We start from the raw sequence: 72089 nt of genomic DNA, 5'->3' as shown, positions 1-72089 counted from the left end.
TGCATGTAAGCTAGTAATTACCTATATAAATACGTAGAAGTAAGTAAAAGTATTTAAAAATAAGTTAATTCTATAATATCTTCTATAGAAGCTTCTTAGAAGCTCTATAGACAATGCTTTGACTTTATAGGTGTCTTTAATTAACTTTTTGGATTAAAAATGTGATCAACAAGTTAACCATGTGCCACAAATATTGTTAGCTTGAAGACCAAGCTAACTATGTGGCCCACATGTTGTCGTGTTGTAACATGACTATATGGTGAAAGATGATAATATGGATCTTATTATAAAAGAGCCAAGTTAAAAGATAAAGTAAAAAAATATGAATAAAGATAAGAAGATGATAAAACTTTTAGTTGTAGTACTATCTTTTTATAAAAGTAACTTCTACTTACTTTGTAGGATCATAAATAAAGTAAAACAAAGTAGATTGGAAAAATAAATAATATAGGTATCTTTAAAAAGAAGTTAAGAGTAAATTATAGCAAAATTTACTTAGAAAAACTAAATATTGATAACTAGAGAGGGCTGGTTATGAATCAAGGTCGAAATTAGACAAAACTTAGTCTGGACGACAACTTGGAGGTTCTTTTTGCACATCAGAAATGAAATATGATAGAAAATTAGATAAGATTTCTATGATCATTAATTTTGGGTAATTTGAATTCGTAATGATTTTGTAAAAGCTTGACAAACTCAAGTTTATTTTTGGATGATTTGGATTTTGTGAAATAAAATAGGATTGATGTTTTGGATGATTTCAAGAGTTTTGTAATAGATCTATTAGAAAAATTTTGTCGATTAATGGTTATAGTTGTGCTTAATATGTATTATAATTTTTAGCTTGATCTAATGGTTGAATTGAGGATTATTGAGGTTTAAGTGGATTAAGGTCTCAGAAAGTAGAATTTTAGGTCTAATAAGGATTTTTAAGATTTCTTATAATTTACTAGTTGGATTGGAGTGAAATTTATGTAAAAGAATATTAGACTTATTTTTCTATGTATATGAAAATTTTGAGATCAATCGAATAGTGAAAAGAAGAGATATTGGATCTAGAAGATTGGCATCAAGGTTGAAGAAGGAAGACGGCCAATATCCAAGCACGTTTTTGAGGTTATCGTGTATTTGGTAATTCCGATCTTTTTAAAAAAAAAATTTCTTGTTTTTAACTTAATTATTTAAAAACATGCAAATTTTGAGTTAAGATCAATGGTTCATTCATTAATAATTGAAGTATAAATCTGTTGTAGGAATTACTAGGATTTGATTTAAGATTTAGGATTTGGTTTAAGGTTTGGTTAGGGTTTGGTTTAGAGTTTAGGATTTAGTTAGGATTTGATTTAAGATTATGATTTATTTAGGATTTAGTTTAGGATTTAATTAGGATTTGATTTAGGGTTAGGATTTGGTTAGAGTTTGATTTAGAGTTAGGATTTGGTTAGGAATTGATTTAAAATTAGGATTTGGTTTAGGATTTAGGATTTGATTAGGATTTGATTTAGGATTTAGGATTTGATTTAAGATTTGGTTAAGGATTGATTTAGGATTTAAGATTTAGTTAGTTTTTGGCCTAAAGTTTGAATGAAGTCCAATAGGATTTTAACTAGGATTAAATTAAGATTGAATTGAGATGTATTTGAGATATATTTGTGATCATTCTAATATTTCTTAAGATTTCTTATTTTTCTTTGTAATTCCTTTGAGATTTTTTTAAATTTGATTAAAGCTTGCTTAGTATTGTTATGGTCTAATTAGAGTTTAGTTAGTATTCTATTAGAGTAAAGATTTTGTTGTTGCTATTTCCATTCTACCTTCGACAGCCAAATGTCTAGAACATTCTCAAGCAAGACTTCATATATTACGATATATTTAGTAAACTCGATGTGAAACTCTTGACGTGGAAGGAATTTGAGTTTCTTAGATTATTTGAATTTTAAAGAAGAAAGAAAAGAGGATAGAAGGAGGAATTTTTGATAGTGCTTCAAGTGGAGTTGGAAGTAGTGCTTCAAATAGAGTCTGAAGTGTTGCTTTAAGTAGAGTTAGAAGATGAGCTTTGATTGGAGGACAAGCTATGCATTTTGATCCTAACTCTGTAAGCATATTTGAGGCTTTTGCCTTATTCATGCAAAAATAACAGTAACAAGTTAAAGATCGCAAAGAGAGTATGACTAACAAAGCATTACAAGCGATTGTGGACAAGATCGATCAATTTGAAGGAAAGAATATTACAAAATATTTAAAATATTATGTAAAGAAAATAGAATTGAAGCATATTTTAGAAAGAGAGATGGTTCAATTATTTGAATTAGCCTCTGCATGAAAGATAAGAAATCAAGTAAAGTCTCTTAAAGGATTTTTTGGAGGTTCATGGGAGAAATTTTCTCAAGCATTGAAGGATGAGTTTTTCTTTGAAGATAGTGACATGGTTACAAAAAATTCTTTTTTTAAATGGATTGAAAGGCCTTAGAAGGATCTTCTAGCAACAAAATTATTAAAAGAGTTTGAAAAGAAATATTCTTCTTTATCAAAGAAAAAAAGACAATCATTGGATCCAAGTAAGATGGAACTCTTTCTTCAAGCAATTGATGGAGAATTACAAAAGAAGTTGGAAATCTTACTTGAAGATAAAGAAGAAGATGAAGGATTGACACCAAATTAGAAAGAAGTAGAGGAGGGAGTAGGATTGTTGGCAAAAAGAGAAAGAAAAAAAGATAAAGTGGATATTCAAAGACTATTACAAGCATCAAAAGTAAAGATGTCTAGTACCCATCCAACATCTTTGATTCAACCTTCAATAACTATATCAAAAGTAAAGATGTCTATTACCCATCCAACATCTTTGATTCAACCTTCAATAACTACATCAAAGAAAGAAGAATTGGACATCAATGAAATCATACGTGAGATGAGAGATTTGCAAATAAAATTTGCAAAACTTGAAGAGAAGGATCAATCATCCAGAGTATCAATAAAACAAAGATTAGGGCCAATGGAGGGTGTAGTATATAGGTGCATATGATATAATAGCATAGATCATTCAAGGAAGGAATGTGAAGATTTTACAAAGGTATTACGGAAAGGATTTATTTTTTTTAAAGATGGTATGATATACTTAAAAGAAAGTGGAGAAAAATTGAAAATAAATTTTGGTAAAGGAAGAATGAAGTTATTTATTGGAGATACTTTTAAAGTATATACAATCTCAAGCAATGAAGTATCAACATATTGGGTGGAAGCAAATCCTGATAAATATTTAAGAATAAATCTTGAGTTTCTAAGAGAATCTAGTTCTTTGTGGAAAAATATAATGAGTTATACTGAAAGGAGAAAATTTATTACAATCAACTTAAAATATGTTGGTAATAATATTTGACAATTTATTGGGTGGGATGATCCAATAGATAGATTATTTGTGCATGTTCATATTGCAAGCAGTCAACGTGAAGCGTTTATAGAAAAAAAAAAAAGAGGAGAGATGAAAATAATGAAAGACCCTCAAAAAGAACTACAAGGAGAGAAAAAACACGACAGCAAAAGAATCCATTAATATAAAGAGATAACAAAGAAATTAAAAAAGAAAAAGCAAAGGCTCTTGCTTATAAATTATAATCAGATATTGAAGCTGCTATAGATTTGAAGAAGGTATTGGAAGAGCGGATTTTAAGTAGAAAGGTTGAATTCACAATTGGTGAAATTCTAGGAATTACAAAGCATGAATTTTATAAAGGTATTATTGATACAATAAAGAAAAAATGACAATCTATAGGAGACTCTATGACATCAAATGCATAAGGAACAAGAGCAATGGAAAGCAATGAAGATGAAGAAGATAAAATATAAAATTTTGGACTTGTCTTGCAAGTAGGATTTGCAGAAAAAGAAGATGTCATTCAAGCTTCTAGCCTTTATTTTAGAAGTCAGTGGACAAGGGATATTATAAAAACTTTGATAAAATTAGGAAATTTAGAAAAACCAGTTGTAGCATTGATTGATTATGGTTTTGAAATCAATCTGATATCAAAAGAATTGTATAACAAGAAAAAATGGCCTATTGATACTGAACATAGGTAGATGATAGGAGTAGCAAATAATTCAAAGGGAGATTTGTATAGAGCATGTTCAAATATCAAGGTGACAATAGGAGATGTTATTTATGAATATAATTTCTTTATACAAGATACATCTACATATCCTATTATATTGGAATAACCATATATTATTGCGACACGAATGGAAACAAAAATAATCAATGATGGTTCAGCCTATGCAAGAATAAGAAGCCAAAATGGGATGAAAGTAGTTCAATTTTTAACTGTTTGCTCTAATCATGAGAAAAACATTATGATAAGTTGAGAGAGAAGCTATTATCAAATGAGAAATTTGAAGACCTTGAGGGTTTTTACCACACACCAATGTAAGGCAGAGTTGCTATGGATTAGAGAAAAAAATACTTTTGCTTAGTTTAAAAGAAGAAATATTATCTATTGGACTTATTGAGATGACATAAGATTGTGTATTGAATTTTAAGACTATTGACAAGATGAAAAGGATGGAAAAATGTTATATTAAAAATATTGAACAAAACTTGAAAAAAAATAAAGAATTGGTTGAAAATGAATTTATTTCAAGAGCATATGAAGAAGTAGGTTTTACAGATACTATAGGAGAATTAAATTATCTATTACAATATGGGTTACAATTAGAACACAGAGTTATTAATGTATGTTCTAAAGAATTTTATGATAAAATTCAAGGATTTATAGAAAATTTAAGTCGCTAAGAGGTATGTGTTGAAACTAAGTATAAATCAGTAGCAAAAAAGGTCAAATCAGTGGCTTTGCCATTACCATCATATTGTGAAGAAAAAATAAGTAGAGCATCGATACAACCAAATTTAAGGGATTCAAAGGAGATAGGGCATAAATTTATGGATGTTACATTGGATGGATTAAATGTTGGATGCGATAGATTTTTGACAAAATGTGAAGAAAAATATTTTAGAGATATGCTTTCATGTCATGGAAAGGTTTTTTTATTTGAAGCACATGAAATTGGGTGTGTTGATCTAAGTATTATAGCACCCATGGTTATTTTTACTATTCCTCATGAACCATGGAATTTGCGACCAATTTGAGTACAAAGAGCACATTTATCTAAGTTAGTAGATTTATTCAATGAAAAGATTAAAATAGAAATTTTACAACCATCTATAGCACCTTATTCTAATCAATGGTTTATAATACCAAAGAAAAATAGAACAATGAGATTTATATAAAACATGCAACCCATAAATAAATTGACTATTAAAAATATGGATTTAAGTCTAATTGTGGATGAATTTGCAGAAGCATTTGCTAGAAGAGCTATCTACTCAATGGATAATCTTTATTCAGGTTGTGATCAATTTCAATTGATAATACAAAGTAGGGATTTTACAACTATGAAGACACCATTAGGACTGCTTAGAATGTGCATATTACTATAAAGGGCTATAAATTTTGTAGCACATATGATGATGTATCAATTATGGGATATGAAGAAGAAAGAAAAGATGAGACTTTGGATTCAAAAGGATGTAGGAAGTTTGTAGCAAATCACATTGAAGATTGTGAGAAGATTTTAAAAAGGTTATAAAGAGGTTCATTTAACCTTATCGAAGACAAAATCAATGTTTAGAATAAAAGAAGTTTTGGTGGTAGAATATATGTGTGGTTCATATGGACGCAAGCAAAGTATAGAAAAGATTGATATTATTAAAAAGATGAAAAAATGTACAAATACAACAAAAGTGAGAAGATTTTTAGAAGCATGTATTTTCTATCATACATGGATACCTCACTTTGTATATATAGTAGACCTATTATATGAGTTGTTAAGAAAGAATCAAAAATTTCAATGGAAAAAAGAACAACAAAAAGCTATGGAAAAATTAAAATAACTTTTTTTTTCATCTCCAACTTTGAAGAAAGTAAATTATGAATGTGGAAGGCGAATGGTATTAACAATTGATGCAAGTCGAATTGGAATAGGTTGGAAATTGGACAAGATGATGAATAAGGGAATAGATATGTAGTAAGATTTGGAGCAAAGGTATTGAATTGTAGGCAAAGGACATATGCACAAATCAAAAGAAAATTATGAAAAATAGTAATAGCTATAAAAAATAAAAAAATAGTACTTGATTGACATATCAATAGTTATAGAAATAGATTGTCTACCTTTGTTAGGCATGATTATAAGTTGTTCAACTCTTGATATTGCTATGCTAAGGTAGATAGCATATATCAAATCTATGAATCTAAAATTTAAGCATATTACAGGGAAAGAAAATTAAGTTGTAGATATGTTATCAAGAGCAAGGTATAATAATGAAGAAGAGATGATTGATTTGTAAGATAATGTGGGTACAAAGTTTTATACAAATGCATTATCAAAAAAAAAAAGTGTATGTTTGAATATACCATTGGAAATATTTTTAAGAGATTTATATGAAAATAAATGGAAAGATGTTGGAGAGTATTTGAGTATATTAAAGCAACAAAAAGTTTAGACAAATCAAGAATTTAAGAAAATCCATAAGAAAGCCTATGGATATTTTTTATATGATAGATATTTATGGAAGCATCCAAAAAAGAGAGGAGAAGTACCACAAAGGGTGATATGTGATTTGGAAGTTCAACAAAGGATTATTAAAGAATTTCATGAAAATTTATGAACAAGGCATTGAGGTATTTGGACAACATTTACTAAATTAAGAAAAAAATATTGGTAGAACGAAATGTACAAAGACATAGTAAATTTTGTAGGATCTTATGAGACTTATCAAGTGTATTCAAATATTTGGCATCAAGATGGGTTACATCCAACATATCTTTTGGCTTTACATTATAAGTGGGTGGTGGATTTAGTAGCAATGCCTATGGGACTTAGACAAATGAAGTATTTGGTACTTGCATGAGAAGATTTATCAAATATGGTTGAAAGACGAGCATTAAGAACAAAAGATATTAAAAGTGTATGTCGATTTCTATTAGAAGAGGTTATTTGTTGCTATAGTTGTTGTGATTGTCGTTTTACTTACTCTAACTTATCTAATCAGAGTAAACCTGTATAGGGGAATTCGAACACAGGGAAAGAATACCGCATGAGCTTACACGTTAGGGTCACACAATTAACTGTATTCCGCACTACTTAAAACATCCAGGAAACACTACAATGCTTTCCACTTCCTAATAATACTCCACCATCACTGATAACAAACAACATGTAATCCCGCACTATCCTAAATGACAGGACATAATCATACTATAATCCAAATTCTGGAGTTCTTCACCATTAACTGCCTTCACATTACAGTGTTTCACACAAACACAGACTCATTCTCTCTGTTGAACTACATTCAGATTTCAGCATTCAATCTCTCTTCTTCTCATTCAATAACATATAATTCCATTCACACTTTCATTCCATGATTCACTTCACAATATTCAGAAACTCTCAATACTCTTATTTCAAAGAACATAACAACAAAAGAAAAGAGGTAGCACCAAGCTTACCCCGGCTCACACTATCACAGTAATGGCGGTTTCTTCCTCTCTCTCATCCTCCTTATTCTACCACAAGATACCAACTGCTACATCTCTAATGAAAATTACTTTTCCTAACTATTCATCCATTTTAACTACTGAACTACCTTTCTAACAGTCATCTATCCCTGTTTACACTATAAAATAAGTATCTACAAATCAACAAATAACTACTTATTCTACAGTTGTATTAAAAAAATCACGATGGATAAGGATGAATTGGATGCAAAGGAAGCATGACAATTCTTTAGTAGAATAGAAATTAAACTTTCTTTAACAACAACATATAATCCAGAATGTAATAGTAAAAGTAAGCATGGACATTCACCTGTTGTTAAAGCATTAATAAAAGCATGCAATGGCAAAGCACATGAATGGCCTAAACTACTACCATTTACACTATGGACAGATCGTACAACTCATAGTTTAGTAACAAATTATATGTCTTCTGAATTAATATATGGACAAAAATCAGTAATACCAATAGAAGATATAGTACCTATATGGGATGTATTGCCTTAGAAGAATGATCTCAAGAAAGAAGAATTTTTAGCATTACGGATTTGAGAACTAGAAAGAAGACCTAATGATATTGAAGTAGAAATAGAAAAATTGAAAGAAGCAAGAGAATAGAATAAAGAAAGATTTGATAAAAAACATCGACTATGACCTAAGGCAATTGAAGATGGTGATTGGATATTAGTTTATGATAGTACCTTAAACAATCAACATAGTACTATGAAGAAGTTCGCAAAGAGATGGTTTGGGCATTATATTGTCAAAAGGGCATACAACAATGGAACATATTTATTATAAGAACTTGATGGTATAGAATTGAAGGTACTCATAGTAGGCAAACGAATCAAGTTATTTAAACAAAGAGATGAAGATATTTATTTTTATGAAGAACAAACTCAAGTATAAGATATTGAGATTGGAATATAAGAGCATATTGAAGATCAAGAATTAGACCAAGATGAAAAACATTCTACATCAACATATTGAAGAATCGTTGGCACATATTGGAGGATGGATAGATGCAAGGAAGGTGGATGTCATGATGTAACATGATTAATAGGTGAAAGAGTGTAGAAATTATCATAATATAGGAGATCTTAGTTTAAAATATTAGAGCAAATTATCTTAGAAATATAGTTAATAGTCAAAAGAGTAGTAAAACTAAAAGGTACCAATCCTGCCTTTATAGAAAGGTGACTTCTACTTACTTTGTAGGACCATAAATAAGGCAAAATAAAGTAGATTAGAAAAGTAAATAATATAGGAATCTTTAAAAGGAAGTAAAGAGTAAATTCTAGTAAAATTTACATAGAAAAACTAGATATTGATACCCCGAGAGGGCCGGTTGTGAACCAGAGTCGGAATCAGAACCTAAGGCACAAAACCAAATCTCGACAATAACTTTGGGATTCTTTTGGCAGATCAAAGAATAGGGTTTGATAGCAAACTTGCTAAGGTTTCTATGAGCATTGGTTTTGGGCAATTTGGACTTGTTATTACTTTGAAAGAGCTTTACAAAGTCAAGATTATTTTCAAATGATTTGAATTTTATGAAATAAAATAGGATTGACGTTTTGGATGATTTCAAGAATTTTGTAATAGATCTACAAATGAAATTTTGTAGTTTTATGGTTATAGTTTTGCTTAATATGTTTTGTGATTCTTAGTTCGATCTAATAGTTGAATTGAGGATTATTAAAGTTTGAGTGGGTGAAGGTCTCAGAAAGTAGAATTTTAGGTTTAGTAAGGATTTTTTAAGATTTCTTGCAATTTACTAGTTGGATTGGAGTGAAATTTATGTGAAAAGATATTAGACTTATTTTTCTATGTTAATAAAAATTTTGAGATCAATCGAACTGTGAACAGAAGAGATATTGGCTCTAGGAGATTGGCATGAAGGTTAAAGAAGAAGGCCAGCTAATATCTAAGCATATTTTTGAGGCTATTGTCTATTTGATAATTTAGATCATTTTTTAATTTTTTTTATTTGTTGTCAACTTAATTGTTAAAAATCATGTTAATTTTGAGTTAAGATCAACGATTCATTCATTAGTAATTGAGGTATAAATTTGTTGTAGAAATTATTAGGATTTGATTTAGGATTTAGAATTTGGTTTAAGGTTTGATTAGGATTTGATTTAAGATTAGGATTTGATTTAGGATTTATGATTTGATTAGGATTTGATTTAGAATTAGGATTTGATTAGGATTTGATTTAGGATTTAAGGTTTGATTTAGGATTTGGTTGGGATTTGATTTAGGGTTAGCATTTGGTTAGGATTTGATTTAAGATTAGGGTATGATTTAGGATTTAAGATTTGGTTAGGATTTGATTTAGGATTAGGATTTGATTTAGGATTTAGGATTTTATTAGGATTTATTTAAGATTTAAGATTTAGTTAGTTTTTGGCTTAAAGTTTGAATGAAGTCTAATAGGATTTTAATTAGGATTAAATTAAGATTGAATTGAGATGAAATTGAGATATATTTGTGATCATTCTAATATTTCTTTAAGATTTCTATTATTTCTTTGTAATTCCTTTGAAGTTTCTTTGAATTTGATTAAAGCTTGCTTAATATTATTATAATCTAATTAGAATTTAGTTAATATTCTATTAGAGTAAGGATTTTTTTTGTTACAATTTCCATTCTACCTTCCATAGCCAGGTGCATAGAGCATTCTGAAGCAAGACTTCACGTATTATGACAACATAGAAAAACTTGTCTTATAAGTCAAGGCATGCATCTTACAAAGTCAACACATATTAGAAGTCCTATAGAACATCGCCATATAGCCCTTAGTTAGATAGTATGTATAGAGACAAGAATGAAGTCCTCTTCACTCTTGTCAACTCCTTTCTTGCTTCTAGTCTAGTTTCAAGAGTCTCAAGTTTTCTTATCTTTTGGCAATAAGCCATTCTAATATCTTTTAATATATATACTTCCTTATTTCTAATTTGTCACTCTTTCTTTGACATAGATTTCATTGATTTATGCATCATCTTTTAGTTCATGTCCTTGACATACATCTACTTTTCAAATTTTGTCTTTAAATTTGGTTGTATAACCGTAATATCACCCCTCAAAGTTGATGCTTCAATTTAACAAGGCAATAGACTCCTTTCTACAAAACTGAGTGCCACAACTTAGTCTTTGATTTCCCTTAAGTAAATCTAAGCTTGTGGAAATTCTAACTCCAAATGGCATTTTTTTCTAAAATTTGAGTCTTTAAACTATCTCAATTGTCTTGATTTTATCCTCCAAAATTGTACCTTCAATTATCTGCTTGAATTTAAATATAGAAAATCTCTTTTTACAAAAATCAATACAGCTACTATGCTCCAACTTCAATATGATTGATACTCAACTTTTTGGAATCTATACTTCATCAATTCTCTAATAAAATAATTTTTGTGGCTTTATAACTTATGAATAATGAAGAAAAGCCTTCCAAAATAGATCTACCAAAATATAAAGGTAGAATACTATCCTTTACTAAATTAGAGATTTTACTTTATATAAATTATGAATTTTAATTTTTTTATATTTAAAGAACTACAAAAAAAATAATTACTTCTACCTAAAATTTCAAAAACTTATTTCAAAATCAAAAAGAAACAAATTGAAACAACCATTTTTTATAAAATCTAAGAAAAAATTGGCATAGCTTCATCCATCAACAAAAAAAAAGAAAAAAAGAAAGAGAGGACTTGGCTGCCCAATATTTTTATAAAACTATTTGAAGACCTAAGAATGGTGGCAACATCTCTACCATTGAGATCTCTTGAACGTAATTAAGATCTAAAAGAATAATTTTGCATTTGAGGCACATGAAATTAGTAAAACTAAATCCACTATTATATTAAAAATATATTTTAATTCTAAAATTACCTCGATTACTCAAATCTATGAAAATTTATAATACTTTTATAGTTCTAAAGGATTATGATCTAAAGCTAATTGACTATTTAAATATCAAAAATTAGTTATTAATTAGTATTACAATTTTATCAAAGAACTTGTGGAAGTTGTACCACCAATTTAAATTTGAAAATTTCTCAAAGATCATAGGCTTTGAGACATTATGAGTCTATTAATCTTTAGATATTTTAGTAATTCTAAGAAGTTAAGAAAATACTAAAAGTAAATATTCTCCTTTGAAAATACAAGCTTGAACCTATCCAATAGAAGAAAAAAGAAGAAAGAAGGAAGAAAAAAGAATTAATAGAAATAAATAAAATAATTAAAAACTAAAAATTAGTACCAATGTAATTCTTTTCACATGGAAAGAAATTTAATTTTAAGCCTTTAGGACTTATATATTGTTAAAGATACAATAATTACCAATTTCTTATATTAATACTAGTTTTATTTCATCTAAAATCATTTAAATTAACCTTCATTTAATAATTAAAATTTGACACTCTTGATGTATCTTTTTTTTCTAAAACAACCAATGAGTTGATTTAATGACTTACAATATATAAATTAAAGACTACATAAGTAAAAATTATTACTATTATATTTAAAGATTATAATATATAATAATAATGACTACTATTTATATATAATTTTATATAATAATAAATTTATACTTTTTACTTCCACCATTTTTTTTTAAATATCTTATTATAATATAAAAGTTTTTATTATCAAAATCCAAGAAGTTAAATTTTCTCAATTTTTACTATCTACTTTACTTATTATATTCTTCACACATTCTTGACACTTCCACATCATATACTTCATTAAACCAATAATGTATATTTACAATAAATATTTTTTTACTTGAAAAGCTTTTAAAGACATGGTTCAAAATAAAAATAATAAAAATATTATTAATAATAATGCCAATACTTGTCACTATTTGCATTATTTTATTTGAAATTTTAAATAAATTTGATAATAATCTGTAATTTTAATATATATTAATTTAAATTTAAAATAAAATAATAAAGATAAATAAATAAAATAAAAAACCCAAAAAAGGCCAATTAATTTTACAAACTAAAAATAACTTTAAAAAAATATTTGAATTATGAATATAATTTTGATGTAGAAGAGCAAGCATCTACTATTTTTTTTCTTTACTTTTGTATTATATATTATGTATTATTTCTTATTTGTGAAACTTGTGGTATTAAATATCCTTTATATTAAACCAATTTTTTTATAATTATATATTAGTATTATAAAATTTAAAAATATATTTTAAAAATAAAATAAAATTTTAATTTTTTATAAGAACTATTATCATTATTGAAAATAGTTAAATATTTATTTTTTAAAATTTTTACTATCCTTCTAAAAAAACTTATTGTAGTTAATAATCCTTTAATTATCTTAGTATACTTCTTTATGCTCTTTCAATCATCCCACATTTGAATACTTGATAGAATAGTGTATATCAATTTTTGAATCAATAATTAACTATACTATTTTATCAAAAACTTAAAATTGATCTTAATTTTTATTTGTATCTAATTATTGATCTATGTATTTATCCATCCACTCACTTTTAATAAGGTATTTTAAAATAGTTGTCATATAACAGTTGTGGTATTTAAATACCTACCAATAAATTGAATATTTGATTATAGCTAGATTGTAATATAGCCAGTACCATTTTTAGATACATCAATTTTTTTCATGGTATTATTATAAGCACTTCTTTAAGTAACTGTAACTATCAATAAAATTATAAGCTAGTATACATATATATATATATATATATATATATATATATATATATATATATATATATATATATATATATATATATATATATATATATATATTATTTTGAACAATAAGGTATATATTGATATTGAAACTTTAAGCATCACTCTATCTAACTTAATCGTATGCCTTATTGGTACTTAAAAGCTTTAAAGACTAAATCAAGCAAGCAGTAGTAATTGCAAATTCTAATCACAAAAGATTATGTATTTTGCATAAGTCTTGGAAAAAAAATTACTTCCTTGACATCCAATCAAAGATCATACAAAGAATTAGTTCCATGCTTCACCTCTAAATTTGTTGCATTTATTGAATACTATTTTTATAATGAAATATACTCAATAGGCTTTTTAGAAGATCACAATGAAGTTCTAGAGATATTAGCTCAATATAGATGAAAACTTCTATGGTGGATCATTAATCAATTGTCCTTGAATATGTTATTTGTTTAATCTATCTTTAGGTATATATAATCAGTGCATAATCTATTATAAAAACTTATTGTTGTAGAAGTATATAGTCTTATGGTGGGTGAAATTGTAAGCAATTTTGAAAATAGAATTAAGATTAGAATTACGATGAATTAAGAGATATTGTAGCTATCATTGCAATAATAAGAATATGCTTTTATGTAGATTTTGAGGGGCCCAAATTAGCACATATCCTTGTTAAATTAATTAGATCAAAAATAAGTTTAAAAAATTATCTAATAATACAAAAAAATGATATAATTTAGGTGGAATTGCTAGCAACGGTTACTAAGATGGACATACATGCAAAATTCTACCTAATAAGTTCATTGATAAGAAAAAAAAATTCTACTGGCTATACTTGGAATTGCATGGATTTTCTATTATACATTAAGATATTAGAAGTTTTGGTGGATCAAGATGTAGTAAAAAAAAAAGACTCAAATCACTTATAAAAGAAGACGTTGTCATGATATAATATGATTATATAGTGAAATTATAATCAAAATTGAATTTTTAATTAATATCTATTTATTTTAGTTCAATTATAATTTGAAGTGTTTGAACATGGCTTTTATAAAAGCCTCTAAGATTATTTTCTTATCTTAATAGTTAGTAAGTTAAAAGTTAGTTAATAATTTTATCTTTTAGGTTATTGAGACTTTTCTACTACCTTAGAAAGACCATAAATTAATAAACTCATGTTAGAAGATATAAATAATTAGTATAGTTGGTACTAGGATTAAGTTGAGAGTAGGGTTGGGCTAAAAAACCCTTAGGATAGGTTAGATTGATACCTGGGGGTTGGTCGTTTGTGAGACAAGGTCGAAATCAAACCTTTGGCCACAAAAATGACGGCCTAGGACAAAATAGGGATTCATTTGAAGATCAAAGGATAGGATTTGAGAACTAGCTTGAAGTTCTTTCCAGAGGCATAAGGATTTTTTTTGGAAGGTTTTGGAGGACTTAAAAATTGTTTAAAGTCAGGATTTGTATTGGTAATTTGGATTTTATATAATATAATAAGCAAGCAATTTTGGCTAGTTCATGCAATTGGTGTAATATCTACAACTAAAAATTTGATACTATTTGGATAATTGGGTGTGCTAAGTGTATACAAGATTTTGTGATAATCTAATAGCATGGTTTAGAGATGTCTAGTTTTTAGCATAAGAGGGTTTTGGAAGTTGGTAGTTTGAGATTGGATAGGATTTTTGTAATATCTAGAGATCTATTAGTTGGATCAAGGTGAAATTTGGTATGGTGTTGAAGGACTTGAAGATCAAGCTATACACCAATTTTGAGTCAAAGTTAATGGTTGAAAAGGGAGAAATCACTGGTGGGATTTTTGCTTCACTTTTCAACTTGGCGGCCGAGTGACATCAGTGTAATGTTTGGAGGTTTTCTCATAATTTATAAGTTAGATTGGACTAAAAATTCTTGAGCATATAGAAGACTTATATTGATAATTGCATGCAAAATTTTACATCAAGTAGATGATCGGATAGGATGTTACAACTTGTTAAAGCTCACTGATTAAGATTGGGTCTTACAAGAAAAATCTAAATTGCTTAAATATGAAAGTAACAAGGTAAGTGGGATTTATGTATGGTTAAGGGTACTAAGAACAGTATTTTTAGCACTTTTGAATTAAAATTCAGATTATATTCTTCTCGTATAGGTAAAACCTATTAGGATTTCTTGGATACTTGTGAAACACAATCTCACCTTCTACAACTAGGTGCCTGATGCATTTCCAAGCAAGACAACATGTAATACGACAACAGTAGTGGCATACTTTGTGAAAAGTAAGTAATCTCCTTTGATCTTAGTTAAATGATTTGATTTGGATAAGTAGCATATCAACAAAGTAAAGATACTTAAAAAGAATTTCAGCCAAGGTTTCTTTTAAGTACTAAGCCAACATAATAATATCATGCAAAAATTACTCATATTCATTCTATACCAATTACAATAGGAATCTTACATTATTTTGATATGGATATCCAAATTTGACTCCAACTCTCTAAGAGACTTATAATTACATACATGAATAATACTTAGAGGCATTTCTAAAAAAATTATAAAGGTTGCTTCTTAAAATTTTGGAAGTTTGAGAATTATGCTTAATAATAATATATTCAACCACCATAGAATAAAGGTTGTGTAGGGCAACAAAGATAGGTATTGATTGATAAATATTTATATTTATTACAAATATAGTATCAAAAGATGAATCAAACTATTATTATAATTTTTCCATAAGGTGTCACGGCCATAATCATGTAAGCTAATAATTACATATAGAAATAGGTAGAAGTAAGTAAAAGTAGATAAAAGTAAGTTAATTATATAATATTTAATATAGAAGCTTTCTAGAAACTTCCTAGACGCTGCTTTGACTTCATAGGTGTCTTTAATTGACTTTTTGGATTAGAAACGTGGTCAACAAGTTGGCCATGTGCCACACATGTTGTTAGCTTGAAGATCAAGCTAACTATGTGGCCCACACGTAGAAAAACTTGCCTTGTAAGTCAAGGCATGTGTCCTACGAAGTCAACACATATTGGAGGTCCTATAGAACGTCGCCACGTAGCCCCTAGTTAGATAGTATATATAGAGACAAGAGTGAAGGCTTCTTCACTCTTGTCAACTCCTTTCTTGCTTCTAGTCCAGGTTCAAGAGTCTTTAGTTTCTTGTCTTGTGGCAATAGCCATTCCAGTTTCCTTTTAATATACCTACTTGTTTATATTTTGACTTATTATATCGAGATAGCCTTTTGGTGTATATTTTTCCTCATCGAGTCTTTGTCCTTGACAGATTGACAAGAGTACACTTACAATATCAGAGCTTTGTTTTTTCTTGAGTAAGAGTGGATTACCCCTTTCTCTTGACAAGACATAAGCGTATTAGAAGTTTGCGGATTACCCACTTCTAAACTGATATTGTTCTTAGTATCTTCTTTGTTATCAAGTCTTTCTTTTTTTTTGTCTTGAGCAATATCAAACAAATTTTTCTTCTTAGTGTCATTATGGCAGAACTTGTTGAAATGAAGAGTGCAATGGCACAAATGCAAGAGCAAATGAGGGAGTTAATGCTTGCGATGCATCAACTCAATTCACCAACACATGAAAGAACAAGAATAGCAGAAAGTGGAGATATAGAGATGATCGGAACTGCTTCAACATCTACAACAAATCACGTTCCTTCTCTAATTGTACAACACCCTATAAGCACTAGAGAACCAAGAATTGCCTTACCTGAGAAATTTGATGGTACGAGATCAAAGTTTCGAGGGTTCATCAATCAAGTACAATTGGCAATTGAACTTCAACCGCAAAGCTATCCAACTCCAGGATCACAAGTCAGGTTTATTGGCACTCTACTTTCTGGTTCTGCATTATCGTGGTTTTCATCTTTTCTTGAACAACGAAATCCAATATTGGACAATTTGGAAGCTTTTTTGGCGGAGTTTCGATCTATGTATGGTGAACATGATGCAACTCGTGTTGCAACAAATAAGATCCGAATTCTACGACAAAGAAATCGCTCAGTAACAGTATATGCTTCACAATTTTGACAACTTGCAATTGACATCAACTGGGATGATGCTGCACTCATCAGTCAATTTCTTTATGGATTGCAATACGAAGTAAAGAAATTGATGCTCAACTTACCTGATCCTCAAACTTTGAGTCAAGCAATCGATTTTGCGGTAAAATGTGATAATCGACTTTTTGAATTTTGATCTGAGAATCATTCACGGGAACCTCAACGTTATTACTCAATGGCAACATCAACATCTTTGCCAAACGTACATTCGAAAGTAGAAGACATGCAAATTGACGCGGTACGTTTTAAACCTCTAACTGAGCAAGAAAAGATTCGTCGTCGTCAAGAAGGATTATGTTTATATTGCGGAGAACCTAAGCACATTGCTCAACATTGTCCAAAGAAACGACGCAACTATAAAATGAGGGGTACGACGGTCAAAGAAGACAACATGTCGGAAAACGGATTCGTCCAGCTACAATAGGGACCGTGCAGCTGGAAGCTTGTACAATTCCTAATGAAGGTCCTATCCTCTCCTCAGAACCCTCTCCTTGTTTTATAATAGACTTATATTTAGGACCTAAGAATTACAAAGCCTCTGCTTTATTAGATTCGGGAGCCTCAGCATGTTTTTTAGATGAACAATTTGTTAAAAGTCGTAAAATACCCTTTGTACAGAAACCTAAACCAGTACATGTAGAAGTCATAGATGGTCGTCCCTTGTCTTCTGGAGATGTCACTCATGAAACTCATCCTATAAAAGTAACAATAGACGGTCATGATAGCTACATAGCTTTTAACATAATTAAATCCCCGTCCAATCCAGTTATTTTAGGTTTATCCTGGCTAAAAAAATATAACCCTCGAATAGATTGGAATTCACGTAAACTTGACTTTTCCCAGAGCGTTATTAATAGTTCTACCAACCAAGTAAAAAATTATAAGTCTAGTACAGTAAAACCCGTACTGATAGGTGCAAAAGCATTTATACACGCAGCAAAAGAAGGATCAACTTTTGCTATTTATGCTGCACCTATTTCTGAAAACGTAAAGACTTCAAGTGGCATTCCAAGTCAATATCAGGAGTATCAAGACGTTTTTGAGAAAAAAAATGCAGATATTCTTCCTGAGCATCGTCCATATGATTGTTCAATCGACCTCAAGGAAGGAACTCAGCCACCATTTGGACCAATTTACAGTTTATCGCAAGATGAGATGGCTGAACTCAAGACATATATTGACGAGAATTTAGCAAAGAATTTCATACGCCATTCAAAATCTCCAGCAGGAGCTCCAATTCTATTCGTAAAGAAAAAAGATGGATCTTTACGAATGTGTGTTGATTATCGAGGACTCAACAAGATCACAATCAAGAACAGGTATCCATTACCTTTGATATCAGGACTCCTTGACCAGTTGAATCAAGCTAAGATCTATACAAAAATAGATCTAAGAGGAGCATATAATCTAGTACGAATCAAAGAAGGAGATGAATGGAAGACTGCGTTTCGAACCAGATATGGACATTTCGAATATAATGTCATGCCCTTTGGACTCACGAATGCACCAGCTGCTTTTCAACATCTCATGAATGATATATTTTGTGAATTCTTAGACAATTTTGTCGTCTGCTATCTAGACGATATCTTGATCTATTCCAAGAACGTCGAAGAACATGAAATACATGTTCGTCAAGTATTACAAAAACTTAGAGATGCAGGATTGTACGCCAAGATGGAAAAGTGTGTATTTCACACTACTCAAGTTGACTTTTTAGGATACATCATTTCAAATGATGGTCTCATGATGGATTCTAAGAAAGTCCAAACAATCGTGGATTGGAAGATTTCAAGGACGGTAAGAGATGTCCAATGTTTCTTGAGATTTGCCAATTACTATCGGATCTTCATCAAAGATTTCTCACGAGTTGCAGCTCCACTTACACGCTTGACTAGTAAAGATAAATTTCAATGGAATCAAGAAGCGAAAGCAGCATTTGAAGCCTTGAAGACATCGTTTGTCTCTGCACCAGTCTTATATCGTGTTGACTTTTCCAAGGCATTTTTTATGGAAACAGATGCATCAGATTTTGCCTTAGGTGCAGTTTTATCACAAATGGGAACAGATGACAAACTCCATCCGATAGCTTTTCATTCAAGAAAATTCTCAGCAACCGAGATCAATTATGAGATCCACGATAAAGAACTTCTTGCAATCGTGGATTCCTTTCAAGAATGGCGTCATTATCTAGAAGGCGCTTCTAGTCCAGTCACTGTGTATACAGATCACAAGAACCTCGAGTATTTCATGTCAGCACGCGTGTTGAATCGTCGTCAAGCTCGTTGGAGTATGTCTTTGTCAAGATTCGAGTTCATTATCACTTATCGGCCAGGAAAACAACAAGGTTTATCCGATGCCCTATCTAGACGTTCTTATTTTGTACCAAAAGAAGGAGATGCAGCTTTTGAGCAACAAAGAACGGTCCTCTTGAAACCGGAGCAATTTCATCTCCGAGCAATGAAATCAACATTGACTGTTGATTCAACTTTTCTCAAGCAAATCCAGTCCAGTATGTCCTCAGACCCTCTTGTTTATGATATCGAGAATAATTCTTCCAAGTCTCATGATCCTTCTAAGTTTGAGTTCAAGAATAATCTATTATATTTTGAAGGACGCCTATATGTTCCAGAAGGAGAAGCACGTTTACGTGTTCTTCAAGCACGTCATGACTTTCCAGCTGCAGGGCACTTTGGATATAATAAGACTTTGGAACTCATATCAAGAGATTTTTGGTGGCCACAAATGTGGAAGTCAGTCAAAGACTTTGTACAATCATGTGATATTTGTTCAAGATCAAAAATTCCTCGTCATCGACCTTACGGACTTCTTCAGCCATTACCTATACCAGAACAACCATGGTCTTCTGTTTCTATGGATTTCATCACAGATCTTCCAAGCTCAAGATCTTATGATTCTATATTTGTGATAGTAGATCGTTTCACCAAGATGGCACATTTTGTGCCATGTACAAAATCTATCACAGGTGAAGAAACAGCTAAGCTTTTCATTGATAATATCTATCACTATCATGGATTACCTAAAGATATCATATCGGATAGGGGAACTCAATTTGTGTCAAGATTTTGGAGGACCCTTTTCAAGATTTTAAAAGTGGACATAAAGCTATCTTCGGCTTTCCATCCTCAAACTGATGGACAAACAAAGCGCGTAAACCAAGTCTTGGAGCAATATTTAAGGTGTACTATCAACTACCAATAAGATGATTGGACAACCCTTCTGCCATTGGCAGAGTTTGCTTATAATAATACGGTACATTCTTCCACGCAACAAACACCTTTCTTTGCCAATTATGGCTATCATCCACGACTTGATACTTTTGATTTTTCAAAAGTTGATAATCCTGCAGCAGAAGATATGGCAAATCGGTTGTCAGAGTTACATGCAATAATGAAGACACAATTGAAGGAAGCTCAAGAACGACAAAAGATAAACGCAGATCTATATCGTAAGGAGCAACCACAAATCAACGTGGGTGATAAGGTATGGCTACTTCGTCGCAATATCAAGACTACTCGACCTTGTGACAAGTTGGACTATCGTAAGCTTGGCCCCTTTTCTGTTTCTGAACAGATCAACCCAGTTGCATATCGGTTACATCTACCGGAGTCAATGAAGATCCATCCTGTATTCCACGTATCTCTTCTTGAACCATATAAGACAGTGGATATACAAGGAAGAAGACAAATGCCACCGCCTCCTATAGAAGTAGATAATAATGAAGAATTTGAGGTGGAAGAGATATTAGACGTAAGGCGGCGCCGAAATAAGCTGGAATATCTTGTTCATTGGCGCGGATATGATATTAGTGAACGCACATGGGAGCCATCCAGGAATCTAGCAAATGCATCAGCTAAAGTCAAAGTTTTTTATCAACGACATCCATCAAAACCAAGATGAAAATCTCTCTTATAAAAGAGACAAGATTGAGGCAAGATAACATTCAATTTCCTATCCTTGTTTGTAACTTCTTTACATTTGTGATGCTATTTAGATGGAGAGCCAACAACCAGCGGATTCAACTCAAGAACCTTCGTTTATTGACTTGTCGGATGAGACATTACGATTGTCACATCGTTTAAGTTGACGCAATCAAGATGAAGATCTTCAAGAACGACATGTTCTTCCTCGAACAGATGGTGAGATACAACGCGTTTGGTATCATGATTTGGGAAGGGACTCCCGATGTTTGGTGATTTTGCTAGAGGTAGGAACAACTCCTGATGGTGTTCCGAATATTCTATTCGAAGGAAGTTATGAAGGCCTCAATAATTATCAAATAACTGGGTGGTCTTCCCGCCCTGGTATGGGACACTACCGATGGTTGAGAGGCCCTATCAATCATCTTCGAAGAGAACAGAGATCAGAGTATGTGGCGAATACAATTCGTCGCATCATAGATTTCTTCAACATATGATGACCGCTCCTCGTGGAACTCGTCTCTAGAAGGGGGGATAATGTCACGGCCATAATCATGTAAGCTAATAATTACATATAGAAATAGGTAGAAGTAAGTAAAAGTAGATAAAAGTAAGTTAATTATATAATATTTAATATAGAAGCTTCCTAGAAACTTCCTAGACGCTGCTTTGACTACATAGGTATTTTTAATTGACTTTTTGGATTAGAAACGTGGTCAACAAGTTGGCCATGTGCCACACATGTTGTTAGCTTGAAGATCAAGCTAACTATGTGGCCCACACGTAGAAAAACTTGCCTTGTAAGTCAAGGCATGTGTCCTACGAAGTCAACACATATTGGAGGTCCTATAGAACGTCGCCACGTAGCCCCTAGTTAGATAGTATATATAGAGACAAGAGTGAAGGCTTCTTCACTCTTGTCAACTCCTTTCTTGCTTCTAGTCCAGGTTCAAGAGTCTTTAGTTTCTTGTCTTGTGGCAATAGCCATTCCAGTTTCCTTTTAATATACCTACTTGTTTATATTTTGACTTATTATATCGAGATAGCCTTTTGGTGTATATTTTTCCTCATCGAGTCTTTGTCCTTGACATAAGGTGTCAATTTTACCTTAATACTAAATACTCAATTAAAAAATATAAAGGCACTAAGATATAAAAAGATAATAGAATATTGGATGTGGTATTATTAGCACAAAGTCATACAATTACCTTAATGTCAATACCAAATCATATCTTTTCTTTGACCACCTCTCAAGGTAAAGATGCAAGGTGCCTCTTTCTTCTCTTTTCCATTATCAAAGAAAAAAATCCAACTATCTTTGTGAGATCATTTAGTTCGTTAGTAGAATAAATACAAAATAAGATAAGACCATCAAATCAGAACACTATATAATTAAGGAATCACTATTGAAATGGTGATGACATGCTCACTCTCAAATTCAAATAGAATAACTAGAAATTAGTATATTTCCAAAAAAAACTCGTCCAAAGAAGACCTCAATACAAATAAAATATTGAATCTACAACTATTAGTCATACATGGTCAATACATGTATGGTACAAAATGAGGACAAAGAAGGTAGGGCTAGAATTTTGTAGAACAAGTTGCTCTTCTACTACTTATAGAAGATATTTAGTAATACCATTTTGCCTCATTTTGCTTAGTCACTTCAAACTAGGTGGTTATACCTCAAATTCTAAAATGAATTGATACTTGGGCATCTTTACTAATTCAAATCAAAAATAATGTGAATAAAATATACTCTCCAATAATAATACAAGGAACAAAATATATACTAAAAATAGGCTTTTGAAAAATTCAATCATTATTATAGGAATATAAAAAATTATTAAATTTTTTACGATACTCAATCAATTAATCATTAGTAAGAAATCAATATGCATAGAAGAAGAGAAGAAAGAAGAAGGGGAGATGAAGAAAAGAAAGGTATAGGGACTAATGTTGTGATCTACCACGGCTAATGATTAAAAGAGAGAAAAAAAAATTATATTATAGAAGAACTTATTTTACAATATTATAAAAAACTATCTTTAAAATATAGATAATAGTTGAAAAAATAATAAAATTAAAGAATGTTAATACTGCCATTTTACAAAATAAGCTTCTATTTACTTTGTAGGACCATAAATAAGGCAAAAAAAAGTATATTAGAAAATTAAATAATCTAAGCATGTATAAGAAGGAATTAAGAATAGATTTTAGTAAAATTTACCTCAAGAAGCTAAGAATTTATACCCAAAGAGGACTAGCTATCAACTTGGATCAAAATCAGATCCTAAGGTACAAAATTCTACACCAATGGTGACTCTGGAATTCTTTGGTAGATTGAAGGGTGGGATGTGAGAGAAAACTTAAAGAGAGATATTTGGGCATTGATTTTATGTCAATTATATCAATACTAAGTTTTTAAGGGATTTTCATAGTTAATAATGTTCTTGGTTGGTTTAGATTTTGAGAAATAAAAATATATTTAAAAATTTGAGGATTTCTTAAGTTTTTAGGTGTGCATATATATCAATTTTATGCAATGTATTGGTGTACTAGTTATAAATGTGTATGAAAATTTTGAAGTCAATTAAAAAACTAGATCAAAGTGTGTAAAGGTTTTTGTGGGTTGAGGTCTCAGAAATTGAAGTTGAAGGGCCAATGAATATTTCTAAAATCTTTAGCAATCTATCAATTGGATTGAAGTGAATTTTTTTGTATAGATACTAGACTCAATTTTTAATATTTTGGATGAAATTTGGAAGCAATTCAGTAGTTCAAGAAGGAGATATTGATGCCAAAAGTTTAGCATTCAGATTGGAATAGGAGGCCATCTAACACCTTATCAAATTATCTTGTATTTCTTTCAATTGGTAAGTATAATTGATTTCATCTTTCTTGTGCTTGTTTTTAATTAAGATATTAAGAATTGTGAAGATTTTGAATTAATATCAATGGTTTCATCATTAGTTGTTGACATTCCAATTTGCTATAGAATTTGGTTTAGGATTTGCCTACAATTTAATTAGGGCTTAGGATTTGGTCTAGGATTTGGTTAGGATTAGGATTTTTTAGGATTTTATTTTGAACTTGATTAGGAATTGATTAAAGTTCGACATAAGATTTGATTAAGATTCAATTAAGATTTGACTTAGGATTTGATTAAGATTCAATTAGGATTTGACTTAGGATTTGATTAAGGTTCAACTAGGATTTTAATTAGGATTTGATTAAGGTTTTAATTAGGATTATATTAGGATTTTAATTGAGACTATATTCGGTTTTTTATTTTTATTATTTTTTATTATTTTTTTAAAAAAAATCTATTTCTAATATGTCTTTAAGATTATTGTTATTTTTTCAAAGGTTTATTTTTATATTTCTTTAAGATTTCATGTTATTTATTTTGGATTACTTTGGAACTTCTTTAAGTTTCTTTTATAACTTCATTTAAATTTATTTTAGATTAATCAAAGTTTAATTAAGATTATTAGATCTACTTAAGATTATTTAAGATTCTATTAGACTTGGTAGGATTGTTTTTATATTTTTACTTTGATAGCTACAAGCCTGGTGCATTTTCAAGTAAGAATACACATAATATAATATTAGGCCATCAAAATTAAATGGAGTTGACTTGGATACAAATAGTCCAATTGTTCTTCTAAAAAAAAAGCCCACTTTAATAGAAGTTTTAACACCTACTATTACAAGAGCTCTACTCATAGAAACTATGGCTTTTTATAAAAAAGATGGTGATGTTTTATGGTTTAGCATCCCATCCATCTCAGTAAAAACTAGGCCCAACCATTTGAGTGAGCAACTTGTAGAAATATTTGATACACTTTTTTTGTTGAAAGACTTAATACCATCTTCTATTATTTCTTGCAAAAATTAATCAATACCAATAGAGTGCACCATGACTATTCTATATAGATCAATTATAGAATTAAAAATTTTAGCTTCTCAATTTTAATCTATTTATATTATTAGTTTAGGAGTGATGTCAATGGCTTACCTCTCAAAGTTGTATATTAATATTGACAGTCCTTTAATCTTCAAATTTGAAGTTTCAATATTAAGAACTTCTATTGAGGTAGCAATGTTATATAGTACTATAGTCATTAAATAAATAAATAAATAAATATTTTATTATAAAAAATCATAATAAAAATTAAAAATTAAAAATAATAATAATAAAAAGATAGTAAAAATTTTAGTCTTAATATTGCCTATTTGTAGAAAAGTCTCTTATTTACTTTGTAGAAACATAAATGAGTCAAATCAAAATAAATGAAATAAGTAATTGATATAATCATATTTAAAAAAAGATTAAAAATATGTTTTAGTAAAAATTACCTTAAAATATGAAGAATTGATATTTAGAGAAGACTAGTTGTGAACTAAGATTATAATTAGACATTGAAGTACAAAACTATATATCTATAATAATTTCGGATTTCTTTGATAAATTGGATAGTGAGGTTTGAAAGCAAACTAGATTAGACTTCTTTAAGCATTAATTTTGAAGGATTTGAGTTTGTTATGACTTTATAAGAACTTTTCAAATTTAAGGTTGTTTTGGATGGCTTTAGTTTTTGTGAAATAAAATAGGATTGATATTTTGGATAGTTTTGTAAGTTTTTTAATTAATCTATGAATGAAAATTTGTAGATTTGTGACTATAATTATTCTATGTGTGTTATGAATATGGACTTAATTAAATAATTATGTTGAAGATTATTGAAGTTCAAGTAGGTTGAGATCTCAAAAATTAGAATTTTAAGATCAATGAAAGTTTCTAAGATCTTTATCAATTTGCTAGTTGGATTTATAATTTCTTTATGTTTTCTTTATGATTTAAGATTAATTTATGATTTCTTTATATTTTTGTTGTAATTTTTTTAAGACTCTTTTGGAATTTAATTAAAAAATGATTAATATTGTTATAATTTAATTCGAATTTATTTAGGATGCTATTAGAATTCTTACAATCTTCTTCTTCCAAGTTCTATTTTATCTTGCACAATTGAGTGCTTGGTGCATTCTCAAGCAAACTTCACAAAATACAACAATGGTATTATATAGTAATGTAACCATTAAGTGAAAGAAAAGAAAAAGTATTTTAATATAGAAGAGCCTAATTAAAAATATGTAGTAAAAAAATATAGATAAATATTAGGCAAGTAGTAAAATCTATTAGTGTTAGAATTGTCTTTTATAAAAATAGATTCTATTTATTTTATAGAGCCTTAAATGAAAAAAAATAAAGAATATAAGCATATATAGAAAGAAATTAGGAGTTGATATTAGCAAAAATTATCTCAAGGAGATAAGGATTGATACCCAAAGAGGATCAGTTGCTAATTAGGATTGAAATCAGATCCTAAGGCACAAAACCAAGTACCTATAGCAATTTTCAAGTTTTGCTATAAATTAGAGAATAGAATTTAGAAGAAAAGTTAAGAGAATTTTTTTGAAAGTTTGTTTTAAATTTTTTGGACTGTTATTGAGGTTTTGAGATATTTTCAAAGTTAATAATATATTAAGTAGGTTTAGATTTTAAGAAATAAAAGCATGTTTATAAATTTGAGGATTTTTTGGATTTTGTAGTGTATTTTCAAGTGAAATTTTGGTAGTTTGTTGTTGTATTTGTTGTAAATATGTATAAAAAATTTGAAGTCAATTGAGCAATTAGATTGAAGCATATGAGGATTTTTGTGGATTATGGTCTTAGAAATTTGAGATTTAGGATTAGAGAGTGATTCCAAGATCTAATAATATATGCCAATTGGATTAAAGCATAAATTTGTGAGAAAAATTAAGACTTAAATAACTACATATAATCTAATTTTTGGAATAATCATTCAATTATTAATTTAGTAAGGAGAAATTGGTGTTAAAAAATCAACATTCAAGTTAGAAAAGAATGACAACTAATGACTAGGAGATTTTGGGAGCTTTGTTCGCTAATGATAGGTGTAATCTTCTTCAAGTATATTGTACTTGTTGCTTATTTAGTTGTTGCAAGGTATAAAAAATTTGAGCCGAAATCAATGATTTAATGATTAATTATTGAATATTTAATCTATTGTAGATTATTAAGATTTATTTAAGATTTAAGAATTAATTAAAGATTCATTAGGATTGATTTGGGATCTAGGATTTGATCAAGTTTTGATTAGAGCTTAATTAGAATTTAATATTTTTCTACAATTTGATTAGAATTTGGTTAAGATTTAGAATTTGTCTAAAATTTGATTAAGATTTAGAATTTTTCTAGAATTTGATTAAGATTTAAGATTTGATTAGGATTTGATTAAGATTTAACTAAATTTTGATTAAGGTTTATTTAGGATTTATTTGAGATTTGATTAGGATTTTATTAATATTTATTAGAATTAATCTAAGATTTAGCATTTTATTAGGATTTGACATAGAGATTAATTAAGTCTTAACAGGATTTTAATTAGAATTTGACCTAAGATTTTATTAAGATTTATTAAGATTTTAATTAAGATTTTAATTAGGATTTGACCTAACATTTGATTAAGGTTCATTCGAGTTTCAATTAAAATTTGATCTGAGATTTGATTAAGATTCATTAGAATTTTAATTAATATTAAATTAAGATTTGATTAAAATTTATTTATGATTTTTATTTTTAATATTTTTTTAGAATTTTGTATTGTTTCTTTAAAAGTCAAAAGTATCAAGTCATGGATGATAACCATAATTAGCAAAGAAAGGTGTTTGTTTTGTAAAAGAATGTACTGTGTTATTATAAGCAAACTCTGCCAATAATAAAAGAGTTGTCCAATCATCTTGTTGGTAGTTAATGGTACATCTTAAATACTGCTCCAAAACTTGATTAACACGTTTCGTTTGTCCATCAGTTTGAGGATGGAAAGTCGAAAATAGTTTTATATCCACTTTTCGAATCTTGAAAAAAGTCCACCAAAATCTTGATACAAATTGAGTTCCATTATCTAATATAATATCCTTGGGTAATCCATGATAGCAATAGATATTGTCAAGAAAGAGCTTAGTTGTTTCTTTACCTATGATAGATTTTGTACATAGTACAAAATGTGCCATCTTGCTAAAATCATCTACAATCACAAATATAGAGTCATAAGAACCTGAGATTGGAAGATCTGTGATGAAATCCATAGAAATAAAAGACCTTGTTTGTTCTGGAATGGATAATGGCTGAAGAAGTTCGTAAGGTTGATGACGAGGAGTTTTTGATCTTCAGCAAATATCACAAGATTGTACAAAATCTTTTACTGCTTTCCACATTTGTGGCTACCAAAAGTCCTTGGATATGAGTTCCAAAGTTTTATTATATCCAAAATGTCCTACTACTGAAAGTCATGACGAGCTTAAAGAATACATAATCAAGCTTCACATTCGAGAATATATAGGCGTCCCTCAAAATATAGTAGATTCTCCTTGAATTCAAACTAAGAAGTATCATAAGACTTTGAAGGATTTCTCTTCATATCACAAATAAGAAGATCAGAAGACATACTTGATTGAACTTGGTTAATGAAAGTTGAATCAATAGTTAGTGTTGATTTTATTGCTCAAAGATGAAGATGCTTTGGCTTCAAGAGAATTGTTCATTGTTGATCAAAAGTAGCATCTCCTTACTTTGATGCAAGATAAGATCATCTAAAGAGTGCATCTGACAAACCTTGTTGTTTTCCTGGTCGATAAGTGATTTTGAATTCAAATCTTGACAAAGTTATACTCTAATAGGCTTGGCGACGATTCAAAATACATGCTGACATAAAATATTCAAGGTTCTTATGATCTGTATACACTGTGACTGAGCTAGAAGCACCTTCTAGATAATGGTGCCATTCTTGAAACGAATCCACGATTACAAGAAGTTCTTTGTCGTGGATCTTATAGTTGATCTCGGCTATTGAAAATTTTTTGGAATGAAAAGCTATTACGTGAAGTTTAGCATCTGTTCCCATTTGTGATAATACAACACCCAAAGCAAAGTTTGATGCATTTATTTCTATAAAAAATGGCTTAGAAAAATCGATGCGATACAAGATTGGTGCAGAAATGTATGTTGTCTTCAAAGCTTCAAATGCTACTTTTGCTTCTTAATTGAAGTTTATCTTTGCAAGTCAAATGTGTAAGTGGAGCTGCAACTTGAGAGAAGTCTTTGATGAAGATCCGATAGTAGTTGGCAAATCCCAAAAAACATTGGACATATCTTACCGTTTTTGGGATCTTCTTATCTATAATAGTTTGAACTTTCTTAAGATCCAACATAAGTCCATCATTTGAAATGATGTATCCTAAGAAGTCGACTTGAGTAGTGTGAAATATACACTTTTTTATCTTGGCATAGAATCCCACATCTCTTAGTTTTTGTAATACTTGGTGAACATGAAGTTCATGTTCTTTCGGATTCTTAAAATAGATTAAAATATCGTCTGGATAACATACAACAAAGTCATCTAAAAAATCCTAAAAGACATCATTCATTAGATGTTGGAATGCTATTGGTGCATTTGTAAATCCAAAAGTATGACATTGTATTCAAAATATCCATACCTTGTTTGAAACGCAGTCTTCCATTCATTTCCTTCTTTGATGCATACCAAATTATATGCTCCCCATAGATCTATTTTTGTATAGATCTTAGCTTGATTCAACTGATCAAGAAGTCCAGATATGAAAGGTAGCGGGTACCTATTTTTTATAGTGATTTAGTTGAGTCCTTGATAATCAACACACATCCGCAATGATCCATCTTTTTTCTTCACAAATAAAATTGGAGCTCCTGCTAGAGATTTGGAATGGCATATGAAATTTTTGGCCAAATTCTCTTCAATATATTCCTTGAATTCAGCTAACTCATTTTGAGATAAATTATAGATTTGTCCAAATGGTGGTTGTACTCCTTCTTGAAGGTCAATTGAGCAGTCATAGGAACGATGTTCTGGAAGAATATCTGCATTCTTTTTCTCAAATTATTCTTTAAAATCTTGATATTGGCTTGGAATGCCACTTGAAGTCTTTCCACTAATAGAAATAGGTCTGGCATAAATGACACAAGGTGATCCTTCTTTTGCAGCATACAAGAAAGCACTTGCACCTACAAATATAGGTTTAATTTTACTAGATTTATGACTTTCTACTTGATTAACTACACTCTTAGTTATACTTTCAAAAAATTCAAGACTATGAGAAGTTCAATCTATTTTAGGATTATATTTTTTTAGCCATGATAAACCTAAAATGACTGGATTAGAAAGAGATCTAATAATATTAAATATTATAAAGCTACTATGACCATTAGTTGCTATTTCTATAGGAAGAATTTCATGAGTAACATCTCCTGAAGACAACGCATGACCATCTATGACTTCTACATGAACAGGTTTAATTTTCTTTACTAAAAATATGCTATGTCTTTTAGCAAATTTTTTATCTAAGAAACATGCTCAGGCTCTTGAATCTAGCAAGGCAGAGGCTTTGAGATGTTTAGATTCTAGAATAATATTTATCATAAAACATGGAGAGGGTTCTGAGGAGAGGATAGGATCTTCACTAGGCGTTGTACAAGGTTCCAGTTCCACAGTCCTTATTGTAGCTGGACAAATTCATTTTTTGACATGCTATCTTCTTTGATCGCCGTACTCCTCATTTTATGGTTGCATCGCTTCTTTGGACAATGTTGAGCAGTGTACTTAGGTTCTCTACAATATAAGCACAATCTTTTTTAACGACGATGAGTCTTTTCTTGCTCAATAAGAGGTTTGAAACGTACTGCATCAATTTACATATCCTCTACTTCCGAATGTATGTGTTGAAGAGGTGTTGGTGTTGTCATTGAATTATAGTAACGTTGAGGTCCACTTGTACGCTTCTTAGATCGGAATTCAAAAAGGCGATTGTCGCACTTCACAGTAAAGTCAATTACTTGACTCAATGTTTAAGGATGAGGTAAGTTGAGCATTAATTTTTTTATCTCATATTGTAATCCGTAGAAAAATTGGCTAATAAGTGCAGCATCATCTCACTTGATATCAGTTGAAAGTTATCAAAATTGTGAAGTATATGACGTTACTGATCGATTGCCTTATCATAAAATATGGATCTTATTGGTTGCAACACAAATTGCATCATGTTCTCTATACATGGATCAAAACTCAGTCAAAAAAATCTCTAGATTATCCAATATTGGATCTTGTCATTCAAGAAAAGATGAAAACTATGATAATGTTGAACCTGAAAGAAGCATATCAATGAATCTAACTTACAATCCTAGAGTTGGATAGCTTTAGAGTTGAAGTTTAATCACAAGTTGTACTTGATTCATAAATCCTCTAAACTTTGATCTGGTGCCATCAAACTTCTCAAGTAGGGTAATTCTTGGTTCTCTAACATTGGAAGGGCGTTCCACCTTAGGAGAAGGGACATGATTTGGTGTAGATGTTGAAGCAGCTCCAGTCATTTCTATATCTTCACTTCCTGCCAATCTTGTTACTCCTTGTCATGGTAAATTGAGTTGATTCATCATAAGCATTAACTCCCTCAATTGCTCTTGCATTTGTGCCATTGCACTCTTCATTTCAGTAAGTTCTGCCATGATAATACTTAAAAAAGAGAATATTTCTAATATTGCTCAAGTCAAATAGAATAGAAGACTTGAGAACAAAGAAAATACTAAGGACAATATCAGTTTAGAAGAGGATAATCTGCAACTTCTAAAATGCTTGTGTCTTATCAAGAAAAAGGGATAATCCACTCTTAATCAAGATTAGACAAAGCTCTGATATTGTAAGTATATTCTTGTCAATCTGTCAAAGACAAAAACATGATAAAGACAAATGAACAAGTGAGACTTCTCTCAAAGAAAGATGACAAAATAGAAATAACTTGATATATATATATATATATATAAAGAAAGAAAGAAACTGGAATGGCTATTGCCTAAAGCCAAGAAAATTAGAGACTCTTGAAACTGGACTAGAAGCAAGAAAGAAGTTGACAAGAATGAAGAAAGCTTCACTCTTGTTTCTATATATACTATCTAACTAGGGGCTATGTGGCGACGTTCTAAAGGACCTCCAATATGTATTGACTTTGTAGGACACATACCTTGACTTACCAGGCAAGTTTTTCTACATGTGGGCCACATAGTTAGTTTGGTCTTCAAGCTAACAACATGTGTGGCACATGGCAAACTTGTTTGACTACGTTTCTAATCCAAAAAGTTAATTAAAGACACCTATAAAGTCAAAGCAGTATCTATAAAGCTTCTAGAAAGCTTCCATACCAAATATTATAGAATTAACTTATTTTTACCTACTTTTATTTACTTCTACCTATTTATACATGTAATTATTGGCTTACATGTGTATGTCCATGACACTTATCACTGTTGTCAAAGTGGTATATAAGTTATATGTAAAGATATTATAAATTTGTCTATAATCTATTTTAATAGAGGTACATTTAAAGGCAACCATTTATCTTTCTTAAGTTAGACATTTTCAAAGTTTATGATATAAAAAATTAGTTTGTTTTATTTTAAGTAATATTAAAATTTAGATTTCAAATTGAATATGTGGATATAATTAAAATATTATTCTATGATTTTAATGCAAGTGTTAAAATTAATGGCTCTTAAGTTCTTTCATTTGAGTTAGGTAGAAGGATACATTAAAGGTATTCATTAGTACCATATCTCTTTTTTATTATTGTAGAAGTGTTCAACCATATGGTGAAATCAACAATAGATTTTTATTTAGTCCAAGGGTTAGTTTTTCTAGTAGAAAATATGCAATAAGTTTTTGCATAATATATAGATGATACCTCTTTCATTTTAAAAGGTGAGGAAAATCCATTATATTTTTTCTTAAGTTCGAGATTAGTTCTCAATTAGAAAAAGTCATATTGATATTGAAAAGTTGAAGATCCTCAATCAACTGAAATAAATATCCTAGGAATCATATGGATAGACATTGGATATATTAACAAGTTGCTACGTACTCTTTTTGATCTGTATATGTTTTCTTTAGTAATTGACGACTTCCTCAAAGCTTGTATTGATAAGAAGCTTCAATACTAGAGTACAACTAAGGTATCATTATAGGCCACTATGTGATTGTTAATAGGATTTTATTCTCTTCTACTTTTTTTTTTGGAGCCATATCGAAAAGAACAAAGGCAAGTATAGCAAAAGCTAGATTCCAAATTTAAAGTTATATATAATCTAGAAATCTATAAAGAGCTCATACTAAAGTCTTATAGTTGTAGTATTGTTAATCCAAAGATAATAGTGGCATAGATATGATCGATTATTTAAATATATTAACTTTTCTAATATCCAAATGGATTCTTAAGGCATGTGAGTTTGATAGGTCTAACTTACATATATTACTGAAATTTAAATTTAGCCACTTTTAGTCATATTTTAAAGAAAGTTGAGCACTTAAGTTAGAAAATTTTATTCTCTTCTAGCTTTAAATCCTTATAGATCCATAAAATTATTGCATAGAATACAACCATTAGTGGACTTGGAAACCATTGAAGCTTTCTTTTGTCATACACATCCTTTCTACTTGATTTAAGAGTGCAGGTTAGTTGATATAGTAATGACATGGTTGCCTTTCCAATTCTTATATGGTAAGTTCTTAGTGGCACCAATTCCGTCTATATTGAGGTAGTATATATTCCTACCTTCCTATTAATTACTTTCAGATTTAGAGTCCTATTTATCTCACATAATCTACAACGTGACATATAGCTAGGATCAAACACATTATAAAGATCTTGTCATTGAGTACAGATGGTCAAAATTATATGAGGATAAAAGAAAAAAAATATTTTTTTTATTTTATGGATGAATTGACATTCTTAAGTGAGATCCAAAGAAGTTTTAATAGACATCTATAAAGAATAAGGTACCATTCATGTTATATTTAACTAAATAGATTAAGAACTATTAAAAGCCAAGCATATTATTTCCAATCTTATCATGAATAAATAGACTACAATTCTTTTAAATGATTATTTTTTTCAATAGAAGATTTCTTTTCAAAAGAAGATTGTATCAGTAAAAATTTGAACCAATAAGGAGTAGGACCTTTTGTGGCTGCTATGGTACTATATTATTGCAGTCAATATATAGTGGAGATGCATTAATCAAGATATTAACTTCTATTTTTTTGTGAGTTCAAGAAGAGTAAAAAAATAAATATTCTATTAATTTTGGAAATATTCATTTGTCCAATGTATTTAGTAGTAGGGCAAACACATCTTAAATCTCCACATGCATGGTTAAGATATCAACAAAACATGGCATCATTTCTTGTAAAAGTAAGGTTTTTTCTTAGACTACATCTTACACAAATACAAATACTCCAATGTTACATAGTCTTTGATCTGATTAGTTATATTGTTAACAATATAAAAATAAAATAAAATAAAATAAAAAATGATATTGTATTTTAAAATATTTTATAGGTACTAAACAAGTTACTTCAGTCTATACGAGATTATAAATTATAGGTAGTTGAAGTGGTCAGTTGCAAATTATAATAAGATATTATACTCTATATAAGGTACAAAGTTGATTCAATGGTTTAAAAATAGATAGTACTACCATGGTCTCTTTTCATCTACCATAGATGAAAAACCTTAATAGGCTCTTTTTGGACCAATTGTAGGCTTTATTTTTTAACTACCTTAGGAATTATAATCAATATTATCTTGATGATTGGCCTTTATCCAAATTACACCTTAAAGCCATTTTGTATTAATATGGTTATAAGAATAATAGTGCCACGATAGCATAACACTAAGTCTTTGTAGTTATTGTAGTCTCAATTGTATTAGTATTCTTATCTAAGTCATATGTGAGTAGACTAATTGTAATCTATTTTTATGGTAATAAAGTTTTTTTTGTTTAAAATAAATAAATAAATAAATAAATAAAATATCATTTCTTTAGCTACTTATTGCCAACTATTCCATCCTAAAAAGAAGACAATACTTGAAAATCTTTAAAAGGCATCAATAATAAAGAATATCTAGACTGGACTCCTAATATAAACATTCGAGCAAAGCATTTTTTAGGATGTTGTAATGTAATTGCTTTACACAACTATTTGAAGCAGCTAAAGGTCAAATCAGTTCAACATAATTTATTATCAATAAACTTCTTTTATAATAATATCATTGTAATTAGAAAGTTGAGCACTTCTATTTACCGAGCCACTACCATAAACAACTTCATCAAATTTATATGTTCAATTTAGAGGGTCTCCTTTCTATTCTTAAAAGCTATTAATATATGTATCCATCATTAGATGAATGTTCTTTGAATTCAATTCTTAAAAAAAATTATGGCACAAGATAATGCAAGTTGTAAAGTATTCTTTGACAAGGATGTGGCCATTAATTTTATTGGGAAGAAAGAGCTTCCTTGATGGTAAGGTGCTTGGCACTCCCAAATATGATTATAGTCCACCTTCAATATATGTTAATATTTATGAGCAAGAAAACTTGTAACTTTTATGTCATGTTAACACTTTAATACTAATTGGAATAGTATAGATAATTTGTAATACTTATGTAATTTTTAAATTAAAAATAATAATATTTATATTAATAAAAATAAAAATATATAAGATATGAATGTTGTCATATATTTAAGCATAGTAAATAAATATATCTAAAGTAATTTGATGAGATTCTTATGCATACTAAGATCTTATTTCTTTTTGAAGTATTCTAATACTTTGGATGAGAGGTGTAACATCAGTAGGCTTTTGTTCCAAAAATTGTTTCAAGATCACTAATACACTTTTAGCATTCTTGAATCTTACTTTATCTACTACCACATCACCAATTTATACATTATTTGCTTCTTTAATAGATTTGTTGTCAAATGAATCATTTCTTTCATCAAGCATACTCATAATTTCTTCCTTAATAGATATGTAGAGATTGTTTAGATGGAATTCTAGTTCATAATTGATGAATTTATGTACATTCATAGTAGGTCTAGTTTCATTCTTTGCAAATACTAATGCCAATTATTCCAATAAGGTAGTAACTTCTTCCAATTCTTTCTTTCGTATTACTTCTTGAGCTTTTCTTTCTTTCATGATTGATTCTTCTGCTTCCATATTGTCAAAAAGAACCAAAAAAATATGTATATGTTTCCAATAATTCATAATTGTTAATGGATTAACTCCAATAGGCTAAGTATTCTCAAGGATTATTACAAATTGGTATATATTAATATATTTCCTCTTATTATCTATAAGAGAATCTATTTGGTGTTGAATCAATAGCTTGCAATATTGAGCTTTAAATGATTAAATAATTCTTGTATCCATAGATTAGAATCTAGTTACAGTATTTGGAGGCAAGAATTTAAGTCTAGTAATCTTCAATTGTATATCTACATTAGGTACTTGATGACTTGAAAAATTGTTAATCAATAGTAATATCTTTTTTTTTAAAAGCAACAACCATTATTCTCTCAAAATTCAAATATAAATTCTTCAAAGATACTTATTGTCATCCTAGCTTTTTCATATGCAAACTCTTTAATTTCAAAGGTTATATGGATTGAGAATATGCATACATGAAAATACTTGAGGCTTCATATACTTATTGATAATTAAAAGAAGAAATTTGATGGTACCATCAATATTTGCAATAAGTGAAACAATAATGTATTCTTTTTCTTTCTTCTTTCCAAACAACCTCTTTGTAGTAAAAGTATAATTTGATTCAATCTTATAAAAGAGATATTTCTAATCTATATTTAATATGTCAAAAAGAGCATACTAAGATGCACAAAATTTAATTTCTTTCATTTTCTTAAAGACCTCAAGAGAAGTACTAGCAAATGCATCCTCTTCATTCTTTCATCCTCTTTAAGGCATCTTCTTAAAGGCCTCAAGGGAAGTACTAGCAAATGCATCCTCTTCATTCTTTCATCTTTTTTAAGGCATCCTCTTAAAAGGCCTCAAGGGAAGTACTAGCAAATGCATCCACTCTGTAAGTATATCTTGATATGAAATCTCTTCTTGAATTTGTGCACCTTTTTCACCTTCCTGTTGAATATCATGCTATAAAATCTTTTTGCAACAGCAACTACAAGATCATCACACAAAGGAACATTATGAAGGTGAAAGTAGCTTGCTCCACATTTGGACATTGAGCTATATTAATGCACTTTGAGACAGCTAGATGTTGAACATCAATATCCAATAAATCTTTTGCAGATTCTTCATGGGTATGCAATTTTAACACTTATCGGAGTAACACATATCGGTGGACTGTAAGAAGAATTACATGTCGCTTAATGAGCTGGTGAAAGTATCCCAGCTCGGGCGTATGTAGGAATTTCAGGAAGTCAAAGGACGATGACCGAGCAGCTGATGGAGAAAGTCGGATTGGATAAGGAAATATCTCACGCAGATGTTGCCGAGGATTATTGCATAATCACGAATACTTAGATTTAAGGGTCAGACAGTTAAAGAAATGTTACTCTATTCCACCCTGTCAATGGAAAGGCGAATTTGAGAGGCTACAGAAACTAAGTTGCACGCATATTCAGGTTACATTTTGCATATGCATAGGGAGTTGGATACATATATTTGAAGTAGAGTGCGGTGTTATGTAGCTCAAACGAGAGGGATTTAAGGATAAAGTACATTTAATGAGGTTGATAGGTAACTCTATCGGCTTGTCCTAGGAAACTGGGGTGTTCAATCTACTCTGCAGAATAAAAATGTTGTGTATTGCTATATCATTGGGCCCTCTTGGTGTCTACGCGATGCATATTCATTCACAAGGGCTGCGAACAACGATGATGTGCCATTATCCAACAGCCTTGCTGGGCTATCGTATTCTTTTACCCTTCCTGTTCAGAAGATAACAATTCACAAGGTCAGCATCGGGTCAAGTAAGCTATCTAGACAAACATGACTCAAGTCAAGGCTTGGCAGTTGGAAGCTCACCTGCGTCTAACACGAGAACTTTGTCGCTATTCATGACAGTTGGAATCCGATGTGCAATGCTGATAACTGTAGAATCTGCGAATGCCTCTTGAACTGTTTTTTGGATTAACCAATCTGTATGCGCATCCACCGACGCAGTAGCTTCATCCAAAACCAATATTTTAGCTTGCTTAAGAAGTGCTCGTCCAAGGCAAATCAATTGCTTCTGCCCCACACTCCAATTGTCTCCGTCGTCCACCACCGGTGAGTCGAGCTTTTCAGGTTTCCTTCGTACAATATCTTCCAATTGACATGCTTTCAAGCACTGCACATACCATCAAGAACTTGCGATTGAAAATTAACAATTCAAACCATGCGGCAATTCTGCTAATCCTTGAAAGATAGAGATCTATAGTACAACCGAAGAAATGAGTGATTAGAGTCTCACCTCCCAAATCTCCACGTCGCTATGTTCCCCAAGGGGGTCAATGTTCGCGCGTATTGTGCCTTCAAAAAGAGTTGGCTCTTGAGGTATGATACCAAATTTAGAACGCAAGTCGTGGAGCCCCAAAGTAGCAATATCAATACCATCAACCACGATTTGACCTGCAGAGGCTTCCACAAGACGGAAGAGTGCCTGAATAAGAGTGGACTTACCTGTCATAGACAAAAAAAAACAAAACAAAGTTAAGAACGTATCCAGCTAATTAGAGAAGCATTCAAGCTTCAAGAGATTTGAAGTTCATGCCTTCAGTCTGAAAAGCTGTTCGATTTTCAAACTCAACCTTCCCAAAGGAAACCAAAACTTACACTCACGGGCAACATTATCAATCAGGACATAGACTATTGTTGAATATTCTTACCGCTGCCTGTTCTGCCCACGACGCCCACTTTATCACCACCTGAGATTCTAACTGAGATGCCTTTCAGCACAAGTGGAGTACCTGGACGATACCGCAACTGTTGCAAGATGCATATTGTGCAAGGTTAGAATGCTTTTGTATGGTTTAAGTTTTTAAAAATGGAAAGCAACCAAGTTGTGAGAGCAGGTGCAGCAAACTATTGTTCTGGTATCAAAATCTTAGATTACAGCCATGTTTTATTCTTTTTTTTTTTTATCTCCTGACCTGCAAATTCTTGATTTCGATGGCCCCTGTTGATGGCCAATTTGCAGCTGGCCGACGCTCTGGAACAATTGATGGAGCTTCGCTTGGAATATTAGTAAACTGACGGATACGTTCCACTGAAACCATTTTGTTCTCAAGGTTACAGGCGAGCCATACTGTCCAGTAAAATAGTTGATTCAAAGTTAATCCGTACGACAACGCCAGTCCCACCAGTTCTGAATGCATTGCAAGCGGAAATCTCCCGTCAGACATGGCTCGAAATTCTAGGAAATCCATTTTACAGCATAAAATAATACTTGTACAGCTAAATCTCGCAAGAATATCAATAAGTTTAGTGTTGAAGGGAGAGCTTACGTGGTGGAGCTAGACGAGCAGGCAACACAACAAGCAAGAAGGCCAAAGCGCATAGTACAACAGTGCCCATCATCTCGAGGCGAAATCCTAACCATTCGGTGGCACCATTGTTATGAAAAACCATACAGATGTTCTGATTAACCCGATCCATGTTGACTTGCGAAAATTCATGCTCCTTCTTGAAGCATCGGAGGACCATGAAGCCCGCAATGCTCTCCGAAAAGTGATGAATTATAGGCGCCTTCGTTATGGAGTCCATTCTTGTCAGCTCCCGAGAGCTTGCAATGTAGTAGGCCTGCATTACGACCACCAATTGTACTTAGTAGGTACCTTATTTTCTGCGAAAACCTGCATACAGCTGTCCTAGAAGAATCGATTACGGCCAAGTCTGTCAATTACCTGATATAAGACATAAACGTACGCGAGAGGGATCATGACAAGTATTATGGGCCACGCACTTTGGCACATCACAACGATCGAGCCGAAAAGAGTGAAGTAAATGGCTAAGCATGCACCATAAAAGAAAGCCATCCATACGTCCAATGTAGATTGGTCTGCCGACGCCTGCGCACATTAATGAAACTTCAGAGCAAGACTTTATGTTTGGAAAATTAGAGAGCTCCGCTAATCTAAGAAACAGAAATAGTTCAATTACAAAATCACTAAATAGATTCAGACATGACGAATTCTAACGAACCCGGCTGAGGATGCGTCCCGAAGGCGTCGTGTCAAAGAAAGCCATAGGTGCACGGAAGATGCTTCGGAGCATCTGAAGGTAGAACTCTTGAGTCGTCCTCAAACCGAGCAGAATGATCAAAATGGTGCGTGTCAGTACACACAGCCATGTCCCTAAGCTTAGAAGGAAGTAAACACGAATGAACCTCCCTGGATTAAGTGAACCTTGCTGTCCATCCGAAGTCTCATATGCCAACCAATAATCTGACAACACCATCATGATTTGCCACACGGTTTGCACAATGAGCAAGGTAATGATCAACCATGGCCCAAATGCCTTGGTCAAGTATAACCAATAAATGGACTTGCTCACATGACCAATCTCTCTCTGCTCCTCCTCAATCAGTTTGGCTGAACCTTGCTTAGCAGATGTGTCTCTGCCATTAGGTTGGGCGGGTGCGGTTGTTCCCTTTATAGAAGTGAGTCGTTCTAAAGTCGCATCAGGCTGCACCAGTACAAGGCATGCTTTGTCACTTAAGGTTCAGAAGAAAAATCTGAGTTCATGTGAGCTACTTGTGAATGAAAAATATAGAACGGATCTAGCCAGTTCTGCAACATACCTCACGGGAAGATACAGGCTCATCAATGTCCGCTGGTTTTTCTGTCTCCACTAACTGCATTGACTCGTTATGAGCGATTACTAATGTCGCTAGATCCGTGCCCGGCTTAAGTAGATCGTTGTATTTCCCACTCTGTACTATCATGCCGTCTCGCATCACCTGATCAAATTCAAGATCGAAATTGTAGACGTGGTAAATCTTTTCTTTCCTCATGAAGTCCTTCAAAAGATACCAACTCAGTGATCTAATTCTCAACCACTAATATCAAGGGTGGAATTATAGCAACCCCTTCACATAACGATGAGTGGAAAACATACCAGAACGCTGTCGGCTTCGTGAAGAAAGTCGATTTGATGTGTTACAAGGATGATTGTCTTCTTCTTCAGCGCTCTCTTAACGCATTCCTTTGTAGTCAACATTATCACAATTGTTTCAGCAAAGGTAAAGCTATCTAAATCCGTAATTTGCATGATGTTATTGAGACCCTACAATGTATTTTGAACAAATAGTTCAAGTCATACCTTGAATATTGCTGACCCAGTGTGAGCATCGACTGCGCTGAAGATGTCATCCAAGAGGTAGATGTCACAGTCTTGATACACGGCGCGAGCAAGCTGCACGCGTTGTTTCTGGCCTCCACTCAAATTGATACCCCGCTCGCCAATCTCAGTCTTATCGCCATCCTCAAAAATCTCGATGTCCCGCTCCAAGGCACAAATGCGCAACGTCTCGTTGTACCTCTTCCGGTCCATTGGTTGGCCAAACAATATATTCTCTTCAATGGTTCCGCTTTGAATCCACGAGCTCTGTGGCACGTACGCAACACTTCCCGATACGCAGACCTGCGCCAACATTAAGACAAAGATATGTAAAAAATCGATAACGAAAATTATGTTACTGAGGTGTGACCGACCCGATCTCCACATGACCATTGTTGGCAGCATCAGTCACTCGGACTTGATAAGTGTTAACAGGATAATACCTTGCCATGGAGCTTTGGCATTTCTCCGAGCAAGCATGCCAGAAGAGAGCTCTTTCCGGATCCAACAGTGCCAACAACAGCAACAAGGGCACCCTTCTTCACCTCCAAATTGATATCTGCTAGAATCGATGTCGATTGTTCATGGCTACTATCTGGTTCAGTCCAGGAGAAGGACGCGGAGCGAGCAGAGATTGCCAAATCCTCATCTCCTTCAATGGATTTCCTATCCACTGCATTCGTATCAAGCTCCTCACTTCGCATGAATTTCTCCAGACGTCCAAGAGACACTAGGGCCTGGCTCACGGAGATCAACGTTTGAGGGAAATTCCGGATAGGTTCCTGGACAACGCGAAATGTGGCCACGGCCGTAAAAACTTGGCCAGGCGTCAATTCCACTCCCTCAAGCAGAACGCAACAAGCGAAAGTAACAACCGAGACGATGGTGGGCGCGCACCAGACGAAGACAGTGGTACTCGCCACTTGGTACATGAATCGTACAATCCATAGGTACTCGAGACCCCGCAGCTTCTCAATCTGGTTACGGAAATGCGATTCCCATGCCTGCAGCTTGATCACTTTCATATTATTCAAGGCCTCACTCGTTGCCTTCATGCGTACATCCTTCGCCTTCATGATCAAACCCTGAAACATACGCTGCCGCTTCCCACTCCACGTTGATAAACATACGATGGCGACCATCGTTATCAAACCGGCGAGCATAGACCATCCCACAACAGAATACAAGATTGTCAAGGCAATGGTAATTTGTATAGGAAGCAGCCACAAGTTGTGAACCTGTACAATCACATCCTGCAGCAGCTGCACATCCACGGACATGTAATTCACAATCTCCCCCACGCCATGAGTAAGCCGTGCTGCATTTGTGAGCCTGATTCCCTTCTTGTACACCACTGCTACGAGAGTGGACCGAATTGCTATGCCGAGACTCGTGCATTGGAAGTTAAAATGGTGCGATGCAAGTACATCAGTGCCCTTGGAGCATGCAAGAACGAATACCAGTGTAAATCCCCACCATAATCCTGCGTTGTGCTCTCCAGTTGCGGTTTGTGACTTGAAATCTACGAAGCTCGTAATAAGCGCCGGCCCGACGTACATCACACATGCGCGGCACACCGCTAGCAACCCTGTTAGCATGAATTCTTTCTTGAAAGACAAAAACAGCGACGTCCGAACGCGATTGGGTTTCCCCTCGCTTCTACTCCAATTCTCTGAGAATCTTTGATACAATTTCTGCGCATCGTACTGTTCCACAAGTTTTGGCACATCGTCTACCTCGAGACGAGAATAGTAACCTTTCTGGAGGAGGGGGTTCATCCACTGCCACGTTAATCTGCTCAGCCAACTTGATTCAGCATAACCACTGATAGCTTCATGTGAGGGAATCTCATCGTGATGATGACTGACTAACAAAGGCTCTTCATTTTCGCCAATGCATTGAGCATCTTCGTCATTTTCCGTCTGGTCGTTCCTCGTTGTGAGGACAAGGACCGACGAGGCAACAAGGTTTACTGCTCCGGCTGTGAATGAAAGAATAGCTTCGGATGGAGTTGAGTACTGGTTGGGGCAGTTTTCGAGATTTCTAATCACAAGTGATATCATTTGAATTGCTGCGAGGATAAAGGTAATAATCCACCACAGCTGCACAAGGCTTCTCGCTACTTTCGTCGAAACAATACGAACCCTTAGCATCTCCGTCGCACATATTGCAGCAAAAGCGAGCCATGTCAAGCTCTGCGCAAGAAAATAAATCTTCCGAACCTCTAAATTATGATTCGTTGCGCGGCTTCCAGCTGCATCCACAGTGTATCTCTCCCAAGCAGCAGCAGCGGAGTACGTCAGAGCTGTTAAACAAGCTGCAATGAGCCTAAGACTACTAATAAAGGTACTCGAATTGACGGACGTCATCATCTTTTTACCCCGGAGATGTGAACTTCTGTCCACAACGAGATTGTACAATGAGGTGAGCGCAAGCATGATGACAAAGAGCGAATTGAAAGCTAAGCTCAATTCATCTTGAAAGCTCGGCGCCATGAATTCTGCGTCGCAAAGGCTCCACGAGCTATACTTGTTAACAATATACTCAACGTCCATGGCCAAACTGTTGGCCATTGTAAAACCTTCGAACATCAATCCGGAATTCGTAACAGCACGTGTACAGGACACGCGGCTCACTGAACTCAGCAAGATACTATCAACCTTAATCTCTACCTCAACCGTCAGTCTTCATGAGACGACGCTGATCAAAGCAGACTACAGCTCCGCTATTCGTGAGATCCACATACAGTCACTTTGGAATGACCATTGAATGCCAGCTGATGATTAGAAATCCTGTACGACTCAAGCTTCTGCAACGATTGTTACCAAAAAAAAAAAAACTAAAAAAAAAAAACTAAACTAAACTACTTACCAAGACCTTCAAAACTTGTAAGCAATTTCGACGGATTCTGAATGCATAACTATGGGGTCGCTCCAAACAAGTTAGTTTCTACACTACCTAACAAGGTTGCACGGATCCTCCTCTGAAAGCCAAATCCTTAGCCCCTGCTCCTCCAAATGCTTGGACAGGCTACAAAGCAGCTGCTCGTGTACTTCAATATTGTCGGTAAAGGAATTCGACACATTGTTTTGTGCAACACATGAGGATTCCACACTAACACCAGACCTTCCGTATTTCTAAACCCCGCGGACAACCTGGCCTTCAAATCCTGCTGAGCAACGAGAAATTAAGGGAGTAAACGAGCGTGCGATCCATTCCTCGAGCCACGACTCAAGGACAACGATCCTGTAGAAACTCACACTTTTGTGTGCACCAATGGGAGGGAATGTGTTGGAGAGAATTAGGGTCAGAAGAACACTCATGCGACAAGCTGCACAAGTCCACCCTCGCCGATCTGCTACTGGCTCTTTCTACATGAGCAGTATTCAGGACCCTGTGGAAGTGAATGTGTTGCCATGTGGTATCCGCAGCTACGAAGTCATGCACATGGACGGTGAACTGTGGCCTAAATATTCAAGTCGATCTTCCCTCAGAGCGGATCCAGGCGCAGTGCCAGCCGCTCCAGATGCTTGTCGCATTAGGGCTTGAAGCGCAGCGACCACCACTTTTCTGTACAAATGACAAGGGATCCCAGCTTTATTCAGATAGTTGCAGCAGCGTTAGGAACAGTGTGGCAGAGGGCGGTAGAAACCCCTGAGCCCACATCCACGCTAGTCACCAGATGGCTTGATCAGCACTACATTCAATGTCAAAAGTAAAAGAATTCTCACATTCAATGTCGTACTCACCACGTGACGTATAGATTGTCTGAGTTGATACCCTCTCTACAATTTAAGTCGTAAAAACATATATATATATATATATATATATATAGATCTTAAATTTATAATAAGGAATACAGACACACACAGAGCATTTTTCTTTTTTATGTATATTTTAAAGTTTGCCACCTTTTGCAAGGTCTAGACTAAAAATAAGCATTGGGAGGATATGTTAATCAAGATTTCAAGGCTACATCAGGTATCTTTTGTGGGTTCCAGTGTTATTTTTGGTATGAGAATAAAGTTGTTTGATTGCTGGTAAAGGTGAATCAATAAGTTACCCATCCAAAACTGTTTGACAGAATGGCTTTAGAACTCTGCAGAAAATAACAAAAGCAATTTGAGAATACTATCCACTAACCTCAACAAAACTTATTTGAGAACTTCGTTTTGATCCAGAAAAGTTAAACTATCATGCTCCTTTATGTTTGGAACCTTGTGTGTTTGGAATCAGAATGTTTAGAGGATCTTTATTATTTTGGAACATGGCATCCAAGTGTAGTCTTGAGTGAATGAACACAACATGCAGAGGAAAACGTGCAACATGTGGGGGAGGAGAAGGAACACTTGAATCACCAGGGCTATCTTTTGTAAGAGTGGGATCTCAACTGTCATCCACACAAAGTGCCAACTCAAAACGATAGGCCAGACTGAAAGCAGAGCTGTATTTGATATACACTGGCAAGCAAGGCATGTGTCCACCATCTAAATAAAGTATGTTGTGTATTTTTGTATGAGGGATAAGCTCATGTGACACACCATACTCTCTGCATAAGAAAAAGCAGTGAATTGAAATCTGTAGCTTTTCTTGCAGGGTACCTCCAATAGTAGGTTGTGTGAATCCAACAGATTTATGCTGGAGTGTGAAACTTAACTGCTGACATGACCCTATTATCAAATCCATTAAATCTTAGACAAAATATGAAAAAAAAAAAAAAAAAAAAAAAAGGAAAAGACAAACACTTTAAAAGACAAACACTACTAAAGATAAATGTGTCTTTTGTTGAGACAATCACTTTGATTCTCCTTGTCATATCAAAAGTTTGCTTCTCTCTTTGTACATATGTACATGTATATATACGTATTCGTTTTCTTTTTCTTTCTGCTTTTATGTTTTTGTTTGGAAAGATAGTAGAATTGAGTTCCTTGTCAAATTTGACACTGGAAGATAAACTGAGTAATTAAACAAGAGGGGGGGGGGTTCTTCATTTAATTTATTTTGACAACAATTGACTGTTGTTTTTACATATATATGACATGATTCACAAACAAGAATACATAAAGGTTTCAGTAATAAAAATAAATGAATAATAGAAAGAAAAATAATAAAAATAAAATGCACAATCAAAATTTCAGACACAAGCAGAAGGCTAAAAAATAAACCAAGGTAAAATACATGAAGTAAATCAAGTAGTTAATAAATTGAAAAAATAAAATATGACTAAAGCAATGTTACTTGTAAAACATGCCCCACAACTATGCTGATAAAATAATGCACATAATTTCAACAGAAGACTATACCATATCAAATTATGTCATAGCATACCATGTTAAAATAATAAATGATATACTCATTCTACATATTATCTATAAGATAATATATAGATTAAAGAGATGCAATTCAACAAACTTATAAAAATATTTAAATTCTGTTTAAATTGTATTGAGGTTATTTTGAATTTCAACTAATTTTTTTATCAATAATTAAAATAAATTAAGCATAAAAAATTTTAAAATCTGAGTTTGAATACTATAATTAGTTTCATAAACATTAATATGCTTCTTCCAAAACCAACCTTTTTATTTTCTAGAAAAACACAAAGGACACTTTATACTTATGAGACAAGGTGACATGCCACAACTTTTGGATGTTTTGATTGGTTGAAATCAAGATGGCTTCTTGAGTTGGCTTTTCAATAAGAAATAAGTCCAAAGGCTTCATAAGGAAAAACAAAAATGGAATGAATTTTTTTCTAAGTGGTATGAAAAGTGTTTTCAAAGAATTTTTGTTGGGCTTATTTTAATGAGTTTCTATTAAAGAAAAGAAAATAAAAAAAATTCCTAAAAACGCTCAAAATAAATATTTTAAAAAATCATGTTTTCTTTGTATTTTTAATAATTATTTGAATCAAGATATGGTTTAGCATATTTAGACTTGTGATAAAAGAATGATTTGGTTGATTTCATAACTTCTTCTAAAGATAATAAATATTATAAAGATTACGGTGCATGTATTGAAAGCTGACTGCTTCTACGTGATTCTGTTCTTCTCTTTTCTTCTTCATGTGTTAAGTATGATGAACCTGTATGAGTTAAACAAAAAAAACACCACTGTTGATGAATTAAAAATAAATTCGATTTTTTTTTTTTTTTTTGTTATCAATGCTTAAGGTAGAGATACATCGCGAGTCGCTGACAGCCTTATTTGGGAATACAGTTAACCCTCCAGAGTACCGTAGCCAGATGATCGTCCCAAATCGTTACACCCAGTGGACATGGCAGGCAGCTTTGCAGCTCCGGCACCAACTGACAGATCTGGCTCCTGCGCAACACAGATCACACTCACGGCACGAGATTAATACGTCTCTCATAATGGGCAGCATTCCGCACGAGACAGTCCACTCCTTGACCCATTGGGGCTAGAAGACACCAGGATGGACCTCTAGAGACTCATTCGGACTTGGAGGGCTCGGAGCCAGAGCTTGAACACCGACAGCAACATGTGGTCATTGCGAGCCTCAAGTGAGAACAGGCAGGACAGGAATGAGCTCAATCTTCAAGCGGCACGCTTACCAAGAAAACTAGGATATTATCTGGTCATCACACCCCGACGCTGTTTTAGAATCCCCATCAGGTCATCACACCCAGACCGTCACTCTTTGCAACGTTCTGTGCGGATGGGTGGTGGTGTTTTATTCCACGAATTGGCGTGGTTCGTGCTTGATACACATAATGTCATGTTATTTTATAACCTGCTACGACTTCTGAGTATTCTCCATCACGGGCTTTATATTTCTAACTTGTCTGTCCAAACTTTATCCAGTCGAGGGTCGACACAAAATATAGGATTGTCTTCAGTATTTCGACTTCCCTAGAAGCTCACGTTCAATGCCTTCCCTTGTCCCCTCGCTAATTTTGCAGCGGTAACTGTCTCAAAGAAGCGAAGTTGGGAGTTACAGTCCAGTGGGGGAAGCTTCATCCCCATGCTACGCCTGCCAACCATAATGATTGGTGTGGACCAGAATTCACCAAGTCTAGATTCACCATATTCCAGCGTTGCATCATACAATATTCGGATGCACGGTACTTTTGGTAGACAGTTTCATTTGACAACAAGAATTCATGAATGCGCTTTTGGCAGTCCGAATGCACATGCGAACAGGACAACCCACAGCAGCTGGAGCAGGTTGGCTGGCCAAATAGCTTGATCCTATCAAGTAGGGGAGATTCTATTTCCATTCCACCTTCATCCACAGCATTTGACATGTAAATTTGAACATTTATTTCGACAGAGTTCAAGGGCGAGGTGAATCTGATTCAATTGCAATCTTCTACGCACAACATTCTCGGCGCAAGTTCATCAATCGAGATGGTTGCAATACAAGAACAAAACCCTCTGCTTTTGACCAGTCGACGCAATGTTCATAACTTGTAGCGGGGAGTAATTTTTTAGGTAAGCGCACACTGCACAAGGCTACAAGCACGGCCCATCAGTGACAGGTAGTTGGAGAGTTTATTCCATAATTCCCAATCCTTAGTTATCACATATCGTCATGAAAATAAGTACTGTCCAAATTATTACAGTTCAGTACATAATTTTAGGTGATTTTCTAGGAGGCAATGTATGAATCATCAATGTGTACGCCCTTAATAAGCTGGACTCAAGGTATAAGCAATGGCATGCAATGATAGAACCGATTCCTACCGGCAGGTGAATCTCGGAGGATTAACTCAACATTGTCAAACACCGCGAAGACAAGTCCTATCAATGCAGTCGCATTATCTCCCAAAGCAAGAGATCCATCTCCGATCCAGCAAGCGACAAGTTCAGGCTGAAAACGATGAGCTAAAGCAAGGGAAGCAAAACTTTCCTAAGGCATGACCTGACAAAAACCACAAAGAATGTTGGTACACATGGACCGCAAGAGCCCCGAAAATAAAAGACCAAATATCTAATGTATCATGGCAGTTCATCCACCGCTGCTCGTCGGGTTCAACTGCAGGTAGAATTGGATGTGGCACAAACGACGCATCGGCAAAAGAATCCTCTTCCTCACAAAAGAATCGAAGCAACCATCACCAGCACATGTCCCAGTTGCTTTCCAGGCTACTGATTTGCGTCTGAAGCTCTGAGCCGCTGGTCAAGCTCACAAAACTTTCTGCTAAAAATTGGGTACCCAGGTAGTGGGCACACACAAACATTTCCAGCCACAAGGCGACATCTTTGACGTGTTGCGAAAATGTGAAGCATGTAAGACTCAGGAGACAGAGGTTTGGACCATATCATATGGTGGAAGTGCCATGGAAACATGGGTGATTATTCATTGTTTTCAATGGATTAGTAGAAACAAATTCATGATCATGAATGATTTCTGAAGTTTTGTTTTGTTTTGTTTTGTTTCTTTTTTTCTTTTCGTGCATCTGTCAAACGCCTCTGCGTAGTCTTGATTTGCAGACCACTGATCTGGCGACAGAGTGCTCGCGAAGATATTAGGTGATTGTTTATTATACCTACAAATGTTTCTTATGTTTTATTAATCACATTTATTGGAGTAATTTAGTGAGGTGTTCAGTTCCAATCTAAAACATGTATTCCTGAGAGTAGTTCTATATTAGTGACTTTAAAAATTGGTATATGAGAGTTAATTTGTTTTCTCTTAATTTGACAAATTTTAGTGCAGAATTTCCTGGCAATGTTTATTTAATTTAATTTAAATTTTCAAATACATTTCTTAATTCTCTCATGCAGGAATATTTTTAAAAAAATGTAATTCAGATAATAAAATTATAATTATTAAATGTAACTAAACAACCAAGAAGTTTTTTCAAATTACAAAAAAAATTAAAGTTTCAACATTAGTAAAACTCAATCAACTCATGATTAAGATTAAACAATGATTCAATCCTTTCTTCTGTTAGAATCAACAATGAAAGTGAATACTATTTTATTTTTATCACGTTAACAAATACAGACGTAAACATGATCCAGCGTATTTAATATAACTTAAAAAATAAATAAATCGTGATACAATAAAAAAAACCACATACGATTATAATTTAGTATTCAAGTTTTATGGTTTTTAATATTATGATTTATGAAAATATTATAAAAATAACATATTTGTTCTGTAACACCATATTTGGTGGTGACAAGTATAATCACCCAAAATTGCACATAAGAATTGTTGTGGTTGTAAATACAGTTTTGAAGTTAAAAGTGTTATATATGGCATAATATGTTGGACATAGCTATTGATAAGAAAGCCTAGACATGGAAAAATTGGTAAATATTTGTTTATTTAGCATATGCCTAAAATAACACAATAATAAATTTAAACTACTGAAGTACAATCTATAAAAAATTAAGTTTAATAAATAAAATAAATTTACTTTTTTTTATTATAATATATTTTGGTATTATTTTATAAAAGAATGTCTATTGAATAATTTTGGTGGTGTTTGTTGAAAAAAATGTAATTGAAGTGCATCACCAACTTATACAATAATTGACATTTTTATTTTAGATGATAACTAGATTTCAAAATTATTTAATCTATAATATTTTTACCAAAGCTATCTTATTAGATTAGAAATGTCTAATGTGTTGTTAAGAAATTTGAGATTTAATTTAATTTAAAATATTGTATTACTTTAATTAAAAAATTAACTTCATGCCAACTTGAAAAAAAAGAATGACACAAAATTTATGATGTTCTTTAGTAGCATTCTAAAATAACATAGAAATGGTTGTAAAATTAAGTTTTGATTCTTGTTATTAATTATTTGAGAAAAAAAAATGATATCTGATATTTTACAATAAAGTCTGATATTTTCATAGATTTACTCTAAATTATAAAACTAAGTGTTTTAATATTCAACTTACAAAGGGAAAATGAGATTAAATAAAAGTATAATTATATAAAAAAGAAGGTGTTAAAATAGATGCTTCAATGCATAAAAGATTAAAGTGGACTTGAACAAAACTATAGTTCAAGAATGACATTGGCAAAACAAAAATAATTTTACTTTTCTAGAAATAAAGTAATAGAATTTTCTAATCACTCTATATGTATGAATATATGTATATATATATATATATATATATATATATATATTGATGTATTTTTTTAAATACAAAAAAATAAATTTCTACTACTATGAACTAATTTCTAGCAATGGTTTAAATTGCCTATAATATAAACATTACATCTTCAATTATTTTTTTAGTTAAAAATAATATTTATATTACTAGTTGGTAAGCCATATGTTTTTAAATGTCATGTCTAATAAGGCATATTGTTCTTCAATTTATATTTATCAAATTTTAAACACTTAAGAATATATTAAGAATCATGTTGCATTTAATGAATTTTCTTATGATTATGCAAGAAAATCAAGATATGTAGCTAAAAAAGTCTTCTTAAAATTAGATTTAATATCAATTATTTAGATTAGATTCAATTATCTCACTGTTATCTAAACATGAACATATTTGTTTTACAAATGATTAAAGAAGAACATAAAAAAATTATGCAAAAGGCTTTATTCTTGTAGTTCTAGAACAATGATTTGTACTAAAATGGAACATTTAAAATGCTCACCAAGTATATGAACAATTTGAACGTATTAAAAAAGGAAAAATAGAAAAAATTAAAGCAATTTTTTAATTTTTTATAATCATATTTAGTCCACAGAAGATGACACTTCTTATAAAATAATATATATATATATATATATATATATAATCTAATATCTTAGCTATTTATAATCTTCAATGCATCAAATAATTTTCAAACGTCATAATCTTTTATATTAGTGTCTATTTACAAGATTTAAATCTAAAACGTTCCAAATTAACATGAGATATGAGCAATTTCATGTTAATCTTGTTCCACTCAATTTAAAGACAAAAAACTAAGCAACAATCAAAATCTAAATACTACAATATTTCACAATAAGAAAAGAAAGGCACAACAATGATAACGTGGAGTTTCAAACAAACCATCAAGTACTTAAACAAGTGAATAATTTGGCATATAGCCACTACTTGGATTGCAACATGATGCAAAGTGTGGAAGAAGTCAGCGTGGAGTTTCAAACAAACCATCAAGTACTTAAACAAGTGAATAATTTGGCATATAGCCACTACTTGGATTGCAACATGATGCAAGGTGTGGAAGAAGTCAGACATGACTGGAGATGGAATGGAACATCTAGTGTGGTTTTAAGCTTGGGTGCGTGATGAGTTCATTACATGCATGGAAGTCAAATGAATAAGACATTGTGTTGAATTGTTTTTCAAGGTGTGCTGATGAATCATGTAGAAACATGAAATTGCTCGTATCTCACGTTCACGGAGTCCGTTACTTGTCACTCGGGGGCTTCCGTTGCCGGGACTCGAATCCGGGTCGCTCGGGTGAGAGCCGAGTATCCCAACCATCTAGACTACAACGGATGCGACTAACACCCTGATCTGATGCGGCCACCGATGTACAACAAACTACGGCAAGCTATTAGTACTGATTTTTTTTCGGCAGCATACTGCTCACACATATAGCCCTCCCTGGTCTAGGATTTTCGTTTGCAAGGTACTACCCAGCAGACCACTAAAACTCGGGCTCTCATGGCGCCCCTATGTCTGAACGTTGCTCGGCGGTTGCGCACGACTTTCTTCGACCTCACCAGACTATTTTGCCATTCCAAGTGTGCACCTTCTGGGGACAAACTGTAAACAAAACCCTCGCCTTCCAACCCGACCCATGGATGCGTTCTCAACACCTGCTTGATATTTTCATGGCAATACTACGGCTGCTAAGCATCGGCTTCCGCACTCCCCGTCTACCCCGCCCGTTTATGAGCAACTCGCTGTACGCCCCCACTCCCTCAAACTGCCTACCCGATGCCCGAACCCCCTCCTCAGCCACATCGTATCGACCCCCATAAGCACTACTAAGGACATCAAGCATCTGGCCATTGGATCCGTACTTCATGAATTCCGCGCCACGGATCAGCTGCTCCGGCGTGCTTCCGCGTCGTGTTGTAGCTCGGTTCTCCGCTCACACAGACTTCCAGTGTCGCAAACCCCCTACGTCCAACTCAAGCTCTCCCTCGACGTGCTAGTGTAGCCCACCAAGCAAACACACAACCCCACGCCCATGTGCGCCAAAGAGCCTTGACAATGGGCGATCAATGTGTGTTCATGCTCTACGCTACGCTGCGGGCTGACTAGCACAGTAACACCTCCTCAGACTGGCCGACGCCGCAATCTTCCAAAACCTGGAGGTGACCCTCGCAGAATCGTGTTGCAGAAACCTCCTTGTTCTATCGACTAACGAGAGACATCTGGGCCGTCATTATTTTCAGATTGTATCCTGGCCGTTACAGGATTTATTGGGAGCGCATGGAGGGAACGGATGGGAACCAGAGGGCGGGCAGTTTAGAGGGCGGCAGGTTGGGAACTCAGAACCCATTCCTGATTGGGCCCGCACGGATCCACATTGTACCCCCTCGTCAGGCCCACACTTATCCACATTCACATGGGTGTGGAAGTTTGTTCCGGGGCTGCTTCTCAATCGCAATTTTCAACCATCACTATTGCTTCAAAATTGTTTTTTTGTTGCAATACACAACGGCACTAGTACATGTATATGATATTTTTGTTCCCAGGAAGAATTTTTGCAACTTAAAAAATTTATTTATTAATTTTTTTCAAACAGAGATATTTTATAAACAAGGATTCATTGTTGATTATTTTCTTTTTACAAGAAATAAAATATAGATTGGCTATATTTTATTTTAGTTTTTTTAAAATTTATTATTAAATATTTAAATTATTTTTTTTTATTAAAAATACTGTAAATATTTTCTTTAAAGTATTCTACAAATCATAAAACATTTTCTACAAGCATTATGTATTTAAGAAATTTTATAACTAAAACAAATGAAATAAGTATAATATTGTGGTCATAAAAACCACTAATAAAATTATTCTTTATTATATATAATGGTAAATACCACATATAAAATATCATTAAATCAAATCAATTTTTTATATAAAGTACCAAATTTTGCATCTACATTCTTAATAAAAATCTAAATCTTTGAAGAACAATTCTATATCTTGGTCAAAATTGCATCTTTCATTACCTAATGAAACACTAATATCTTCTTTTACAATTATATGTTGGCAATTTTTGCACTTAATTTTGGTGACTCTAGTAAATAATATGTTTAAATTACTATACTTTGGACATGCTTCTTTGTACAACTTAGGTAGTCTTATTCATGTATGCTTCTTTTAAACAACTTCTTATCTTTATCATATAACTTTGAATCCACCAATTTTTGAATATTAGATTTTTTCTTCTATATATTATTTTATTATTTAATTTAATTTAATTATTTTTTTTAGCTTCAAAATCCAAGTCTAGTGCTTATAAAATGAAATTATATGAAGGTGATAATATCACCTTCTCATGGCATAGGGATTTTTAGGAGTCTTGGTAATAAGTCTTTTGTACTTCTTAAAAATATAAAGATTGATTTTTTTATTTTAATAAATATATTATATTATTCCATGGGTATATGACAAATCTACATTGATACTCTCGTAAATACCTATATGATTAGGTAGAAGTAGATAAAAGTAGGTTAATTTCATAATATCTTTTAGAAAAGCTTCTTAGAAGCTTCATAGACACTACTTTGACTTTATATGTCTTTGTAGTTGATTGCTGGATTAGATACTTGATCAATGAGTTAACCACATGTTGATAGCTTGCAGAACAAACTAACTATGTGGCGCACATATAAAAAACTTGCCTTGCAAATTAAAATATGTATCTTGCAAAGTCAACACGTTTTGGAGGTCCTATAAGATATTGCCACATAGCTCTTAGTTAAGAGTATATATGGAGGCAAGTGTGAAGTCTTCTTCATTCTTGTCAATGCCTTTTTACTCCTTAATCTTGTTTCAAGACTTTATAGTCTTTTTTTTTTTTAGCAATAGCCATTTTAGTTCAATATTATATCATCTTTAAGTATTTTTTTAGTTTCTTTTAATGACACAAGAGTGTATTGAGGATTTTCTTTCTTTAAGATTCATGTCCTTGAAAATTTGATAAGAGTGCTATCTTGTTGTTTTTATTTTGTTTTAGAAATGAGTGGATTATCCCACTTCTATTGTTGTATTTTGAAGGTTGCAGACTACCCACTTTTAAACAAAAAATCTTATTTTTTAACACTGATCTACTTCTTAAAGAGAGTGGATTATTCTTCTTTATAAAAATTTTCATTTGATATTAGAAGTTGCAAATAATCCTCTCTAATTTAGCTTTTTAAACTTGTTTGAGTTTTCTATGAAAGAAAAGATTATGGATACTACTCTCAACAAAAGTAAGAATAGATTTGTAACTTTTGCAGATCTTTATAAACTTGTCAATACTTTAAGAATAGAAATCTCATGTATTTCCAATGTGAATCATGGACGTACTATTCCTATACATGTAGAAGAAGTTCAAAGTCTCTAGTAAGAAGTTGTGTAATTAAAGGAATCAAGTAGATTGACCACACAACTAAATCCAAGGAATTTTGCTTCTACAAGTATGACATGGAGAAGGATTAATATGCCTAAGAAGTTTGATGGAATAAGATCAAAATTTTGAAGATTTTTGCAATAACTGAAGCTCTATCTAATGTTGTATTCCTTCTAATATCTCTATGAATTTACTCAAATGAAATTCATAGGCATAGTTCTATTAAGAAGTGCTCTCTTATTTTGCATCTTTAATGCAAAAAGATTTGTAACTCTTTTAAGATTTGAATTCATTCCTAAAAATATTTATGGACATATTTAGAAAAAATGATAAAAAAAGAATAATAGAAAATTAACTCTTCTCTTTACAGCAAGGATCACAATTAGCCACTATATATGCTGCTGAATTTCAAAACCTAGCTTGCAATGTGAATTGGAATAATAAAGTCTTAATCAATCAATTTTGATATAGGTTGAAGGATAATGTCAAAGATTTGCTACTGACAATGTCAAAGGCAAAATCTTTGGAATGATTTATTGCTCAAGCCATTGCATACAACAATCAATTATTTAAAAAAAATGAAGAATAAAATTTTTATTAGAGAGGAATAAATTAAATAATGACAACAACTCCTTAATTTTTAGAAATACATTGATTTAGGCCAAAACCAATATAAATTAATATGATATATTTTAAATCCCTCATGGAGCAAGAAAAGACTTGATGACATCAAGTGAGTTTATGTTTATATTGTAGAAAAGCTAAAAATATTTCTCAACATTTTCTAAAGAAACAATACAACTACAAGATGAGAAGCATAGTTGCTAAAGAAGATAATGTATTAAAAAATGAGTTTTTTTAGATACAATAGAGATTGCATGGTTAGAATCTTGTATAACTCCTAGTGAAGGTTTTTTTTTTTTTTTCAAATTCTTCATCTTATTTTACAATAGAAGTTTATTTAAGACCAAAAAATCACAAAGTCTTAGCTTTGTTAGATTCAGGAGCCTCAACCTATTTTGTAGACAAAGATTTTGTCAAAAAATAAGAAATATTGTTAATTAAAAAAACTAAACTTGTACATGTAGAAGTCATAGATGATTTTTTGCTATCTTTTAGAGATGTTACACATGAGACTATTCCTTTAGATATAGCAATTAAAGATCATAATAGCATAATTATATTTAACGTAATAAGATCTCTACCTAGTCTAATTATTTTAGAATTATATTGGTTAGAAAAGTATAATCTTCAAATAGATTTGATTTCTTGTAACTTTAATTTTTTTTGATAGTTTAATTCAAAAAATTATTAGTCAAATAAAAATATATAAGTCTAGTAAATCCAAATCTTTAGTGGTAAATGCAAGAAATTTTATGCATGCCACAAAAGAAGGATTATCTTTTGCTTTATATACCATGTCCATTTCTAAGGACAAAAAATCATCAAGTAGTATTTCTAGCCAATATCAAGATTTTTAAGATATTTTTGAAAAAAAAAACATATATATTCTTCCAAAATATCATCTTTATAATTGTTCTATTGATCTTCACGAAGAAGCTCAACTACCATTTGAATCAATTTATAGCCTATCACAAAACAAGTTGGCTGCACTCAAAAAATATATTAATAAAAATTTTGCTAAAAATTTTATATATCATTCTAAATTTCTAGCAAAGGCTTCTATTTATTACAAAATTAAATCTACAAAAAGCATATAATTTGGTATGCATTAAAGAAGGAGATGAATGAAAAATTGTGTTTTGAACCAAGTATGGATATTTTAAATATAATGTCATGCCTTTTGGACTCACAAATGCACCATCTGCTTTTCAACATCTAATAAATAATATCTTTTGTGAGCTTCTTGATGATTTTGTCATCTATTATTTAAATGATGTCTTAATCTATACTAAGAATAAAAAAGAGTATGAAGTTCATGTTCGTTGTATATTACAAAAACTTAAAGATGCAGGATTATATATCAAGTTGAAAAAGTGTATATTTTATACTACTCAAGTTGACTTCTTAGAATACATCATTTCTAAGAAAGAACTAATGATGGATCCAAAAAAGGCCCAAACTATCATGGATTGGAAGATTTCAAAAATAATAAGAGATATGCAATAATTTTTGGGCTTTGCCAATTACTATAGATCTTTATCAAGAATTTTTTTAAAGTTGTAGCTCTATTTACACATTTGATTTGTAATGACAAATTTGAGTGGAGTAAAGAAGCCAAAGCATTATTTGATGCTTTAAAAAATAAATTTATTTTTGTACAAATCTTATATCATGTTGACTTTTCTAAAGTATTTTTTATGGAAACACATGTATCAAACTTTGTATGAGTGAATTTTTCTTCCTTCATTTAAATTTAGTTTAATTATATTATAATTTAGATTAGAGCTCAATATTAATTGATGTGGAGATGCAAATTACATATAAGATAGGAAAAACAAAATGATATAATAATCAAGATTAATCCAACAACACAACAAGTTACTTATACATTTTTATGATTTAATTTTTAGCATTTGTAGTTCATTTAGTTAAGTGCCTTTCAAGACTTATCCCATCAAATTTAAACTTTGAAAATTATGGATTAAAATAAAATAAAAAAAAACAATGAATATTCTACTAAAGTGCTAGTTTAAGGCTTTCTAAGATGGTATTATTCATATAAATCCGGAGTTCTATATAGGAAGTTATCTAAGGATGAAGTTTTGATGACAAAACTTCATTTAGAATTGGAAATTTAGTAATAAATAGCTTTAAAATTTTAAGTTCAGTACTAACATGATGTTAAGATTTTTAAGATAAAAGATGAAAGTAGAAAGATTAAAAAATTAAAATTAAAAATTAAAATTAAAATTAGAATTAATAATTAAAACTTAAGTGAAAGTTCAATAATAATGGAAGTAAAAGTTGAAGGTTAAAAATAAAATTTTAAAGATTAAGGTTAAAAGTAATATTTTAAAGTTGAAGGTTATAAGTAAATGTTTAAAGGTTAAGGTTAAAAGAAATAAGAAAAAAATTAAAAGATCAGATTAATTTTTAATTTATTTTTTATTTTATTCTTAAAGAATAAAAATGGATGGAAAGATAAGAATTTAAGATCAATTTTCAAAGTGAGGTAAAAAGTTCTTTGAAATTATTAAATAAAACTAATTAATGATAATAAGACAATTGAGTGATAATATACCAATTTAGGTGCTAAAGGATGTGATTAGAGGGTGATTAGGGAAGGAAAACTTACTTAGAGTATGTCGAGTTGAGGGTAGCAGATCCCTTATCATTCGGAAATTTGCCAACATTCTCCTATAACTCCTATGTACTTGAAATTTTTTGTAGTTGAGGTTGACTTTAAGTTGTTCCTATCTACCAAATTTCATGGTGATCCGAGATTTGACGTCTGAGAAATGTGTTTTCAAAGCAAGGTAACTTGAGCTGCTTAGGCAGCAGATCTCCTTCTACTTAAAAATTCATTAAAAATCAGTTAATAGTTTAAAATTAACAAGTATAATTTTTCCTAAAACCACATTTAGTAGGGTTTCTTTTTCAACAAATTTCAGCACAAAAATGTAGGTAAGTACTAAGATACAAGTTTTCAAAGCTGGTTGTTTAAACCTGCCAAGGTAGTAGATCCTTTCATATTTAAAAATTCATTAAAAATTTGATATAGCTCGGAAATTAGTGATTTAAATTTTTTAGCAAACGAAACTTTAGAATGAATTTGTTTCAATAATCCAAATCAAAGTTGAGTCAGAAGTCACCAAGTTATAGATTTTTTTAAGCCAATGCTCTTACTCTACCAAGGTAGTAGACTCCTTCCACCTTGAAAACTTTCCAAAAATTTGTTACAACTTCAAATCAAGTATGCCTTATGCCGTTATAAAGCTAAGAGAAATTAGAATTTTCTTACAAAGTTTCACAAAAATAAAATAAAAAGAGATAGACTGAGTGAGTTAAAACCGAGGCCATATAAGTTTAAAGAAGAAGATTTGCATTCACAAGATGGGGGAACATTTTGCCATAACTTTGCCACAAGAATATATAGAGAGAGAGGGAGCTTGGCCACTCAAGCCCTCTTAACGAAGTGGGAGGAGGCCCAAAAGTGCTGGATACATCTCCACCATCAAAATCGGAAAATCCCTAATCAAGATCAAGAGTCTTCAATAACTTTTAGCCTATCCCCGATTTCAAGGCTAGAAATGTCTAGAACTCAAAAACTAACACCTTTTTGGTGAAACTTACACCAATAATGTCTCTAAAACATATTTTTATCCTAAGATCGAATATTTACAAGCCCAAATCTGAGTTCTAAATCATAAGAATCAATTAATTTGCTAATTTAGTTGTAAATTTTAATATCAATTCTAATTCTAATTAGCCTACTTGGAAATCAGCAAGAGTTCTTGCCATCAAAGCCTTCATAATCACCATTCTTCAATTTAAACTCCCTTAAGTATGAACTCTTGGAAAATCCAAAAGCTAATTGCAAATTGGCCTTGAATTAATATGCTTGTGATTTTTTCCATTTTTTTTTTTTTTTTTTTTTTTAACTACAAGTAGTGATTAAAATCACTATGAGAGAAAACTCTACCAAAAAATTTAGCTTGTCTCCATCTTTTTAAGATCATCATTAATTTAAAAATTATACTTTATATTTTTAATCCAATTAAATTAAAAAATAAAATTTAAGTGTGAAAATCTCAAAATTAATTAAGAAGATAGAGCAATTAGGTTTAAGGAACTTTCTAACCATAGTAAAATTAGAAATTAGCTTTTGGATTGAAAATTAAGATTTTAGATTAATTTAAGATATAATTCTTGAGAATTAGAAGAGAAATTCTTCTAAAATTTTAGTTTTATCACTAAAAAAAAGATTTAAAGTAATTCAAGAAAAAAAATCATAAACCTTCTAAATTTACTATTTTTTCTTTTGAGTTTTGAAATAGTCAATCAATCTACTAATTAGAAGTATCCATCTAATTAATAATCTAAAGATATGATCATAGTGACAATTAACTAAAAAAATAATTTGGATCTATTAATTAATTATATTAGCATTAAAATTAATAAAAATATGTTAAAAAATAAAAAATAATTATAACTAATCATTCGAGCTTTTAATTATGTTCACACTTACTTAGGTGAAAATTATTACAAATAAAATTAGATGACAAATTCAATCAAGTAGCTTTTTATTCCAAAGTTTTTTCAACAATCGAGATTAATTATGAAAACTACAAGAAAGAGCTTCTTACAATTGTGGATTCATTTTAAGAATGGTGTCATTACTTAGAAGGCATCTTGAGTCCAATTACAATGTATAAAAATCACAAGAATCTTGAGTATTTCATATCAATACAAGTTTTGAATTGTTGCTGAGCTCATTGGAGTATGTCTTTATCAAGATTTGATTTCAAGATCCCTTATCAATCGGGAAGACAACAAGGTTTGTTGGACGCTATTTCTAGATATTCTTATCTTGTACCAAAAGAAAGAAATGTATCTTTTAATCAACAAAGAATAATTCTCTTAAAACTAGAGTATTTTCATCTTCAAGCAATAAAATCAAGATTGACAGATAATTCAACCGTTGTTGAGCAAATTCAATCAAGTATGTCTTCTTATCTTCTTGTCCATAATATCGAGAATAATTCTTCTAAATCTCATGATATTTCCAAGTTTGAGTTCAAGAACAACCTAATCTATTTTGAGAGATAATTATACTCTAAAAGATAAGGCACTATTACATGTTCTTTAAATTTGTCTTTACTTTCTAACAGCCACACATTTTAGAGCTAATATCAAGAGATATTTGGTGGCCTCAAATGTAGAAGGTAATCAAAGACTTTATATAATCATGTGATATTATTCAAGGTCCAAAATTCCTTGCCATTGATCTTATGGACTTCTTTAGCTATTACTTATTCCAAAATAATCATGGTCTTTTAATTCTATGGATTTTATCACAGATCTTTCAATTTCAAATTTGTATGATTTTGTATTTGCGGTAGTAGATCATTTTATTAATTTGGAATATTTTGTATCATGTACAAAATCTATCACAGGTAAAGAAACAACAAAGCTTTTTCTTATCAATTTCTATCACTATTATGGATTGCCTAAAGGTATTATATCAAATATGGAGACTTAATTTATATCAAGATTTTAGAGGACTCTTTTGAAGATTTTAAAGGTGGATATAAAGTTCTTTTTGGCTTTTCATCTTCAAACTCATAGGCAAACAGAATGGATGAATTAAGTTTTGGAGCAAAACTTAAGGTGTACTATCAACTATCATCAAAATGATTGGACAACTCTTTTACTATTGGCATAATTTGCATATAATAATTTTATATATTATTCCATTCAATAAATATTTTTTTTACCAATTATAGTTATCATCTATGACTTAATACTTTTAACTTTTCAAAAGTTAATAATCTTGCTACAAAAGATTTGGTAAATAATTTATCAAAGCTACATACAACAATGAAGGTATAGTTAAAGGAAGCTCAAGAATGAAAAAAGATTATTGCAGATGCCTATTATAAAAAATAACTATAATTTAGTATAGATGACAAGGTATAGTTACTTTGTCACTATATCAAGACTATCCCTGCTAATGACAAGTTGGATTACCATAGGCTTGGATCTTTTCCTATTAATAAATAAGTTAATTCTGTAACTTATGAATTATATCTATCGACATCTATGAAGATCTATTCCATAATTTACATATCTCTTTTTGAGCCATATACAACACTGAATATCTTAGGAAGAAGATAAATACCACTTCTTCTTATAAAAGTAGATAATAATTAAGAATTCAAGGTGAAAGAAGTATTAGATTCAAGGTGATGCTAAAATAGGTTGAAATATCTTGTTTGTTGGCATAGATATGATATTAGTGAATGCACATGGAAGCCAACAAAGAATCTTACAAATATGAAAAGAAAATTGAAGCTTTTCATTGACAATATCTATCAAAACCAAGATGAAGAATAACAAATCTTTGCTATAAAAAAACAAGATTAAAAGAAAATAATACTCTATCTTCTATCTTTCTTTGTTGCTTCTATATATTTGTGATGTAAAGAGATGGAGAATCAACAACCAACAAATTCAACTCAAGAACTTTCATTTGTTAGCTTACCAGATAAAACATTATAATTGTTACAACCTTCAAGATGACATAATCAAAATGAAGATCCTCAAGAATGACATATTCTTCTTCAAATAGATAGTAAGATACAATATGTTTGATATTACAACTTTGGAAGAGAGTCTCAATGTTTGGTGATTTTATTAGAGGTAAGAACAACTCTTGACAGTATTCCAAATATTTTATTTGAAAGAAATTACAAATGTCCTAATAACAATCAAATAACAGTATGGTCTTCTTGCCTTGGTATGAGACACTATCAATAATTGAGAGGACCTACCAACCATCTTTGAAGAGAACAAAGATTAGAGTATGTAGGAAATATAATTTGCCACATCTTGGATTTCATCAATACATGATGACCACTCCTCATGGAATTTATTCCTAAAAAGAAAGATAATGTCACATATATATATATATATATATATATATATATATTCTTATAAATACCTATATGATTAGATAGAAATAGATAAAAGTAAATAAAAGTAGGATAATTTCTTAATACCTTCTAAAGAAACTTCTTAAAAGCTTCATAGATGTTGCTTTGATTTTATATATATTTGTAGTTGATTGGTAGGTTAGAAACTTGATCAACAAGTTAATCATATATTGATAGCTTGCAAAATATGTTAATTATATGGTATATATATATAGAAAACTTATCTTATAAGTTAAGATACGTGTCTTGCAAAGTTAACACATTTTGGAGGTCCTATAAGTCATTGCCACATAACTCTTAGTTAAGAATATATATGGAAGCAAGTGTAAAGCCTTCTTCACTCTTGTTAATGCTTTTTTAGTCTTTAGTCTTGTTTCAAGAGTTTATAGTCTTCTTGTTTTTGACAATAGCCATTCTAATTCAATATTATATCATCTTTGAGTGACTTTATAGTTCTTTTCAATGACATAAGATTATATTGAAGATTTTCTTTCTTTAAGATTCATATCTTTGATAGCTTAAGGCCTCCATCTTCTTTGATATTATCAAACTAATTATCTTAAAGAACTTGTGAACTTAAATATCATGCCTAAGAATCTGAACTAAACTATTTCTTGTATTTCTTGAACCATCATATGATCTATCATTTGAATCATTATTAAGAACATCTTTTTTTCTTATGATTTTTGTTTGTTGTTTGTTGCTTTTTCATAAAGAATACTTTTTAATTCACTCAATTTATAGATATTGTTGTAGTATTGCACCAAAGTAATTCTTCCAAAATAATGTCTTATATCTAACTTGCATATTAATGCAATGATGAGTTTATTAAGTTGTTGATTCATCTTTTTATTCAAAATGATATATTTCATATATTTTTACATAAGTTCTATAAGATTAGTCATATTTATATGTCCATAGCAATATAACCTGGCATGTTTTGTCTACATCAACTCTCATTGGTACTTATGTCTTGCCCAATCATTTTCTACATATTTAAGTATCCTTATATTTTCAATGTATGTAATCTTCAATCTTTTATATTCAATGTTAATTTTTTTCTTAGTGTTGACTTCTACCATAGAGCACATTATCTTGTATAAATCAAAATGCTCAATTTTATGCAATTTAGATAACAAATATTTGACCTATATTTTAGTTTTATTTTATTTTGTTTTGTTCATTTATTTATTTATTTTTGTATAAAACCAACACAAAATTATATGATACTTTACTTGAATTCCATCAATTTTTTAATTTTTTTTTCAATACAAATAGTCTTCTTTAATGGCTTTCATTAAAGCTTCATACTTTATATTATTTTTATCAATTACTATTGCATTTGATCAAATTATATTCATATTTTAAAATATGGTTTATATTGTAAGATATAATATTATTTGTTCTTGACCACTATCCTTGTTAATGCTATAGAGCATCAAAAAATTGGCATATTTAATTCTATTGCATTGAGGTACATACCAATATACAATGGCATATTCTATTGATTGATCTTAAATTTTGAGTCCATAATCTATATTAAGTTTATTACAATATTTTTTATTCTTTCAAGTATTTTTTTTTTCATCATTAATAAAAATCGTTGCTTCTTTAATATTCGATTCTCTAAATTATAAGCTCAGTAGATTTTTTTTTTTTTTTTTTTTTTTTTTATTATTTTCTACCTATTTAGAGATCAATTTTTTAATACTTTATAGTCACTCTTATTACATCTTTATTTTATTTGAAGGTAATATAATAGATTTGATACTCTAAAAAAAATAAAATATTCATTATTCATATAATAAATCTTTTTGTCTTAAAATACCTTCACATCTTTTAGAATATTATAAGAAAAATTTGATGTTATTAAGATTATCTAACATCTTAGCATAATTATTAATTGTACTTAAATAAACATGTAAAAAAATAAAAATTCTTAATTAATCTAGGATCATAGCCATTATAACTTGAATTAGCATGAATGTCAATATCTTACCTTTCATCCTATAGATATATGATTTTTACAAAAAAAAATTACATAATATATATTTTCTAGATAATTATTATTTAGATTTATTAATATTATTGATTGAATCGATGTCCTTGTCACCAAAATTTTGTCTTTGATAGTATATAAAGATTGCTACTTTTGAAGCATAAGGTGTCTTTTTTTTGATAATAATGGATTAGCTTTAACATCAATACATATTGAACCTTTAAGTTATTGTCACGGACATATGCATGTAAGCCAATAATTACATATATAAATAGGTAGAAGTAAGTAAAATTAGATAAAAGTAAATTAATTTTATAGTATTTGCCATAGAAGCTTTCTAGAAGCTTTATAGATGCTGCTTTGACTTTATAGGTGACTTTAATTGAATTTTTGGATTAGAAACGTGGTCAACAAGTTAGCCATATGCCACACATGTTGTTAGCTTGAAGACCAAGCTAACTATGTGGTCCACACGTAGAAAAAATAGCCTTGTAAGTCAAGGCATGTGTCCTACAAAGTCAACACATATTGGAGGTCGTATAGAACATCGCCATGTAGGCCCTAGTTAAATAGTATATATAGAGACAAGAATGAAGCCTTCTTTACGCTTGTCAATTCCTTTCTTGCTTCCAGTCTAGTTTCAGGAGTCTCTAGCTTTTTTGACTTTTGAGAATAGCCATTCTAGTTTCTTTCTTAATATACATATCAACTTATTTCTATTTTGTCATCTTTTTTTGAGAGAAGTCTCACTTGTTTATTTGTTTTTATCATGTTTTTGTCCTTGATAGATTAACAAGAGTACACTTTCAATATCAGAGCTTTGTCTAATCTTAATTAAGAGTGGATTACCCTTTTTTCTTGATAAGACATAAGCATATTAGAAGTTGCAGATTACCGTCTTCTAAATTGATATAGTCCTAAGTATTTTCTTTGTTCTTAAGTCTTCTCTTCTATTTGTCTTGAGCGATATTAGACATCTTCTCTTTTCTAAGTATTATCTTGACAAAACTTGCTGAAATGAAGAGTACAATGGTACAAATGCAAGAACAATTGAGGGAGTTAATGCTTGCTATACATCAAATCAATTTACCACGACAAAGAACAACAAGATTGGTAGGAAGTGAAGATATAGAAATGATTGAAGCTACTTCAATATCTGCACCAAATCATGTCCCTTCTCCTATGGTGGAATGCCCTTTTAGTGTTAGAGAACCAAGAATTATCCTACCGAAGAAGTTTGATGGCACCAGATCCAAGTTTCGAGGATTTATCAATCAAATACAACTTGTGATTGAACTTAAACTCCAAAGCTATCCAACTCTAGGATCGCAAGTTAGATTCATTGATACTCTTCTTTTAGGCTCAGCATTATCATGGTTTTTATCTTTTCTTGAGCAACGAGATCCAATATTGGATAATTTAAAGGCTTTTTTGGTAGAGTTTTGACCCATGTTTAGAAAATATGATGCAATTTGTATTGCAATGAATAAGATCCGTATTTTGTGACAAAGCAATCGATTAGTAACGTTGTATGCTTCATAATTTTGACAACTTGTAACTGATATCAAGTGGGATGATGTTGCACTTATTAGCCAATTTTTCTATGGATTACAATATGAGGTAAAAAAATTAATGCTCAACTTAATTGATCCTCAAGCATTGAATCAAGCAATTGATTTTGCTATGAAGTGTGACAATCATCTTTTTGAATTTTAATTTGAGAATCGTACAAGTGGACCTCAATGTTATTATAATTCAATAGCAACAACAATATCTCTTCAACACATATATTTGAAAGTAGAAGATATGCAAATTGATGCGGTGCGTTTTAAACTTCTTATTGAGCAAGAAAAGACTCGTCGTCATTAGGAAGGATTGTACTTATATTATGGAGAACCTAAGCACACTGCTCAACATTGCCTAAAGAAGTGACACAACTATAAAATGAAGAGTACGGCGATCAAAGAAGATAGCATGTTAGAAAATAAATTTATCTAGCTACAATAGGAATTGTGTGGCTAGAACCGTGTACAATGCCTAGTGAAGGTCATATCCTCTCCTTTGAACCCTCTCCATATTTTACGATAAATATTTTTTTACAATCTAAACATCACAAAGCCTGTGCCTTACTAGATTCAAGAGCTTCAACATGTTTCTTAGATGAAGAATTTGTTAAAAGACATAGTATATTTTTAGTGAAGAAAACTAAACGTGTTCATGTAGAAGTCATATATAGTCATCTGTTGTCTTAAGGAGATGTTACTCATGAAATCTTTCCTATAGAAATAGCAACTAATGATCATAGTAGCTTTATAATATTTAATATCATTAGATTTTTTTCTAGTCTAATCATTTTAGGTTTATCATGGCTAGAAAAATATAACTCTAAAATAGATTAGACTTCTCGTAGTCTTGACTTTTCTAAAAGTATAACTAAGAGCATAGTTAATCAAGTAGAAAGTCATAAGTCTAGTATAATTAAACCTATATTTATAGATACAAGAGCTTTCTTACATGCAACAAAAGAAGGATCACCTTGTGTCATTTATGCCACACCTGTTTTTATTGATGGAAAGACTTTAAGTGGCATTCCATGCCAATATCAAGATTTTTAAGATGTATTTGAGAAAAAGAATGTAGATATTCTTTCAAAACATCGTTCATATGACTACTCAATTGACCTTCAAGAAGGAGCACAACCGCCATTTGGACCAATCTATAATTTATCTCAAAATGAGTTGGCAAAATTCAAGGAATATATTGAAGAGAATTTGGCTAAAAACTTCATATGCCATTTCAAATCTCTAGCAGGAGCTCCAATTTTATTTGTGAAGAAAAAAGATGGATCATTGCAGATGAGTGTCGATTATTGAAGACTCAACAAAATTACTATCAAAAATAGGTACTCGCTACCTTTGTTATCTAGACTCTTTGATCAGTTAAATCAAACTAAGATCTATACAAAAATAGATCTACAGGGAGCATATAATTTGGTACGCATCAAAGAAGGAGATGAATAGAAGACTACGTTTTGAACAAGGTATGGATATTTTGAATACAACATTGTCGGGGTAGAGAGAGTTTGCCTCAAGAAAATGCTGGACTTTTGGCTGTCACTAATTATTCAATCAAGCTTGAAAATAAAGAAAGTCCTAAATTTATATATAATTTTTCCCTTTTGAGTAATTACACCAAATACACAATCCTCAACTAACCCACAACTTCCAAAATATGATAAAATCTTCTAAAACCTAGTTTATTCTTATGTGGAGATTTTTCCGAACTTTAACACTTCATATCTCCTAATCTGACCGTCCAAACAAACTCAAATTTTACAAGAGATTTTGATGTATTCTTATTAACTTTTACAACAAATTTCAACCGCAAATTCGTTGGAGATCTTGAGATATCTTGTAAACTCTAACAGTCACTTCAAACCCTTGTCTTTATACATCCGTGTGCAATTTTCTTCATATCTCACGAAATATAAGCTCAAATGCCACGAAATTTGTATGTATAACTTCTTAACACAAAATTTTACATTCTCTAAAAGTTTGAGCTAAAAACTCATCCGAATACTCAAGTTATGGCTCCAACCATTACTACAAATAAAATAGCTTACTTACTGCCTTTGATTTGGAAGCGCCACCTTCAACTCCTTACAACTCCTTCATATAAAATCCAAAAGAAATAATTATTTCATGAAAGATGTAGGCCTTAAAATAGCCGTTCCAATCGCACCTTCCGATCTTCAAAAGCTGCTGTAAAACTCCTCGTACTCTCAAAAGAGTAACAGTATGTCTTAAATAAACACCTTAACTTCAAACGGCTATAACTTTTTCACCCTAACTCCAAATCCTCTAATTTTTGCACACAAATTGTACCCCAAATCCTAAACTTTACAACCCTAGCTTGTAATCTCCAAATGCCCTCTTTGAAATCACCGAAACCCTTCTTAAGGTCGCAGGCAGCCTCCTCAAAGCCCATTGGACATGGTATTCGACTAATAGGGATGAAGTTTCCCATTCCTTGCCTTCATCCGACCATGCCTTGCTTTCATCCCTTTCAATTAGCCTCCTACTAGTTTAGATTTTCATCCTTAGGTTTCCACCTTCTCCCAAGGCTTCATACTAAACATTTAGATCCTATATATATATATATATATATATATATATTTTTAATGTCAAAATCAAAAGAAATAAAGAAACAAAGTAAAGTTTCTTATACCAAATTCTTTTAATTTAATCTACTAGCCACTCTAACACACATCTAGATTTATCAACATATAACATATTTTAGCTAATTTTTACATACTGTAAGCATTTACAATACGACAACGTCATGCTTTTTGGACTTAGAAATGTATCAACAACATTCCAATATCTAATAAATGATTTCTTCCAAGAGTTTTTAGATGACTTTGTTGTTTGTTACTAAGACGACATCTTAATCTATTCTAAGAATCCAAAAAAATATGAACTTCATATTCGTCATGTACTATAAAAACTAAGAGATGCGAGACTCTATACCAAGATAGAAAAGTGTGTATTTCATACTACTCAAGTCGACTTCTTAGGATACATCATTTCAAATGATGGACTTATGATGGATCTTAAGAAAGTTCAAACTATTATAGATTGGAAGATCTCAAAAATGGTAAGAGATGTCAAATGCTTTTTGAGATTCGCCAACTACTATCGGATCTTTATCAAAGACTTCTCTTAAGTTGCAGCTCTACTTACACGTTTAACTTGCAAAGACAAACTTCAATGGAATCAAGAAGCAGAAGTAGGATTTGAAGCTTTCAAGACAATCTTTATTTTTGCACTAATCTTGTTTCGCATCGATTTTTCTAAACTATTTTTTATGGAAACAGATGCATCAAACTTTATTTTGGAAGCCGTATTATCACAATTGGGAACAGATGATAAACTTCACTCAATAGCTTTTCATTCCAAAAAAATTTCAGCAGTCAAGATCAACTATGAAATTCACAATAAAGAACTTCTTGCAATCATAGATTCATTTCAAAAATAGTACCATTATCTAAAAGGTGCTTCTAGTCTAATCACAAATTATATGGATCATAAGAACCTTAAATATTTTATGTCAATACGTATTTTGAATTGTCACCAAGCATGTTAGAGTATGTCTTTGTCAAGATTCAAATTCAACATCACTTATCGACTTGGAAAACAACAAGGTTTGTCAGATGCACTCTCTACGTGATCTTATCTTATACCAAAGGAAAGAGATGCTGCTTTTGATCAACAACGGATAATTTTCTTGAAGCCAGAGCATCTTCATCTTCGAGCAATGAAATCATTACTAATTATTGTTTCAACTTTCATTCAATAAGTTCAATTAAGTATGTCTTCTAATCCTCTTATTTGTGATATTAAGGAAAGTCCTTCAAAGTCTCATGATACTTCCAACTTTGAATTCAAGAAGAATCTATTATATTTTGAAGAACACCTATATGTTCTAAAAGGTGAATCTCAATTATATGTTTTCAAGCTCGTCATGACTTTCTAGCAGCAGGACATTTTGGGTATAATAAAACTTTGGAACTAATATCAAGAGACTTTTGGTGGCCACAAATGTGGAAAGCAGTCAAAGATTTTGTACAATCTTGTGATGTTTGCTCAAGATCAAAAACTTCTCGTCATCGACCTTACGGACTTCTTCAGCCATTATCCATTCCAGAACAAACAAGGTCTTTTATTTCTATGGATTTCATCATAGATCTTCCAATCTCAGGTTCTTATGACTCTATATTCGTGATAGTAGGTCGTTTTACCAAGATGGCACATTTTTTACCATGTATAAAATCTATCACAAGTAAAGAAACAACTAAGCTCTTTCTTGAAAATATCTATCGCTATCATGGATTATCCAAAGATATTATATCAGGTTTGATTGGATAACTCTTTTACTATTGGCAAAGTATGCTTACAATAACACAGTACATTTTTCTACAAAACAAAGATTTTTTTTTTTATTAATTATGGTTATCATTTACAACTTGATACTTTTGACTTTTCAAAAGTTGATAATCCTCTTGCGAAAGATTTGGCAATTCATTTGTTAGAGCTACATGCAACGATGAAGGTACAATTAAAAGAAGCTCAAGAACAACAAAAGGACAATGCGGATGTCTATCAAAAGGAACAACCATCATTCTACATGGGTGATAAGGTATGATTACTTCGTCGCAATATCAAGACCACTCGTCCCTGTGACAAGTTGGA

The 72089-nt window shown here is 31.4% G+C and overlaps 1 protein-coding gene across 1 annotated transcript; it reads right to left on the bottom strand.

Annotated features, from left to right (window-relative positions):
• Nucleotides 1-37861: 37861 nt before the first annotated feature.
• Nucleotides 37862-45242, bottom strand: LOC112285629 (putative ABC transporter C family member 15). Its single transcript, XM_024526576.3, has 12 exons — nucleotides 42128-45242; nucleotides 41667-41987; nucleotides 41463-41549; nucleotides 41146-41304; nucleotides 40548-41030; nucleotides 40250-40414; nucleotides 39851-40145; nucleotides 39497-39711; nucleotides 39233-39329; nucleotides 38818-39026; nucleotides 38391-38694; nucleotides 37862-38293 (listed from the first exon to the last, which is right to left on the bottom strand). Exons 1-12 carry the CDS (start codon nucleotides 44273-44275, stop codon nucleotides 38175-38177), a joined length of 4602 nt encoding a protein of 1533 aa, XP_024382344.1. The 5' UTR covers nucleotides 44276-45242; the 3' UTR covers nucleotides 37862-38174.
• Nucleotides 45243-72089: the final 26847 nt, after the last annotated feature.

Source organism: Physcomitrium patens, chromosome 8 (genome assembly GCF_059467195.1).
Source record: "Physcomitrium patens ecotype Gransden chromosome 8, ASM5946719v1, whole genome shotgun sequence".
Lineage (NCBI taxonomy): Eukaryota > Viridiplantae > Streptophyta > Bryopsida > Funariales > Funariaceae > Physcomitrium > Physcomitrium patens.
The sequence above is the reverse complement of the archived record's forward strand: the minus strand, read 5'-3'. Positions and strand labels throughout refer to the sequence as shown.

Excerpts from the sequence above, each read along its gene's own strand:
- LOC112285629 (XM_024526576.3), bottom strand. The coding sequence starts at position 44,275 with ATGTTCGAAGGTTTTACAATGGCCAACAGTTTGGCCATGGACGTTGAG. Across the intron at positions 41,550-41,666 it reads CTGGGTCAGCAATATTCAAG|GAATGCGTTAAGAGAGCGCT; the intron begins GTATGACTTGAA and ends TTGACTACAAAG. Across the intron at positions 39,712-39,850 it reads TGCTCGTCTAGCTCCACCAC|AACTGGTGGGACTGGCGTTG; the intron begins GTAAGCTCTCCC and ends CAATGCATTCAG.